Here is a 72,089-nt window from a genome sequence, read left to right as displayed (position 1 = left end):
TGTTGCTGCATTTTATTCGTTTTTTAAACTTATTAGTGCAATATCTGGTACATGGTAAGTGCTTTGAGAAATCTCAGCATGCCTCATACAAACACTGCGAACACTTAGGAGAATATATTTTTTCTGATTAGGAGAATACATACATGAGGTTTTAGAGCGATTACCAACTTACTGTTGCAATACCTCTGATATAACTCCTTTCCTACCAATTCCTGGTAGGAAATTTAAGAATCGAAACAATCTAGATCCTTAAAAATACTTTCAGGTTCTTAACCACTTAATACAAAGTTAAGATGGAGAGAAACACCATATATTCTTTGTGGTTCCAGACAGGCGTGTCTGTCTCAGGAAGGTGTGAGGACACCTGGGGACAGTCTCCCTGATGATTGTGTGCCTTTGTGTGTGCGTGTGCACACTTGTGAATGTGTATGTAAACCACAGAGACACTCTTCAAATGTTAAGCCTAATATTGAAGTTATTAAATTAGTCTTGTTCTTATTGAGCTAGAAAAAGAGGTCCTAAGCCTGTCACTGCATACGTCTCCTGTCCCCAGAGCACAGGTCACAAATCACTGAATTAATTTAAACCTTTCATTCTGCAGAAAAAGAACCCGAGGCCCTGAAAAGGTTATGGCTTGTCAAGGTCATACATGATGAGCAACTAGATCAGGGTTATTCCCAGAATACCTAAACCCACTCGGGGGCTCTTCCCGTTGTAACTAGGAATAAGCCTTTTGTTTGTGTGGATGTGACGTGTTTATTCATTCACTCAACAGCTATTGACTGTTCACTGTGTACAGGCACTCAGCTTGGTCTAGAGAGAGTGGTGAACAGGTAGCCATCATTTTTCCTCTCAAGGTGCTTTCAATCTTTTGGGGGAGTGAGTCACTAAAAAAACATTCACACATAAAATAATTTAATTAAATTCATGAGAAGGGAAGCAGCGGGAGATTCAAGGTCAATGGCAGCCTGGAGTCAATTTCTGAATCCGCCTCCCTCACAGGACCATTAAACAACAAAATAACCAGGGCTTGCCGGAGGGACCCCAGGCCATCCCAGTGCAGCAGAACTAGAAGTCTCTTGTTTGCAGTGAGGGGGAATACTGGGTAGTTAACAGCCCCCCCCAAAATCAAGTTTATGTTTTTGTTTCGTTGGAAAGCCCAGTGCAGGTCTCTGCTTGCAGGTGTTGTGACTGCCCAGGACAGAAACCCCGTTAGCTCCAGGGTCCCCAGGGGGCATGGGGAAATAAGTTGAGCATTCTAAGTCCTTCAACATTTCCCTGCCGTTCTTGGGCACATGGGAATGCGATTCTGGGGACCTGGGGAACGTGGTGAGGGGTCCAGAGCCCACGGTCTTAGAAACTGCACAGCCATTTCTGCTCTCTGCTCCGGTGTCCCCTGGGGAGGAAGGAACACCATGCTGCCACAAGGTGTGCAGTGGGGGGCAGGGGGCCTTTGCAGACTCCAAGTTTACTTGATGTTTCCTTCATCTCTTACCCTCACTGCCCCCCACCACCACCTACGAAGACAGCTAAGGGAAATTGGGGTGCAGTTCCCCTTCTCTGGGTCCTACCACTAACCAACCGTCACCCTGTTGATGTAAGATTGTCCAAACCTGTAGAAGGTTTTTATAAAAATTCATTTGAGCCAAACTGATGACACTCCCGGAAACAAGATCTCAACAGACTGAGAAAAAATGCTGCTTGGAATGACAGCTTGCAGTTTCTTTTATGCACTTGGAATTAGGGAGGGAATTTAAGAAAGGTTGAGGGAGGCTGGGGAAGCAAGGTGAGGGTTAGATTCCAGGCGAGTTACCGAGGTTGTGAGCTCCGAGAGGGTGTTTTTGCTGCAGGGGTCTGAAAGGGACCATTTCAAAGGTGTGTTCACCTAGATGCACAGAAACAGTGGACAGGGCTTGCTTAAGGCAAAGATAAACCTTTTACTAAAAGTCATATGCCAGGGGCATGACTACCCCCCAGGACCTGCACAGTAAGGCATTTATGATCAGACCGCCCTGAGAGGTGATTTCCATAGAAGCCCTTTAAAAACATTTCTATTGACTTCATTGGGGTGACATTGGTTCATAAGAGTTACAGATTTCAGGTAAACCGTTCCATAATACATCCTCTGTAATATTGCATTGTGTGTTCACCACCCATTGTCTACTCCCCTTCCATCACCGTTTACCCACACCTTTCCCCTCTCCCACATCCCCTTCCCCCCTTTCCCTCTGCTAATCACCACACACATGTCTGGGTCTATGAGTTTTGTTTGGTTGTGTTTTTTGCCTAATGCCTTCACCCAGTTCCCCAAGCCCCCATCCTTTTTTGTCTACAACTTCATATAGAATTCTCTCAATCCACCTCCAGGAATACACATAATCTAATGGGAGTGAGAATTTGGAGGGAGGTTCTTACTGATAATTTATTGATTCAAAATTTTTTCTTATCCCTTCTCTTTCCCCTTGGGTCAAGAGAGTTTAAAAAACCATTGAATTAAGAAGCACTAAAGCCCAGCCAGTGTGGCTCAGTAGTTAAGCGTCAACTTATGAACCAGGAGGTCATGGATCCATGTCCAGGTTGTGGGCTCGATCCCCAGTGTGGGGCGTGCATGAGGCAGCCGATCAATGATTCTCTCTCATCATGGGTGTTTCAATCTCTCTCTCCCCTCCCTTCTTCTCTGAAATAAATAAAAATATATATTTTTGGGGGAAAGGGACTTTAGATAGCCTCCAGCATATCACCAAGTAAGCGTGAAATGCATCTAAGATAGCTTTACCTGTCAGTCTACAGTGCAAACTTCTCAAGGTAGAGAGGGCATCAGTCGATTTTGTATCCCCATCCCCTCCACAGGAAGTGGTTTGAAAAAATAGAATGAATGAGTGAGTGAATGACTCGCTTTGGAGGGTGCACAGAGCAAGCCTTTTACAGCTGACCTGGCTACACGGCGCTGGGTGTGAACTGTTGACATTCTGTTTTAGGGCGAGCTCTCCTTTCCCATTAATCAACCTTCAGTAGAAAATGACTGACTTCGGGCTGCTCGCGGGGGCACGTTAGCAGACCTTTCAGAAGCTGCCGTGTCCTTGTTGCCGTTGATGGATCAAGAGCTAATTCCCAAACTGTTTTCCAGCCAACCTGGGAAGTACATATTATTTACTCAGGCGACACTAAGCCACTTGGCGTTATTTCAACAGGAAAAAACAGGGCACTTTGAGGGGAAACGTGCAGTATGAAAAGGGCTTGCTTATAATTGTGTGGGTGATGCCTTGGTGTCCCCCGATAGGAGGCAGGAAGCGGTTCTTAGAACGAGCTCTGTTTAATATTTTGCTGATTCTCTCCGCCGTCCTCACTTCGGATCTGAATGGCAGTATAATCACGCACAACTGAGCCATAATCAGATAGAACTAAAGGATAATCCCAGCCCAGGGCCCAGCGATGAGCCTCAGCAGATAAAGCAAATGAGTTCCTGTCCATCCCAGGAAAAACCACTCAGGCCACAAGACAATGACCACATTTTATTTTATTTTTATTTTTTGTCAAGCAAATGGAAGGCTTTTCAGTGACAAATGCTGGCTTGGGTTTATTTTCTGAATCCATCTCCCTACAATTCATAAAGGAGAAATGAAGTTCTTCTATTCTGTTCCTAATGGCTTTCCGAGCCGATTCTCTCCTTTAACACCCTCCCTCTGGCTACTGGCGAATGTTCCCTCCCTGGGGCACCTAAGGGAGACAGCCCTTCCTTCTTCATGTGAAAACAGAGAAATGGTTCCAAATTATAGCTTTCTTCCTTTCAAAAGGGCCCTTCAGGAGCTTGTTTTGAACGGCAGGAAATGCTTCAGTTGCTTGTGTATGGGTTTCACCATCCCTGTTCCACAGGTCAGGTAACTAGTGAAAGGACAGATGTCCACAGAGAGTAGATAAGAGTGGACGCCTGGAAGGCAGAGGTGACATCACTCAGCCCCAGCTCAGGAGCTGGAGATAGTACTCTCAGTTCAGCGGATGGAGATGGTACCCTTAGCTCAGGGGATGGAGATGGTACCCTCAGCTCAGGGGATGGAGATGGTACCCTCAGCTCAGGGGATGGAGATGGTACCCTCAGCTCAGGGGATGGAGATGGTACCCTCAGCTCAGGGAATGGAGATGGTAACCTCAGCTCAGGGGATGGAGATGGTACCCTCAGCTCAGGGGATGGAGATGGTACCCTCAGCTCAGGGGATGGAGATGGTACTCTCAGCTCAGGGGATGGAGATGGTACTTTCAGCTCAGGAGCAGGTTGCATATAGGGTAATAGACGGGTTCGTTATGCATTTTCTCCAGTCACGTGGCGAAAGCTCATAGACATTTATGAGAAGCCAGTATAAATGATGGTTAACTGTGCAGACTCTCAAACGAGAACCACCTTATTAAAGTAATTGTCTTCCTATTTGAGAGCTGCTGAATGGACAAAATTCCTTTAAAGTTTATTGTTGTTGATTAAAATCAAAACGATTATCAGGCCTTGGGGACAGATTTAACGATTAAGGAGAAAAGGCGCTGAATGGTGTGGCTCAGCAGTTAGTGTCAGCCTACGCACCAACGGTTCATGGGTTCGTTTCCCAGTCAAGGGCATGTACCTGGGTTGCAGGTTCGGTCCTTGGCCCCGGTCTGGACACCTGCAGGAGGCAATCAATTGATGTGTCTCTCTCATATCAATGTCTCTCTCTGTCTGTCTCCCTCCCTCCCTTCCCTTCCACTCTCTCTAGAAATCAATGGGGAAAATTGGATGAGGATTAATAAAAACAAAAAGATTAAGGAGAAAAGGATAAGAAATAATTGACCAGTGTGAGCATGTTCCTCTTGTACGGATTCTAGTTTTCACCAGGGAGCTTCCCCTGGCTGCATCCCTGGGCGCTCAGTGAAGACGGCTGCGTTCCTCTTGGACCTGTGATCACGTGGCCGTTGTCTAGTGCTTTTTAATTAATTAACTCCCGTTTTACCTTCTGCAGAAGAACAGTGCTGTGAAAACCGGAGCAAACTGTTCCCAGAGCGCATCTCAGCACCGGGCCTCAGAGGAGGAGCATATCCCGACTGCATTTCCAAACTGCCGGGCTGTGCGGGAGCAAAAATCCTGTGCCCCCTGAAAAGGATTAGGACTCTAGATCTGATCAGCAGTGGGGGGCCCTGCAAATCCTCAGCAGGGAGCCACGTAACTGTCTCTAAACTGGCCCTCTCCTCCCGTCACAGCTCCTCCTAAAGGTGGATTCGGAGGCCCCGTGGTGCAGGATAGGGCGCATTTTAAAGGGGGCCTTCCATGACCCCCTTACGCCAGCTCCCCTTCCTGTCCCAGTTAGAGCCAGGTCCACTTAAGTGACTCCAAATAGTACGTTCACTTTAATTCTGTCCCCTGAGCATCTGAGAGAGGCACTCAGATCCCAGTTAGTATTTACCTTTCTGAAGCCCTACCGCTCCCAGGCACAGCTTGTATTTATTGCCAGCGAGGCTGCGGATAAAAACAGATGGGGGGATGTTCCAGAGGACAGACATGGTGAGGGCGCAGGTCCCGGCCAGGGCGGGGTTCGCAGTTAGGGGTGGCAGCTGCTCTGAGAAGCTGCTGTAAGAGGACTGGGCGCAGCCCGGCACACGGCTCAGGGGCTTGGACAGAAAGAAGCAAACGAGTGTGTTGTGGTAAGGGGGTTCCTGAGGAAGGGAGGGCCTGCGAGCCCCCTCGGGCGTGATGCATTAGGAACTAGTTGTCCATCTTTCTTCTGCTCCTGTACCAATATCTATTTCACTTCTTGTTCCTGATTTTTGGAATTAAATATTAGCCTATGATGTGGAAATATTTATAGTCATCTTGAATATGAGTATTAACTCATCACCTCCCAATTTCTCAAACACGGTTTACAATGTAAAATGCAAAATGAATAGGATTAGATTCTTGTTGATCTAATTTAGTTGTACCATAGATAGGTTGGTTCATATATTTACCTCCTTTATGCTGTATTGGGATGAATAATTTTTCTAGAATGAGAATGCAATTGAAAAAAACAACAACCCTGGAAAATAAACCCTGCATCACTGGTCACCTAAAAACCACCCAAATCAATTCTGTAGCCTTTCGAGCCCTGGCTGTGGCTGAGGATGCCAGGGCACGCCCCTCTCTTCTGCCTGTGCTGGAGGCCAGGGCCGGGGTCCCTCAGCACGAACGGTTCCCGAATCTCTGCTAGAGCCGGTCCCTTGGGGGCAGGACAGAAATGCCAGAGGACTAAGTCCCCCTGAGCACCCATCAACCAGGGAAGATGGGAAGTTGTGGGTAAACAGCCAGCTTCTGTACCCAACCGTGGGACAGTCCTGGTCTACAGCCTTAGTCCGAGCACCCCAGTGTGCCTGGGCTGGAGTTGCCACCCTGGCCTGGCTGTCCCCCTCCCATGCCCCTCCTCCTACTCCCTCCCTGCACCCTCTGGAGTCACCTCCACACAACCTGCCACATTCACATCCTGGGTCAGGTCTGCTCTGGGAGAACCGGATGTGGATACGGGTTCTGCACTGTTTCTGTGGCCTCCCCTCAGAAACGGGACCTCCCTGAGGTGACAGAGGCTCCTCTGCCTTCATTCAGTCACATCTGAACATCAGCATTTTGCCAAACCAGCATTAGATTCTGTGCTGTGATTCACTCAGTAACCTTTCTGGTTCAGTTTCGATGATTCACTTTGATTTAGCCTCTACTATGCTAAAATTAATGCATGAAATTACATTATAATATGATAGCAATATATGTTTTCTGATACATATTTAAAATTACATTTGCTCATGTATCGTCTAAAATGATGCTACACACCAAGCTTTGAAAAACACTGGTCTACAATATAGATTTTTTTTAAATGTGCATGCATTCTCTACCCCTGGCCCATGACACAGTGGGAATTGGCAAGTTGCGGTTAGTGGAGTTGTAAGCTAGACGCTTCCTTGGGTGCTAGAGAATCCCACATTTCTTATTGGATTTTGCCCTGATTGAAAGGGTCCATTTTGAGTTATGAGCTCATATACAACATGAACCTTATCTAGCATTTTTTTATATTAACATGCAGGACAATGGCACCAAAAGGGAGAGATAAATGGGATGATAATAGCAGTGATTGCTACTTATTTTATGTCTATGGAATTTTCTTAAGAATCTGTAAGATACAGAAAGAAAAAATACAGATATTTGGGGTTCATAGTCAAAGGACAAAAATACTCTGTTGTTGTCTAGCAAAAGGCATTTTCTTGTACTGAAGGGAGTATCTTGTATTTGAAAAGACATTGGTCCCCAGAATACAGCTCAGGACCCGAAGCTCATAAAACCACTTTTCAAAATATAATTTGACCCTGGCCAGGTTGCTCAGTTGGTTAGAGCATCTTCCTGATACACCAAGGTTGCAGGTTCAGTCCTCAGTCAGGCACCTACAAGCAGAAACCAATGGATGCATCAAATCTCTCTCTCTCATCAATAAATAATTTTAAAATGTAATTTGTATCCTTTTTCCTAAATAAACACTCCAAACTTCTTTTAAGTGGCAAAATTTATTTCTCAGGTATTTAATTGTCATTACTAATTTGTGAACCATGGTTGCTCAGCACCAACAAATCTAATGCCTGAAACAATCTATGGATCTGTTCATTGAGGGGTGTGTGTGTGTGTGTGTGTGTGTGTGTGTGTGAGAGAGTGACAGACAGAGAGAGAAAGAGAGAGAGAGAGAGAGAGAGAGAGAGAGAGAGAGAGAGAGAGAGAGAAGGAGAGAGGGAGGGGGAGAGAGGAAGAGGAAGGGAGGGAGAGAGAGGGAGAGGAGAGGTGGCTTACAAAGTGGTCAGACAGCATCAGGGAAGCCACCGTGGGCAGATCCCCAGGCCTGTGTGCAGACAGGGTATGAAATTGTACAGATTAGGAACATCTCTGGTTGATTAAATGGAACTGAAACACATTTTCTCTTTCATATTGAAAGAGGCTTAACATTAAAAAACTAATCTTTTCTGAGATAAAGTTCATTAACACAATGATTATTCATTTGGCTTTTATAATGATATTGAGGCTTAATCACCAGAACATTGCTTCCTGTGCGCGGTGGGAAGCAGCAGGAAACGTGAAGGACGAGTCTTACTGCCGATGCGACGGGGGAAGGATGGACGGGTATTCTCGCCACTCCTCATTTCAGAATGAAATGCTCAGAAGTCCGAGTCTCTCGTCAGGCAGCAAGATTTCTGACCCTCCGTGAACACAGAGCAAACTCAGTCTCGCCTCAGGTCTTCTCTTCGGGTTACACACAACATTTCTCCAGGGTGATGTTCTCATTATAAACCAAAATTTGTGGTTGTTTAATCTTGGTAGTTGCAGATACTGTGGTACCAAGTTTGATATCTCATTTGACTGTTTAGCTCAGTAAAGAATGACATGAAGAAGATGAGACCAAATTATAAATCTTTAAAACGACATCCTCAACCCACAGTGCATCACTAACTCTAAAGCCTGGTGTCTTCGCATTGGAATCAAAATGAAAATATAATCATAGAATGTCATAAAGTAAGACAATTGTTAATTTTTTTTAATTCACTAAAGATTCTTTTGAATGTAGGAAATGATAAACTCCCTGTAGGGAGTTAAATTATCAACAAGGCATAACATGCATAATTACCCACTAATGTGTGTTGCACGGTGTAGTAATAATAGTCCGGGCTCTAAATTGCAAACAATAGAAACCAACTTTGGATGATTTAAGCAGAATATGGATGTATCAGAATAATATTAGCAAATTCACAAACTTCAAAAGCTGGGCAGGAACAAGAAATGTTGGTAAAGTAAGGGTCATCATGCCATGGAACTATTTAAATGAGGGAGTGTTTTCACTGACTACTGGACTTCCCAGCTTACACTTTACATCCACTGAGAGGCCCCTGGAAATGTGACATGACTGCCCGGGAGGGTGCCATTGGCCATCAGAATGGGTTCTCTACTGCCTTTGCTTTTTCAGTTCAAGGATGATAAGTCCAGTTTTAGAACAGGTATGTCTACATGGCTGGACTATACAATATGTTGAGGTTCTTGCAACAGAGAGACCAGTGATCTCTGGCTTTGCCAAGATGCCCATGATAGTGAACTTCCCCAAGATATAAAGTTAATTCAGATCTTAGTCAAAATATGACATCTTCATTATCCACCATCAAATAAGTCTGATGAAATCCCACATTCATAACAAGCACATACTTACAGCCGTGTCTGCTAGGTGGAATGTCTGTGAGGAATTTCAGGATGTAGATGGCTTCTGTGGTAATTACATAAAAGAACATGCCAAAAAGCCAATGCCTGCTGATACCAAAGACATAAAAACATACACACACACATATATGCACACACACACATATGCACATATACACACAGGCACATGGATAGCAGGACGAGAAACAAGGAACAGTGACTCTACAGAATAACCAGTAAATAATGAACAAAATAGCTACATTAAGTCCTTATCTATCAATAATTAAATATAAACGTATTAAATTCTCCAATTAAAAGCTATGGAATGGCTGAATGGATTTTTTTTTAAAGTCCAACAATATGCTGCCTATAGGAGACTCACTTTAGCCTTAAAGACACACATAGGCTGAGAGTGAAGGGACAGAAAAGATGTTTCAAACAAAGTGACCAAGAGAGCAGGGACAGATATACTTGTATCAGATAAAATAGACTTTAAACTAAAAATAGTAAAAAGCAATGAAGATGGTCATTCTGTAAGTATAAAGGGGTCCATGCAGCACAGAGATATAACAGTTGCAAACATTTATGTGCCCAGCATTGGAACACCTAAATATATAAAGCCCAAACTACCAGATCTGAAGGGATAAAGGGAAGTTAACACCACACTCCGCAATGGAGAGAACAGACAGGGAATAAGAGGAAAGCAGTGGACATGAGCAATTCTATAGCCCAAAGGAACCTCACAGACATATGCAATCACTGAACAACAGCAGAGTGCACATTCTTTTTTTAAAAAATATATTTTATTGATTTTTTACAGAGAGGAAGAGAGAGGGATAGAGAGTTAGAAACATCGATGAGAGAGAAACATCGATCAGCTGCCTCTTGCACACCCCCTACTGGGGATGTGCCCGCAACCAAGGTACATGCTCTTGACCGGAATCGAACCTGGGACCCTTGAGTCCGCAGGCCGACGCTCTATCCACTGAGCCACACCGGTTTCGGCCAGAGTGCACATTCTTAAGTACACGTGACATGTTTCCTAGGGTAGACCAAGTCAGCAGTCAATGAAAAAGGAGAAACCAGAGTGGTTACGTCAGGAATTCAAAGGATCCTAAGAGGCTACTCTGAGCAACTCTCTGCCAACCAACTGGACAGTCTGGGGAACATGGACAAGTGCCAGGAAACGTACAACTCGCCAAGACTGCCTCAGGAGGAAGAAGTCCAAGTAGACCAAGTCCTAGGAAGGATACTGAGTCAGCAGTGAAACCCTTCCTCTGAGGGAGCTCAGGACCAGACGCTTCTCTGGTAAATCTCACCAAACGTTTGAAGAAGAATTAACACCAGTCCTCCTCAGCCTCTCTCAGCAAATTGAAGAGGCTGGAACACTTCCAAACTCATTTTATGAAGCCAGCATTAGGAGGACAATGCAAATCAAAACCACAATGAGCACTCACCTCGTGCCTGTTACAGAATGGCCCTCATCACAAATGAGGTAAAAGACGCTGACAAGGGTTGGAGAAAAGAGACCCTGTGCAGTGCTGGTGGGATTCGTGCAGCTGCGGTGGAAAACAGCGTGAAGGCTCTTCAAAATATTGAGACTGGAACTAACATATGATCCCACCACTCGGCTTCTGGGAATAGATCCAAAGGAAATGAAAACACTAACTCAAAAAGGTATCCGCACCTCCGTGTTCACAGCTGCATCATTGACAACAGGCAAGACGCAGGCACTGCCTAAGAGTCCATCACTGGCTGAAGGCATAAAGGAGTGGTGGAATATGCATACAATGGGATCTTTTTCAGCCATAAATAATGAGGAAATCCTGCCATTTGCAACAAAACAGGTGGACCTTGAAGGCATTATGCTAAGTAAAATATGTCAGACAGAGAAAGACAAATACTGGAAGATCTCACTTATATATGAAATCTAAATTTTAAAAAAGCAAATACAAAAATAACTCATAGAAAAATAGATCAGACTTGCGGTTCCCAGAGGCAGAGGGTGGGGGGAGGGAGAATTGGGGGAGGGCGACCAAAAGGCACAAACTTGCAGTTGTAAGATATAAATAAGTACTCTTTTTTTAAATATATTTTTTATTGATTTCAGAGAGGACGGGAGAGGGAGAGAGAGATAGAAACATCAATTATGAGAAAGAATCATGGATCGGCTGCTTCCTGCACACTCCCTACTGGGGATTGAGCCCATAACCCAAGCATGTGCCCTTGACCAGACTCGAACCTGGGACCCTTCAGTCCGCAGGCCGACGCTCTATCCACTGAGTCAAACCAGCTAGGGCTAAATAAGTACTCTTGATAGAGCCTTCATGATGACTACACTAGCACTGCTGTATAGTTCATAGAATGATCATTAAGAAAGTTAATTTTAACAGTTCTCATCAGGAGAATTTTCCTTTTTCTCTTTTTATTGTATCTACATGAGAATACAGATGTTAGCTGAACTATTGTAATCATTTTACAATATGTGTAAATCAAACTGTCATGTTCTACATCTTAAGCTTATACAGTGATGGATGTCACAATAAAACTGGGAAGAAATTTCTTCCCCCAAAAGAGAGGGACGTTTTAGGAAGAGGGCATTTATGAAAGAGTAGGTGTCTGTGGGTGCCGAGGCCCCTTGATCATTCCCAAGGCTCAGGTGCAGAACCTGCGTGCTGGCGGAGCTCATAAAGGACCCTGACACCAGGGGTGGCACTCTCATTACCCGGCTCCGTTTCATTATTCTGCAGAACCCTGGTGAATACATCTGACTCCCACAGAGATCAGGTCTGGAAGATGCACGCAGAGATGAGAGTGAATAGGCTGAAAATCAGAGAGGCCCTGGCAGGGTGTGAGGAGCTATGTTTTGAATGTTTTGACATTTGTCAAATGTTAACAAACACAATCCCCATTAATCTCACATGTGGGCATAGGAAAAGGTAACAGCAGCAGGAGCAAATGGGGCATGCATCGCCCACCCGTGAGCCGATGCAAAATTAATGTGTGTGGAGACCCGGTGTCATTTCTGCCACATCTATTGGCTCTGTTTTTCCTTCTGCTTCTGTTATCATTGGGTCAACTCTGTGTGATGTGCAATTACACATGTTCAGCGAATAATGAGGAAAAACATGTTCATAACTAGCAGAAATCTTACCCAGGTACAAATATGTCAGAACATATGCTGTTTGAAATTATAAAAAGCCCGTTGACTAAGAAGATCTTTTGAGCAGGGTCACAGCTGAAAGAAACAGCTAGTGGTTTGGGAAATGCATGTGTATTGAAGATGTGGGGGCGTAGCTTTGGGGGATAAGGTCTCACTGCGTTTAAAAGGAATGTTGATGAGGATTTTAGCTGGGAAATGGTATTATTTGGTTGAGACACAGCCCCCATGCTACCGTGAGGCAAGCATCTCCCAGGAATTGTAGGCTTGGGGCCTGACTGCGGACGAAGCGCATGCCCAGTGCTGCTTCAGCGTCCTGTGTGCCCTGGACAACTGTAAGCTTCCCTCTGGATTGTCTGTCACACACACACCCCAGGTAGTGACACGAGCAGTGCTGCCTGGGTCAGAGGGCAAATCCTGCTGCAGGATTTACAGGTGACCTATTGTCCCCCTTCCCTGGAATCTCCCCTTGCAGATGTCACTCACAGTAAAGTTGCTGCCCGTGGTTTCAGGTTGACAGGCGCGCTTTGGAATGAGGAGCACACACCTGCGTCCTGCTCTGACTGCCATGGAATACTCACATGGCTCCAGGCAAAGTCACCTCTGCTCTCTTGGTCTCAGTCACTTCAATTTGCCTGATGAGTGTTGGGTGGGAGACAGTGTCAAATGAAACCACCCGTCAAGCGGAGACCACGCGTCCCTCATTTAGGGTGTGAGAGTTTGGTCTTGAGCTAGCGCAGGAGTTTTAAATCAGGATGAAGGAAGGACTTTGTTTTCAGGAGGCAGCTACAAGTTTTAAAGATAAGGCTTCTAAGGCAAATCACAGAATCACCACCCCAACCATTAGGTGAGTATAGCTCTCTCTGTCCTGGAGAGCAGGGGAGTAAGCGAGGTGGACTTCTGAGGCCCAATCAGATCTTCATTCCTCGGTGTCACTCTGCTTTCTAGAAGAGTGGATGTTCATCGGCTCTGATTTCTGCATTGGAAATTATTTGGGGCTGATGCTTGCATGGCCCTTTTCCGCTAAGGCTCCTGTCATCATCACCAAGCCTTGATTTTGCTTGTTGAGTTTTACTCCCTTCTGTCTCCTCACTCCTGAACATGAATCCTCTGGGCCCATGGACTTCTCTATTTATTCACTATCTTCAATGAATAGAATAGTGACTGACCCCCAGATTTGCATTGTAACTATTTGCTGAAGGAATAATGTATGTATCTGTGAACAAATGTACGAATGAATGAATGAGCTGTATTTATTGGGATGGATGAAATGCCTCAATCGCCAGCCAGGCCGAGGAACCCCACCCGTGCACGAATTCGTGCACTGGACCTCTAGTATATATACAGTATATATAATAAAGTTTTGTGAACTAGTGAGCAAGAGGTTATTGGATTTTCTCAGAAGTCTAAGAACGAGTCCATGTTTTAGTAGGTGAAACTTTTCATACAAGTTATTTAACAAAACAGATGTGTGTATGCTTATGAAATAAAAAGAAAAATGGCTGTCTTTGCCTACACTTTCAAGAAAGATAATGGTGATTATTCATACTATTTTATTTCGGGCAGAATGGAGATATGACTTAGTTATACAATTATACCATTTTCACCACTTGTCTAAAGTAGTGACAGCTTAGGGTTTGAATTGTACGTTTACTCAAATCAAAACAAAATATTGCTCAAGGAAATGACATGCTCTTTTCCTTCCTTAAAGAAGAATTTCATTTTTACTGGTGTGGTTCTTATGGAATGCTAGGCCACATAATAGGAAGGAAGAGGATGAATGGATGGATGGATGGATGGATAGATAGATAGATAGATAGATAGATAGATAGATAGATACAGATCTCCAGTGATTTCCATATCTTATAAAAAGAAATGGCCTGATGGCCAAGATCTTGATAGATAGATAGATAAGATAGATTTATGACCATATATATAGATAGATATGTATTTCTATACTCATATTGATGTGTATATATAGGTAGATATCTCCAAATATATATCCATATAAATGTATATAGATAGATATATAAAATCTATATTAGATGTCTAAGAAAACAAATTTTGACTAATAAAAGGATTGTAGTATTATCTCCAGTAACTTAATCAAATTGAGAAAAATATTTTAAGCTGAGTCATTAGAATAGTGAATTAATGCTAGAAAGAAAATATAGAGAAATTATATGATGATATGTAAATGGTTGCTATAGTTAAATTCCAATAAATGATTTCACACTGTGCTCTATTTAGCTAAGTAAATAACTGAAATGCTACCGCAGAGATTCAGATGCAAATTATCCAAGATGCTTTTTGATTTTGTATTAAAAAGTTGGAACTGCATGAGTTCAACTTCTAAATTAACAAAATTTTCTCATCACACATTCAGGTGTACAGCCAAATTTATTCAACTATCTTGTAAATTATTTACATATGAAGAAATTCTTCTAAATATCTATTCCTACTTATGATATGTAGAGTGCTTATGAATTTTTTCTTTTTTTTTTTTTTTCCTGACAGGATTTACAAATCAGAATTGATTGGATGACATATATTTTCTGCTAAGTGTTTAGAATTAAGATTTTTAAGTGATTTTCAAAAACATTGATTGTACATAGTTTTCACTCACCAAACCACTATAACACAGTCCTCTTCCCAAATACAATATTTAAGCCTTTATCACTAAGACTCCCCCCTGAGAATGTAGATTTTTCACTTGTAAGTAGAGTACAGAATATCCATATGCATGTTGAGTTATTACTGCAGCTCATCTTATATTATAATAGAGTAACATGCAAATTGACCGCACCTCCGCTATGCCCATGATTGGACCTGCGAGAGGCAGGGGGCGGGACTCCGGGTGCCTATATGGCCGTTGAGAAAACCAAGATGGCGGCGGCCAAATCCTCTTAGTTCCCCGGGTCCTGGGGAGCGATGGCAACCCTAGAGGGGCGTGGTAGGGAAAAGCCAGAAGCCTCCCTGGGTCCCCGGCTGGATTGAGATGGGGGGGCGTGGCCGGGCCGGCCAGCAGCCTCCCACGGGTCCTGGGACCCATCGCGACCCGGGGGGGCGTGGCCGGGCCGGCCAGCAGCCTCCCCGGGGTCCAGGGCAGCATCGCGACCCGGGGGGGCGTGGCCGGGCACGGCCAGCAGCCTCCCCGGGGTCCAGGGCTGCATCGAGACCGGGGGGCGTGCGGGCACGGCCAGCAGCCTCCCGGGGGTCCCGGGACCCATCGCGACCTGGGGGGGCGTGGCCGGGCTCTGCCAGCAGCCTCCCGCGGGTCCTGGGCTGCATCGAGACCCAGGGGGGCGTGGCCGGGCACGGCCAGCAGCCTCCCCGGGGTCCCGGGACCCATCGCGACCCGGGGGGGCATGGCCGGGCCCGGCCAACAGCCTCCCCGGGGTCCCGGGACCCATCGCGACCCGGGGGGGAATGGCCGGGCACGGCCAACAGCCTCCCCGGGGTCCAGGGTTGCGTCGCGACCCGGGGGGGCGTGGCCGGGCACGGCCAGCAGCCTCCCGCGGGTCCTGGGCTGCATCGAGACCCGGGGGGGCGTGGCCGGGCACGGCCAGCAGCCTCCCCGGGGTCCCGGGACCCATCGCGACCCGGGGGGGCATGGCCCGGCACGGCCAACAGCCTCCCCGGGGTCCAGGGCTGCATCGCGACCCGGGGGGGCGTGGCCGGGCACGGCCAGCAGCCTCCCCGGGGTCCAGGGCTGCATCGAGACCCGGGGGGGCGTGGCCGGGCACGGCCAGCAGCCTCCCGGAGGTCCCGGGACCCATCGCGACCCGGGGGGGCGTGGCCGGGCACGGCCAGCAGCCTCCCGCGGGTCCAGGGCTGCATCGAGAGCCGGGGGGGCGTGGCCGGGCACGGCCAGCAGCCTCCCGCGGGTCCAGGGCTGCATCGCGACCCGGGGGGGCGTGGCCGGCACGGCCAGCAACCTCCCTGGGGTCCTGGGACCCATCGCGACCCGGGGGGGCGTGGCCGGGCACGGCCAGCAGCCTCCCCGGGGTCCCGGGACCCATCGCGACCCGGGGGGGCATGGCCGGGCACGGCCAACAGCCTCCCCGGGGTCCCGGGACCCATCGCGACCCGGGGGGGCATGGCCGGGCACGGCCAACAGCCTCCCCGGGGTCCAGGGCTGCATCGCGACCCGGGGGGGCGTGGCCGGGCACGGCCAGCAGCCTCCCCGGGGTCCAGGGCTGCATCAAGACCCGGGGGGGCGTGGCCGGGCACGGCCAGCAGCCTCCCCGGGGTCCCGGGACCCATCGCGACCCGGGGGGGCGTGGCCGGGCACGGCCAGCAGCCTCCCCGGGGTCCCGGGACCCATCGCGACCCGGGGGGGCATGGCCGGGCACGGCCAACAGCCTCCCCGGGGTCCAGGGCTGCATCGCGACCCGGGGGAGCGTGGCCAGGCACGGCCAGCAGCCTCCCCGGGGTCCAGGGCTGCATCGAGACCCGGGGGGGCTTGACCGGGCACGGCCAGCAGCCTCCCGGAGGTCCCGGGACCCATCGCGACCCGGGGGGGCGTGGCCGGGCACGGCCAGCAGCCTCCCCGGGGTCCAGGGCTGCATCGAGACCCGGGGGGGCGTGGCCGGGCACGGCCAGCAGCCTCCCGGGGGTCCCGGGACCCATCGCGACCCGGGGGGGCGTGGCCGGGCACGGCCAGCAGCCTCCCCGGGGTCCAGGGCTGCATCGCGACCCGGGGGGGCGTGGCCGGGCACGGCCAGCAGCCTCCCCGGGGTCCCGGGACCCATCGCGACCCGGGGGGGCGTGGCCGGGCACGGCCAGCAGCCTCCCGCGGGTCCCGGGACCCATCACGACGGGGGGCGTGGCCGGCACGGCCAGCAGCCTCCCGCGGGTCCTGGGCTGCATCGTGACCCGAGGGGGCGTGGCCGGGCATGGCCAGCAGCCTCCCCGGGGTCCAGGGCTGCATCGAGACCCGGGGGGGCATGGCCGGGCACGGCCAGCAGCCTCCCTAGGGTCCCGGGACCCATCGCGACCCGGGGGGGGTGTGGCCGGGCACGGCCAGCAGCCTCCCCGGGGTCCAGGGCTGCATCGAGACCCGGGGGGGTGTGGCCGGGCACGGCCAGCAGCCTCCCGGGGCGGGGTCCCCGGCGATCGCCACCCTCGCCTAAATGGCTGGTGCTGAGAGGGATCAATGGGGCCAATGGAAGGAGCAGGTGGTAGTTGACCACGGAGGCCATCTGCAGCAGCTGGATGCAGAGTTCGGGTCCACGTTCTCCAGGTTGGCCTCCATGGTGCCCGTGTCGCACCCATTGTAGCCGAGTGGGCATGCTGGCATAGTAGCCCCAGCATGAGGCCAGCTTCCCAAGCCAGGCTGCGGAGGGAGGGAGGGCCTCTGGGCTGGGAGCACTCCCCGACCCCAGTGGACAGGGCACAGAGCAAGCAGCAGAGAGCTACTAGGGTTGGTGGGTGTGGTGGCCTGGCTTCCAAGAGGCTGGCTTCAGCTGCTGTGGCCTGCGCTGAGGTGGCTGGTGGTGGGGGCAACTGCGTGGGCGCATCCGTGGCTGGGGCACTGGGAGACGTGGGACTGCAGCCCAGAAAGCGAGGCTCCGGAGGACCTGGTCACCGACCCCGGGCATTGAAGCCGCCTCCTACAAGATGGATCCTAGCCTAGGTGTGTGGGAAGCAGGTTCAGGAACCTCTCCCTTTGCGGCGCCAGAGCCCAGGCCTGCCAGCGCCCCAGAGGAGACCCCCACCAGGATCGGGGGCTTGACCGGTCTCTAAACCAGGGTGGCCATTAGCCCAGGCCTGCCAGCACCCCAGAGGAGACCCCCAACAGGATCGGGGGCGTGACCGGCCTCCAAACCGCCAGTGACCCTAACCCAGGCCTGCCAGCGCCCCAGAGGAGATCCCCACCAGGATCAGGGGCATGACCAGCCTCTAAACCGCCCTCAGCCCTAGAACAGGCCTGCCAGCACCCCAGAGGAGACCCCTGCCAGGATTGGGGTCATGGCCAGCCTTCAAACTGTGGCGGCCCCTAGCCCAAGGAGGCCTCCTGGCCGAGGACGCCTGAGTCTGTTCTTGACCTAGGGCCGGGCTCTCCCCGCAAGGGACTCAGAAGCCACCAGAGTCTAACTGCCAGTCTCTGGGAGTGCATCCACTGTCCACCAAAAAGTAGGGCCATCAAACCATTCAGTCGCAGTGCAGGCACAGGTCCGTGGCTGACGGGGTGGAGGCCAGACCAAAACAAAACAGCAGAAACACCCTGCCCACCTGGGCAGGTACTGCTGTAGTCCACGTGGCCTGGGCAGTGTAGAAAGCGCTACCTTCTCCCAGGTCCTATGCTGGCACTGCCGCCTAGCTCACCCTCAAGCACCCCTGAGTCCTGACAGCAAAGTGTGTGGGGCATTCTGCAGGAGTTGTACCGTTCTGAGTGCTTTTGCCCAAAGACACACTTTGGGATGAATTCAGAGCCACATCTCATTTCCCATGAGATTGGAAGAACCATGTGAAAGGATTTTGACAAAAGCTTTCCACATCTCTGTTTATTCTTTTGAATCCATAAAATGACCTTAAAAAAAGCATCCGGGCCACCTAAGAAAGAATGCACTTTCTGGCCAGAGCATGCAGGATTCTTTTGCCCAACAGGTTAAAGGGAGCAGAGCTGGCCCAGTGGGAATGGCCCTGGTGCCCTATGAGGAGACCGGGGGAATGGGGTTGCCGAAATTCCATAAGCCTCTTGCCACCTTCTCCTTTGCAAACCACACCATCCAGATCCACCAGGAGTGGAGGCAACTGGGAATCACAGCCGTGATTTGGGACATGGTGAGCAAATCTTGAGGGGCCTCTGAAAACATCTGCAACTGATTATAAGACTGGTCTTTATTTAAAAAGAAATAAAAGAACAGCTTTGTTGAGATATAACCCATATACTGTACATGTCACCTAAAGTGTACAATGAACTGGTTTTTTAAAGTAAATTCAGAGTGGTACAACCATCACCATGCTCAATTTTTAAATATCTTCATGACCCATCCCCTCCAAAAAAAACTTCTACCCATTGGAATCACTTTCCTGATCATCTTCCCCAAAATAGATTGCACTTTAAAGGTGGGTAAAGGAAAGTTGAGGGAAGTTAAAACACTGCACAAAGGATATTGTAAGATGACAAAGCCCAAAGTGAAGATGATGTGTTTTCTTTAAAAAAATATATATTTTTAAAATTTCAGAAAGGGAGAGGGAGAGAGAGATAGAAACATCAATGATAAGAATCACTGATCAACCGAAACCGGTTTGGCTCAGTGGATAGAGCGTCGGTCTGCAGACTGGAAGGTCCCAGGTTCGATTCCGGTTAAGGGCATGTACATTGGTTGCTGGCACATATCCCGGTGGGGGGTGTGCAGGAAGCAGCTGGTCGATGTTTCTCTCTCATCGATGTTTCTAGCTCTCTATCCCTCTCCCTTCCTCTCTGTGAAAAATCAATAAAATATATTTTTAAAAAAAAAAGAATCACTGATCAGCTGCCACCCCAGGCCCCCTACTGGGGATTGAGCCCGAAACCCAGGCATGTGTGCCCCTGATCAGAATCAAACCTGGACTCTTCAGTCCACAGGCCGATGCTCTCTCCATTAAGCCAAACTGACCAGGGCCATGTGTTTTCTTCAAGTTCTGCGTGGTTGTAATGGTCCCCAAATCTATACTAATAAAAGGGTAATATGCTAATTAGAGTGGTTGTCTTCCGGACATCTTTCCAGACAAAGCCGCAGTGGCTACAAAGGCCAAGGCTCAGGCAGCCATAACCAACTGCAGTGGCAGCAGCATTGGGGTTATGGGGGTGGTGCCTCCAGAGGGAGGCCAGACGGGGGGCCAAGGCACAGGCAGTTTGGGGTGATCAGGCTGATAGGGGAGTGCAAGGTAGGGGCAATCAGGCTGGCAGGAGATCAAGGTAGGGGCGAGCAGGCAGGCAGGCAGTGGGGTAGGGACAATCAGGCAGGCAGGCAGGAGCCAGTGGTTCCGGATTGTGAGAGGGATGGCAGTTGGACATCCCCTGAGGGGTCCCAGATTGAAGAGGGTGCAGATTGGGCTGAGGGGCACATCCCCTCACCCCCCCAGTGCACGAATTTCGTGCACCGGGCCTCTAGTCTTATAGTCATAAACACTGGGTTTGCATCTCCTCCCTCCCTGTTAACTAGCTGTGTTGCCCTTGGTAGTTAGTTCTCTTCTCTGGAGCTGGATCCATATCCTGTGAGTGGGGACAGACTGTAAACTCCCCCTGCAACCCCGCTCCGGTGCCATGAGCATTAAACAAAACAGTCGCAGAGCACCCAGCACCGTCACAGGGAAACGCTCAGTCCTCTCCTCCAATTCGCTCCTCCAACCGTATCTGTGAGTGGTGTGGACTGTGGCCAGATAATGCATGTTTTTAGTCTCAATTTGTTTATTGGTAAAATTAGGATAATTTTATATGCGATGTGATATGCATCAAATGAGAAAAAAATATATACATATACAATCTTATATGTGTATGTGTATATGTATATACACACATATATACACATATATATGTATGTATATATACACACGTATACATCTATATAGCTACATATCTATATATATATATATACATATATACATATATGTGTGTGTGTGTGTATATATATATATATACACACATATGTGTGTGTGTGTGTGTGTGTGTGTGTGTGAATAAATGCTCTGAATAGTATAATAACAAGCCATGCAATTATTTGGATCATTGAGTAAGATAAATTTTAAGGTCCTTTAAAATTTAGATTTGCTATATTTATAAAATTTGTTATTATTATAAAGTTTGCTGTTCTTGAAAATTTATAAAGAGATTAACTGCTTTCTGTGACTTCACATTTATTTGAAGCCATTAGTTTTGCTTTATAAACACTCCATAGTTGGGGCATGTAATTAGGAATCTTGTCAGCTGTATTAGATTCGTGACCATGAGGTTGATATTGATAGACCTTCTGCGGTTCCCACACTCTCAGTGAGTCTGCATCTGCGGTCAGAGGACCTGCCCAGGTGTGAGCCCTGTGGGTGCCTGGGCACGCCTGTTTTCACGTCTGGAAATGCCGCGCACCTCTGTGGACAGTGGGTGTGCGTTTATAACTGACTGTTCGTAAATCTTTCCCTTGTCACGGGAAGCTTGTATTAAGTAGTATCCGGTATAGCTCTTCATTCTGTCTCCCTGTGACAGGGGACCCTGGGACAAGGTGATGCCGGTATTGTATGGTTCCTTGTGCCTGGGCTGTGGCGTGTCTGGCAGTGGTCACCTGGGGAACCTGACCTGGTTCTTTGCATGTGAAGCTGATCTCCTGCAGAAAACCCCAGCACCTTAAGACACCGGAGTCTGAATAGGATTGAAACCATTTTTTCCAGCTTATAGTTCGACAGTCATCATTTCAGCCATTTGCCCAAATGACAAGAGCATTGAACATGTTGTTATTATTGGTATTAATAGCTCTAATAACATCCACCTGATGACTTCGGTGCTGCATTACCACGGGGCTGCTAAGGAGTAACGAGCTAAAATGATGGAGGAGCCTTTTCATACATTCCAGGTAATGCTCAATTATCACAGGTGGAGCTTGGATGGCGCCCCTCCCTCACGAGCCCCTGGGGTCCCCAGGGAGGAAGGGAGCAGCGTGAGCTCCGGAAATGGTGGAGGAGGCAGGGGCTCAGATCACCCCGAGTTTACTGTCAGATCAGTGTTACCAGCTCCACCTTCGCAGATGAAAGGGGACTCGTCTCTGGGGACAGGGGAGGCAGACGGCACAGCAGTCCAACCCGGTGGGGGGCGCGGCCTGAGGTGGGGGGCACCTCCTTAGGTTTCTCCAGCTGCTCTTCTGCAGCAGGGACCCGCCCCACCTGCCAGGCGGTGTGAACCAGGCATCCTCACCAGTCCCCCCACAGGCTTTCCTCAACAGCTCAGCGCCAGCCAGCACTAAGGGAGCGCCATGCTGCTGTGTGCAGACAGGAGAAATTTCTGCCTGTAGCCATGGGTGACACAGATAACCAGATGTCAGTGCAGTGGGGATCTGGGGGCCTGGTCTCAGCAGAACGAGTGCCTGGCTGTGCGGGTGAGAAAGCTCTCTGCCAGATGGGCTAGGGATACCTACCCTAAACTTTCGGTTCTTAGGACAGTCAAGTAGAGATGAATGGAAAGGCCGGCTAAGGAAAACCCAGTTTCTCCTTCACTCTCAGCTCCTACACTCACACTTCTGATCCCAGACGATGGGTTTTCCACAGCGAGCAGTTCCAACATGACAGCCTGGAGCTGGTGTAGACCCCAGGGCAAAGGGCTCCGCCCCCCAGGCTGCCCCCACTTCAGATGCCCTTTGTAAGTAGCAGGTCTGCCGGCCACCCATCCTCCTATCCCAGTGGTCGGCAAACTCATTAGTCAACAGAGCAGCAGTTTGCCCACCACTGACCCAGGAAATTCCTAGGGATTCAGAAGTAGCTCAGTGTCAGAAACCCGGGTCAGAGACCATCTATTAGCAGGAACTGGGGAGATTGTGTATAAATTTCTTCTTATTCACAAGACCCATTTTAATTAATAAATTGCTACGTGCTTTTAAAAGTGAATTGTATACAAGGAATATGGCATTTGAGACTGTGGTTATAGGAGCCATGCCGTCCTCGGTCCAGATGTGAGCTGTCCTTTGAATTGGTTCTGAGACAGTGGACAGACCACGAAGATCTCTCAGTGTCAGTTTTCTCATCTATAAATGAGAAAGGAAATTGCTATGTGGATAGTAGCATCGTACAGTCCAGTGGCCTACATGGCACCTAACACACAGGTGTCTGGTCTATAGTTTGCAATGGAAAGACTTGCAACTTATTGCTGATGCTGTTGTTATAATGTGGAGTCTTAAGACAGAGAGACACGGTGTCCTGGTGGCTGCCTTCAGCTGCTCACAGAAAGCATCTTATATAATAATCCTATATAATAAGAAAGGAATATGCTAATTATCCGTTACACCTTGAGGTGTAAAGACCAACCATGTAACGACCACATCACGGATCTGCAGGAGGGTGGGGCAGCGAACTACAAGCAGGCAGCAAAAAGCTACAGGAGGGGGCAGGGCAGCAAGCTATGACGGGGGATGGGGAGAGGGGAGGGAGCTACAGGAGGGCGGGGCAGCAAGCGGACAGCTACAGAAGGGCGGCAGAGAGCTACTGGAGCACGGATTCGTGTGCAGGGCTACTAGTTGCTAATAATACGCATCAACGATGAGGGCAGGGGAGCTAAATGTGAGCATGCCTTAAAAAATGCAAAATTTCCCAGGAACCATAGCTTGTGGGCAGGAGCCTGCGAATCCTCACTTCTCACACATACTGCAGGTGATCCTGGGTTTTGAGAAATGATGTCTGGAGAAAATGCCAGGCTTCACGTGCTCCTGAGGCGTCCAAAGCAGACTCCCACCATGAGGGCGTTTCAGGGAGAGGGCTTGGCCGCCGGCTGAGTGCGTGGCATCCCCACCACTAACTTCAGAGGCTCCATCCGGAGCTGCTTTCGGCAGTCCGCGCACATGCTCAGCTCGTGGCATCACGACTGAAGTACAAAACCCACCGACTTGAAAGCTTCCCTGAAGACAAGGCCTCTGACTCATTAGGAGGGAAGAGTGATGGCTCCTTGCTGGAGGGACTGGAGGACAGGCCAGGAGGGACATGGATTTGTGTGAAGTGGTGTTTAAAGAAACAGAGAAAAAGACCACAAATAATGAATTTCCCATCATGTGCTCCGCACCACTCCAGCTCTGGGCCGGACTTTGTTTGTGGTCACAAGCACTCTTGAGGCGGGGCGAGCTGCACGTAGAAATCCATGTGGCCCGGTTCCGTAGGTTGGACCATGGATGAGGCAGCCCTGGCTCCGGTCTGTATGGGTAGCGGACCCTGTTTCTTGCAGGCCTTTTCTTTCCCATACCACAGTGGGTTGAAGAGGGACATTTTCTGAGTGTTTACATAGGATGAAAACATGTTGGTGGCATCTGGTGTTCAGATAAAATTTCCCTTTACTTTTGTTTGACTGTAGCTATGTTTATTTGTCATTTAATGCTCTCCTCCTGCTATTTATTTTGGGGTTTCCATCAGTGACTTTTCTGTTTTTATGACCCTCAAGTGAGCATGCTCACTAAGCAGTGATAGACCCTTGGGCTAAAGATGGGAAGATGGGCACCGAGCCGCAGCCTGTCTGAGGCTGGTCACTGCAGCCAGCCCACTGCTCTGCCTGCCACGAGGCAGTCCCACGTCCACAGCTCTGCCTCCTGGAGTCAGGAAGGTGGCGGCCTGCACTGAGCTGGCTTCCTGCGGAACAGAACCGGGTTAGCGTCTGAGCCTGCCTCTTGCTATGTGACTGAAAGTAAGACATGCCTTTCCCTAGGTCTCAGGTGGCGTACCTGTGAAATGGAATAATGGTACCTTGTCCGTAGGATTGCTATAAGGACTAAATGAGATCTTGGCAAATAGCTGTTCAATATTAGTGGTGATGTCTAAGAGTGACAACCACGAGTGCTAGCAGTGCTACCTGCCTGCACGTGCTGGTGAAAGGGCACCTCCCTGCGCCCCGTCCGGATGAAAGGGTCAGGGCTTCTGCAGGTGACAGCTGTGCACTGTGGCTGAGGTCGTGATGTCTGTGCACACCAGAGTTTGGGGTCATCTGTAAAGTCATGTTGTTAACAAATAGCGACAGTTTCACTTCTCTCTTTCCAATTTGGATGCCTTGTATTTAGGACTTCCCATACTCTGCTGAGTAAAAGCGGTGAATGTGAGCATCTTTGTCTAGTTCCTGATCTACAAGGAAGAAGATCTTTCAGCTTTTCACCACCAAGTGTGATGTTAGCTGTGACCTTGTCCTCTATGGTCTTTATTTTGTTGAAGTTCATTCTAGATCCTCTTTGTTGAGAGTTTTTATCATAAATGGATGTTGAGTTTGTCAAATGCTTTGTCTGCATCTGTTGAGATGGCCTTATGCTTCATTCGTTGACTTAATGTTCTCACATTCGCTGATTTGTGGAGGTTGAACCATACTTGCATCAGGAAAGAATCCTGAGATTATTGCTTCTCTGTTTGGGTGCATTCCAGACCACAGATCCTTTCTTCTGCTTCATCCAGTCTGTGTCGAACCCTTGTTACTATATTCGTCAGCTCTTCTGTTTACACTTCCTTACATTTTCTGTCTCTGGTGGAGGTTCTCACTATGTTCATCCATTTCTCCTGTGTTTGGTAAGTATCGTAACTATGAGCAAGTGCTTTGTTCTCAGGTCTGGGTCGGAGGGCTGTCCACAGGCCACTACAGGTGTGTGTGTCCATGGGAACAGGCAGATTCAGGGACCTCCTGGGCCATCAGTGACTTACATCTGAATCCCAGTGTCTTCCAGGACATGTATTTATTTACATTTCTTTAAAAAACATTTTAAATATAGTTTTATTGATTTCAGAGAGGAAGGGAGAGGGAGAAAGAGATAGAAGCATCAATTATGACAGAGAATCGTTGATTGGCTGCCTCCTGCATGCCCCACACTAGGGATGGAGCCCGCAACCCGGGCATGTCCCCTGACCCCGGAATCAAACTGTGACCTCCTGGTTCATAGGTCGACACTAAACCACTGAGCCACGCCAGCCAAGCACATTTATATTCATTTTGCTCAACCCCTGTATGCTGGCTGCCCCTGACCCTACAGGCTGCTGCTCAGCTGGGACACCCTCTGCCCATGAGCCTTAACACGAGATGGTGCTGCCCCATCTGATACCCCCTCACCTGGGCCCACACCTGGCTGCCTCCAAGAAGGGAAGGAGAGAAGGAGGGTGGAACAGTGTTATTGTTTATAAGAACAAATGGTACTATTATTTCCACTTACACAAACAAAACACCTCAGGGCCACACCCCTGTGACCATGAGTCTGGCATGTCCTGGGGAAGTAGCAGTATTCAGCAACCCATTCCTAGCCCTGTGGGCTGGAGGGAGCTTTCTCTGGGAGACCAAGCTCAAAAACAAAGCCTAGCATTGTCCCAGCGTCCCCAAAACACTTCGAGCACACATGGCGAGGGAGGGGAATTGTAAACCAGATCCATGAGGATCTGCTGAGTCAGCTGCTCTGAATGGACTCATTGCATGGAAATCAGTTTGTTGAGATAGTTGTCAATAGCATCTTTAAGTCATGGGGGAACAGAGCCCAAGGGATGGCTTTAGGGTGCCTGGGTCACGGTAGGTAACTGCACACCACATAGAGGCCCCTTCCATACACGACATTCACGACGTCTGCAGTCCTTTTTTGCTCTTCAGTGTTAAGTGAGGAAGTACACATGTCGGGAAGCAAAGTGGTAAACACGTCCGACAGTTGGGTTTGGAAAATGAGGCTGAGATTTACGATGTTTGGGGAGTAGGTAGTTAGGTGCACATTTTTTTGTCAGGAAATAGGAACCTTAGACTCCTAGGGTCAGCTAATTGGCACAGATGAAAAGAAAACCTGCTCAAGTTGTGTCGCTGCTTACAAACCACTTTGTTTTCCCTCTTTCTTATTTTTTAAGTGAAACAAGTAGCTCTCATTTAAAGCGAACCAGACAGCTCCCAGGTACAGCTGTCTCCAGAGAGGAAGAGAAACAAGATTCCGCAAGAAAATGAGGTTTCCTGCTCCCTTTCATCTGCTGAAAGGTTACTTTTCAAAGTTAACTCCTGAAGGGAAACAGATGTGCTCAGAAATTAGCATTCACGCCGGCCCGAGAGGTTCTCTGTGTCTGCTGTGGGAACCGGAGAAGTGGCTTTGGCTCCAGAACACTCTCTGGGCATCATCCCCACGTGGGGCAGGGCCAGGAGGGGCCCCAGCAGGGCCCTCCGGGGGGCGGTTTCCCGTTCCTGGGACCGTGACAGCCTGGTAGGTGTGTGAGGATGAAACGCCTGCTTCCTCGAGCGGCCGGCCCCTCAGGAGACCCTCTGACAAACGCATAGGCAAACGTGGTGTCTGCCCGGCTAGGTATTTCCTGGAGCGAATGAGGTTGATTTCAAATACATCTTTTCTTCGTTGTGGAGATATTTTTTCATCTCGAGCCATTGTGTCCCCTGGAAATCCAGCCACAATTTTCCCTGGAATATCAGGTCATTTTCAGATGAGAGACTTTGATAGCTAATTTAAAAGTGTACACATGTGACAAAATAACCAGAAAAATTAATTAAGAATTTTAATGATTACACGTGATGCTTTTCTGTGTATTGATAAACACAGCCATATTTACTCTACTTCAGCATACATGACATGTCACATCAGAAGGAAAGAAATAAAGCACCCATGACAGTTTTTAGACCTTTCAACTATCTCTTTAAAATTAGGTGTCCCCAGCCCGGCCAGCATGGCTCAGTGGTTGAGCGTCGACCTATGATCCAGGAGGTCATGGTTCTATTCCCAGTCAGGGCACATGCCCGGGTTGTGGGCTCGATCCCCAGTGTGGGGTGTGCAGGAGGCAGCCGATCAATGATTCTCTCTCATCATTGATGTTTCTATCTCTCTCCCTCTCCATTCTTCTCTGAAATTAATTAAAATATATATTTTTTAAAAGTAGGTGTCCCCAAAGGTCCTGGATGCCTCTGCTCCCTGGGTTGTGACCCACACCCCCATTGTGCATCCTTGGTCCACACCTGGGCTCACACCTGCTCACTGGCTGTCAGCGCCATGCTGGTCATCTCTGTATGACGCTCACCTGAGTCCCAGCAAACCCAATGTAAGCCTCTCCAGAACATACATCTCTTGTGTTCAGCAAGAAGGAAACCTTCGCCCTGGCCAGGGGACTCGCTTGGAGCTTCATCCTGTGCACCCAAAGGTTGCTGGTTCCATTCCCAGTCAGGACACTTCCCTAGGTTGTAGGTTCCATCCCCAGTCAGGATACATGCAGGGGACAACTTCTCTCTCTCTCTCTCTCTCTCTCTCTCAACTTCTCTCTCTCTCTCTCTCTCTCTCTCTCTCTCTCTCTCTCTCTCTCTCCCCCTCCCTCTCTTCCCTTTCCTCTCTTTAAAATCAATAAGCATAATAAGCATATCCTCAGGTGAGGATTTTAAAAAATGGAGCTAAACAATTCCCATCACCAAGCAACATGGTGGCACAACCCATCCCTACGCACTGGTGGTGCTGCTGGCACAAACCTGCCAGGCATGTAAAAGCCCAACGTGCCCAACTAGGCACCGTGCACAGCACCACTCACTTCTCCCCCGTGGCCCTGGAACGGGGGTTGGGGGACAAGGCACAGGGAACCCCACAACCAATCCTTTACCAGAGGACAAAGAGATGTGAACTCGTTGTTTTGCTCCTGTCACTCAAAGAAAAGGAAAGTGGTGCGGGAGCCAACTGTTTAAAATGCTCGTTTATGTAACACCGTCAGCCAGCAGATCAGAGGGAAAGTGTGTCCTCCCCAGGGGCAGCGAGGTAAAGGTGTGCATAATAAGACAGTCGGGCCCTCAGCAGGGCTCCTAGACTTTGAAAATAAAAGCCTCTGAAGTCTACAATTAATAAGGACCATGTTAATTAGGGCACTTCAGTCTTGGAGGTTCGCTGTTTGACTTGAGCGATTCTTTGATGTGGGGGATCGGGGCCATTCTCCTTGACTGTCTTTTCATTGTAAATTCCCATTAAGCAAAACGGTTGTCTGTCAGTACACCACGGGGTCAGCTTATTACTCGGGTCTTCCTCTCTCGAAACAAAAGCAGACCACCTGTGACAGCCACTGAGCGCAGATCCACCACTTCCCGGCCACGGGCCCTGGCCGTTCAGAGCTGGTGCCTCCTGGTCCTCAGCTGTGGCAACCGTGTCCTGCTGGGAAGGGGACCATCCTGTGCGCACAGGGCACTGAAAAGCCTCTGTCAAACCCAGGGCTGACCCCACCACTGCACCACGCCAAGCACACCGTTCAGTTCAGGTACTGGGGGTCCTGCGACCAAAGCCCTGTCTCCCGCCCCGCCCCTCCCCATACCCCCTCCCCCCCCGAGCTCCAGAAAACGGGGCCATCCCACTGCTGCTCCCAGGCACGAGTCAGAGTTGTGTTCACCTGTCTAAGTGTAAACATTTGTTCGTTGGTTTCTCTGGGACTGTGTCCTGTCTGGTGCTTGCCATTGAGCCACAGGACCCTTCCTTCCATTCATACCTCGCCCTTGACCTGCTGTTGGACAGCCTCCCTCCAGGGGGTTCAGTCACATCCCTTCATGCTACCACCATGAGGGGTTCAGTTACATCCCTTCATGCTGCCACCATGAGGGGTTCAGTCACATCCCTTCATGCTACCACCATGAAGGGGTTCAGTCACATCCCTTCATGCTACCACCATGAGGGGTTCAGTCACATCCCTTCATGCTACCACCATGAGGGGTTCAGTCACATCGCTTCATGCTACCACCATGAGGGGTTCAGTCACATCCCTTCATGCTACCACCATGAGGGGTTCAGTCACATCCCTTCATGCTGCCACCATGAGGGGTTCAGTCACATCCCTTCATGCTAACACCATGAAGGGGTTCAGTCACATCCCTTCATGCTACCACCATGAAGGGGTTCAGTCACATCCCTTCATGCTACCACCATGAAGGGGTTCAATCACATCCCTTCATGCTACCACCATGAAGGGGTTCAGTCACATCCCTTCATGCTAACACCATGAAGGGGTTCAGTCACATCCCTTCATGCTAACACCATGAAGGGTTTCAGTCACATCCCTTCATGCTACCACCATGAAGGTTCAGTCACATCCCTTCATGCTGCCACCATGAGGGGTTCAGTCACATCCCTTCATGCTACCACCATGAAGGGGTTCAGTCACATCCCTTCATGCTAACACCATGAAGGGGTTCAGTCACATCCCTTCATGCTAACACCATGAAGGGGTTCAATCACATCCCTTCATGCTACCACCATGAAGGGGTTCAGTCACATCCCTTCATGCTAACACCATGAAGGGGTTCAGTTACATCCCTTCATGCTAACACCATGAGGGGTTCAATCACATCCCTTCATGCTACCACCATGAAGGTTCAGTCACATCCCTTCATGCTACCACCATGAAGGGGTTCAGTCACATCCCTTCAGGCTAACACCATGAGGGGTTCAGTCACATCCCTTCAGGCTAACACCCTGAGGGGTTCAGTCACATCCCTTCATGCTAACACCATGAAGGTTCAGTCACATCCCTTCATGCTACCACCATGAAGGTTCAGTCACATTTCTTCATGCTGCCACCATGAGGGGTTCAGTCACATCCCTTCATGCTAACACCATGAGGGCTTCAGTCACATCCCTTCATGCTGCCACCATGAGGGGTTCAGTCACATCCCTTCATGCTACCACCATGAAGGGGTTCAGTCACATCCCTTCATGCTAACACCATGAGGGCTTCAGTCACATCCCTTCATGCTGCCACCATGAGGGGTTCAGTCACATCCCTTCATGCTAACACCATGAGGGGTTCAGTCACATCCCTTCATGCTAACACCATGAGGGGTTCAGTCACATCCCTTCATGCTAACACCATGAGGGGTTCAGTCACATCCCTTCATGCTACCACCATGAAGGGGTTCAGTCACATCCCTTCATGCTAACACCATGAGGGCTTCAGTCACATCCCTTCATGCTAACACCATGAAGGTTCAGTCACATCCCTTCATGCTACCACCATGAAGGTTCAGTCACATTTCTTCATGCTGCCACCATGAGGGGTTCAGTCACATCCCTTCATGCTACCACCATGAAGGGGTTCAGTCACATCCCTTCATGCTAACACCATGAAGGGGTTCAGTCACATCCCTTCATGCTACCACCAGGAAAAGGCATAAACAGAGAAGGAACTTCCGACTGTTTGCAGGTATTGGACAGCAAGCAACACAGGCTACCAATTCTTGTGAAAAGAGCTGATGGTTCTGACTCAGTGGTCTATTTTCCTCGACCAGGTGACTGCCACTCTGGCTGACTTCCTGCCTTGATCGTCTGCCCTGTGTGTGCTGGGCCCTGCATGGTTCACGGAACCTGGACAGGGCTCACCCTGAGCCGAGGCTCCCGGGAGCCACTAAGGGTGCAGATTAAATAGACCCTGGCCGTTCACACTCAGTGGGTCTTCGCTGCAGCCAGCACTCTTGCTCTCTCCCTGTTGTCTGGAATGCTCCAGGTGATTCTTATCTTTAGCCCAATTTGGAAGCAGTGCCCGAGGTGGCATGATTAATTACTGGTGTGATTAATTACCACACCCTGACTTGTCCCAATTTCTCACTTCTCTTTTGACTAGGTCTGCCGCGCACCCTACTTATTTTCAAGGCTGGATGTCTAAGAAAGAGGTCACAGAAAGAATACAAGACAATTTCAGTGACAGTAAAAGTTAAAGGAACCATTTTATTGAAAAATTTGTGTGATTTTTCACCTTCAATGGAGTTATAGCCAGGATGTAAGGAAGGAGATCTCTTGGGTGATCTGGGTGTTAATACACAGCCACTTGGATTTGGGGGTACAACGTTGCCACCCTTGTGCCTAGTCCAGTGGTCGGCAAACTCATTAGTCAACAGAGCCAAATATCAACAGTACAACGATTGAAATTTCTTTTGAGAGCCAGATTTTTTAAACTTAAACTTCTTCTAACGCCATTTCTTCCAAATAGACTCGCCCAGGCCGTGGTATTTTGTGGAAGAGCCACACTCAAGGGGCCAAAGAGCAGCATGTGGCTCGTGAGCCGCGGTTTGCCGACCACTGGCCTAGTCTGTGCAATGGTGTTAAACATCAGTGCAGGGTCTCAGAATACCTGAGGATGCTCTGAATACTCTCCAAGCCTCTGATTCTCATTTCTCCAATTTTATAAAGAAACAAAGTTGGAAGAGGATAAATAGGCCAGAATGAGGGTGTTGGTACCATTTCTTACAGCCGTGCATCACTCATGCACTTGGCGAAGACTCCTTGAACATGTTAAGTGCAGGCATGGAGCGAGGCTATGGCTTCACAGCAGCCCAGAATGTACACAGTCATGTGGGAGAGACTTTTTACATTCAATTAACTTCTATTTCAATGTGGTCAATTCAAGATATAATGCTGAGCTCCTTAATGGGAGGAAGAGAGGTAGTTAGGAGTCAGTTAAGCTTTCTAAATGATAGTTGGAACATATTTTACCTCTGATTTTTACTTTTTTTTCCTCAAATAAAGGAGTGGGTTCTACTTTGTCACTAGAGGGGATTTAATAGAAACAAATGAGGAGCTGTGACCCGGCTCTCTTAGAAACTAGTCTGTTTTCTGCCAGCGCGTTCCCACGCCATGCCACGCCACGCCACGCCACGCCACGCCACACACGCTGTGGGTGGCCCTCTGAGTCCGCTGCAGCCTTCACGGAGCCCCGTCTCCCTCCTGTGTTGAAACAAGGGCCGCTGCAGTGAGCTGCTTTGCAGACAATAGAAACAGACATGGAACTTTAAAGAAGAGACAGGTGCATCGAGGCAGGGTTGTGATGCTCTCTTCATTTTTATTGGCTGCCTTCTAGACATGTGGCTCCAGGGAGCCTTGGCAATGGGGGTGGGGGGGGGGGTCAGTTCTCTTTCTGCATGGGCCCAGGGAGATAAGTTAGGTTTTTCACATCTCAGACACCGTGCCTCATAAAAGCACACATATGTCTATCAGGAAGATCCAGGAGAAAGAAAGGGCCCTACGCATTTTCTCAGGTATGGTGGCCGCTGGCGGAAATTTCTCAGGCTGTTTGGGGCCAGGTCATACATCACAGCTGCGTTACATGACTGCTTTGATAACTATTAAGATTGGGCAGGATTTCATTTTTTAACTACCACTTCCATCATAAGAAACTTCTTTCCAGACACAATTATTTTAAGGGAAGAAGAAATGTATACCCTTGCTGCTGAATTTAATTTCCAAAGTCAAGATTCTAACATGACTTAGGATGTGGGCGTGAGCTGGGAAGTTAGTAGCTCTGGACGGAGGAGGCCAAGGTCAGACTTACCAGGTACTCCCTTCAGAGGCAGGACCGGGACTTGAAGACTTCTTTCCGGTCTTGTAAGGCGACAGGGTGATTCCAAGTGCACACCTGGCTGTCCTGTTGGTGCATTGCCTCAGCTAGTAAATATTTATTCACCAGTGAGAGGCTCTGTTTCAGGCACTGTTAGGAGACAGGAACACAGTGAGAATAAAGCAAACTCAGGTCTCTGACGTGATGAAACGTACCGTGCGGTCAGTGTGATAGAAACCCCACCAGCCCACACAGAGCAGCCACCTGACGAGGGCCGTACGTGGGTGTTCTGGCCACAGTCCCGCTGAGCCCGTCCACACAGCCAGTCCCCACACCCAGGCACGAGTGAGGATGCCTGGACTGACTCCTGTGCTGAGCGTTCCGGTCGCCCAGCCTTTGAGACTCCCCATCTGAGGCCCCAAAACCAGTGCAGGGACCAGCACGGGCTGGGGCCTGGCCCACACCTACGGGCGGGGCCAGGGTGTTTTGTGCGTTGAGTTGATATGACCCAGGGCAGTGGTGACTGGGGCCCGCAGGGAGTCAGCAGGTCCCAGGGAGCTCTCCTGGGTCCTGGGACACGTCCTGGGTGTACCCTCCACGGCTCTGCATCAGCCCAGCACAGCTGCACAGCCCACACCACGGCCTGGTCGCCCCCGTCTGACACACAGCAGGACCTGCTCTAGTGAGTTTGAAAGTCATGAAAAATGCAGAAGGACATTTTGTCTGGCGGTTATTAAATCCATGGTAACCAGGAGTTTTAGAGTTACATGGTCTATGCCGCCCAAGTTCTGGGAAATAGCCTGTTCTCATGAATAAGAAAAATGCTCTTCTGGATGCTTAATTTCCACTTTCAAAGTATTACCTGCCCTAGCCAGTGTGCTCAGTGGATAGAGCATCAGCCTGTGGACCAAAGGGTCCCAGGTCAAGGACATGTACCTCGGTTGCAGGCTTCTCACCAGCCCAGGCCTTGGTTGGGGTGCATGCAGGAGGCAACCAGTCAATGTGTTTCACATTGATGTTTCTCTCTGTCTTTCCCTCTCTCTTCTACTCTCTCTAAAAATCAATGGAAAAATATCCTTGGGTGAGGTTTACGAAAAAAAAAAAAAAAAAAGTATTTCCTGACTCTGTTCCCACGCAACATGCCTCCTACTGGTCTCTCGCTGTATGTTCTGCATATCCCCCTCCCAGTCAGGAAGTGTCCCGCCTCCCTTCCTGGCTCAGCTCAGTGACAGGCACCGCGAACCTGCTTCTGAAGCCTGGCTGCAGGTGCTGCTGCCCCCCTGCCCCCTAGGAACTGCCTCCCTGCGCCTCTGGAAATCGTGTTTGTACATGTTAACATGGTGCACACCCTCTCCCTCCTCCCCAGGCCACGATGCTGCTCTAATCAGCCATCCATTCTTCTCTCCCAGATCCCTGCCGTTCTCGGCGTTCCTCCCCAGGCACCAGCTGTGCATGTCCTAAGCAGCGTCCCTCCAAACTGAAATGCTCCCGCCCCTACTGTCACCACCGACTGTCCTGGTCATTAGTGAATGATGCGAATAGCGCAGTGCTATGTGTTAACCTGGCCAGCGACCACGAGGGTGTCCCCCTCACGAGAACTGGGTTCCCCGCCGGCACTAGACGAAGGAGGCACGGGAATAAAATAATACCTCTCCCACCTGCAGGCACGTTCCCCACCTGAACGCCGTGCAGGGGAGATGCCCCCAGCAGGCTCGGGTGTAAGGGAGGGAGTGGCTGTTTGCTCCTCTGTGCAGACCCCACAGCTCTCTCAAGTCGTTGGCAGAGCGGGGTTTTCTGAGGAGGGAGCTTAGTGGGCCAGGGGTCTCTTGTGTGTTCAAGGAGAGGGGCGAGAGAGGGTAGGGCACACAGCTGGCATGTCTTAGTATCTGATCTGCAACATGCACATGCCATTTCTTCACATGTGTCATCATCCTGTTTAAACCACAGTAATTCATTTTTACCATTTTAGAGACAAAGAAGAGAAGGCTCAGAGATGATAGTAACTTACCAAAGCTAATCAGTTCCTAGTAATGAAGAATACAAGCATCTTGCCGGGTTTTGCTCACCATTGCGTACCCGGTGTTGTCCTGGTACCTGGCACACAGTAGGCCCTCAGTATCGTTGAGTGGTTGATGAGTTAATAAATGATAAGGCAACGCAAACATTGTTACGCAGGCTCTGATGCCAGAGCCCAAAGCAATTTCACGTGTCCAAAATGTAAAGCACACGCAACAACCCAAACCGCACAATTGCACACGGGCCTGGGAAGCAGAATTCCGGCGCGCTGCCGCGCCGTTAACGTGCAGGGAGGTCCGGGCTCCTCCGTGTGGGCTTTCCTCTGTTGGTGGTGGTTTTTCTGCATCGGCGCTGAGGCTGGCGTTACACATCTGGGCAGAAGAGTTGAGCTATGTTGTAAGTAAAACACTTAAATTAAAATCTCCAACATCTCCTCAACTTATAATTAAATGTACCATATGGTTCTATTCTCCTGAAAGTCGGGCCCTAATTTAAAGTTTTCCTTTTTCAGCAACAAATTTTATTGGCTTATTCTCAATCATTTTTATGTCAAGAAAACAATTACAACCGAGGCAGTATTTTGAGATTACTAGACAAAAACAATCTCTTACCTGGAGATAAAAATATTGGTTTTGGTTGGAGATGTCATTATTTAAGCTCATCCGGGGATAAAAAGTAGTTGCTTAGCTTAATCGGTATGTCTCCGTAGGAAAGACCCACACTTTCTCCAGTTTCATCATCCTGCTTTCTATTTCTAATTTGAATACAAGCTGAGATAAAACGCTGATTTCTGCACATTTTAACAGGTATGGTTGAGCGTTACTTGGGGTGTCTTAAACTGTTCAGTAAGCAGGTTACAACCTCAAGGCCAGCTCTTAGCCTCTGAAAAAGTCCCCGTCTTCTTGTCCTCTTTCCTAAATGAGGGACGTGGGGCATGGAGGGCGCTGATTAGCGTTCCCAGGGAGTAGCGTTTTAAAGAGTCCGTTCCGGTTTTCTGTCCACCTTGTTCCAGGTCTGCAGGCAGGTCAGCAGGTGCATTCGACTTAACCCGAAGGCATTTGATTAAAAAGTGACAGTCATTGCCGAGACCGGTTTGGCTCAGTGGATGGAGCGTCGGTCTGCGGACTGGGGGGTCCCAGGTTCGATTCCGGTCAAGGGCATGTACATTGGTTGCGGGCACATCCCTGGTGGGGGGTGTGCGGGAGGTAGCTGGTCGATGTTTCTCTCTCATTGATGTTTCTAGCTCTCTATCCCTCTCCCTTCCTCTCTGTGGAAAATCAATAAGATATATTAAAAAAAAAAAAAAGTGACAGTCACTCATCGCCTGTAGCCTTCCCACCAGACACGTTCCAGGTACAGCTGCACCCCAGGCGTCAGTCACTCGCCCACTGCGCAGGGGCGTGGCAGGTCGCTTTGCTCGGTTTAATATCTGTTAGGTTCTCTGTTTTAAGCTTTTCGTCACAGAAGAGGTGACGTCTCTGCCCTTTAGACACAGTGATCGAAAGCAGACACGTTCAGGCCTCATAACTGAGGGAGACTGAGTGAGGGACGAGGCGACAGCACTGAGAGGTCCAGGGCGACTCCCTCTGTAGAGAAGGGGTCCCCCAAGGAGTCGCTGAGCTTCTAAATAAGAACTAGGCTGCAGAGTCCCACACCCACACTGCGGAGCCCTGTCACATGTGTGAAAAGAAATGCGCACCTGCATCCGTGCCCTGATGTGGGACAGTCGCCAAGCTATGTCATTACGCAAGTTACACTCTCCCGGCAAATACTGGTGGTTAAAAGGAGTGGCTGCTGTGTACCAGTGACTGCATCAAACAACGAGCACAGCCTTGCTCTTGTGGAGCGTACATTCTCCTGTAATCCTGTTTGTGTAAGAAGGAAGAAATTAAAATAAACAGACCTCTGTCCATGTGAGGAAATCTGTCCGTGCGGCTGAGCACGAGAGCCGTGAGGGCCAGGAGACTCACGCCGTCCAGATAAACGGTCGCCTCCAGATGAGGAGATGTGGGGGGGGGGGGGCTTCCGCTGCTTTTGTATGGGCATATTATTTAAATATTTTGAAATCAGCATCTATTTATGTGTTACTTGTGCTTGAAAACAAAGCAGGAGAGAGAAAGTAAAACCAAGAAGTAAGCAGAGAGGAGGTATGTTGTACGTTTGGTTCGTGGGAGCAGTGGGCACGGGAGTTGAAGGCAGAAGAGCGTCCTGAGACTCTTTGCGGCCCCAGGGCTGCGGCATGGGGAGTCCTCTGCGTCAGGGATCCAGAGTCACCCACAGCGTGGAGCATCATTGCTTTATCCTCATCTATCCTCACCCAGCGATGTTTGTTTTTTTTTATTGATTTTAGAAAGAGAGGAAGGGAGAAAGAGAGAAAAACATTGATGTGAAACATCAATGGGTTGCCTCCAGTAAGAGCCCTTACCAGGGTTCAAACACACAACCTGGGGATGTGCCCTGACTGGGATTAGACTTTAACAACCTTTTGGGGCAGGAGATAGTGCTCCAACCAACGGAGCCACCGGCCAGGGCTGTCTTTGTTAGAAAGTTCCTGTGAGCCAGTAGTGAATTAAGTTCTGTATCTGCATGTTGAATCAAGCTGAGAGAGCAGGCAATTTGCTCAAATGAGAATATTCCCTCTGGGCATTCATTGATTAAAATTTCCAACAAATCTTTTACAGTTATTTCAGTCTGTCCATGAAAATAGAGGTAAGTACACCAACTTAGGTAAGACAAGCATGTCAGGAGCCTTGACAAATAACCCACTTTGGGCTATTTTCTTCCTCCATCCAGTCTTCTGATTTAGGTGAATCATGGGAAAATAATTTTGTTGGTCAAGGAAAGTTGGTGTGTAATTATGTTTCAGATAGTTTCCCTTTTAGGGATGCACAAAGATTATTTAATGCTACATCTCCATCCTTCAAGTAGATGAGCATGTCACAGGGCCAGCTTGCTGGAGTGTGACCTTTCTGGAGCATTCTGTAATGCCGTTGTTCCAATTAGGCAGGATTAGAAGCACTTGCTGTGAGTAGCCGCTGTACTGTGACGATGCAGGAAGAAGGAGGGAAACGCTGCAGAGATGAGCAAGGCGAGCTCGGGTCCTAGCGTAGGGGTTTTAACGATGGGGTAGTTCTAAGAACCGCAGTGGCTGCAGCTCAGTTCTTCTCAGGAGGTAGAGTTTCAGAATGTAAATCGTGTGTCCTTAAAGCCATATGTATGCTTAGCGCTCTGCGGAGCACCTGCGCGTCCTGCCGCTCGTTAGCTAACGGTCTGGGAGTGCAGACTGTGGAAGGAACACGGCCGTGCCCTCCCTTCGGTCTCCCAGGGCTTCCGTGATGTAGGAGCGAACATGCTGATGCAGAGCCGTGAGCAGCTCAACACGCGTTGACTGAGCACCTACCGTCTGCTAGGAGCCCGGCGTTCCGTCTTCAAGCCTGCCCCGCGCACCCCGGGATCTCACCATCCCTGCAGAACTGTTGGAAATTGAAAATGAATCAGCACACACGGGATAACCTGTTGTCGCACCTTCCGTTCTCTTGAAATTAATGACTATTTGAATGTAGCCAGGTATCGGTGAAATGATAAATCCAGTTCCCGTGCGACTGAAATCACGTCGTGGAGGCCGCGGTCTTGGTGGGAGATGCGAGTTGGATTAAGCTGAGGACATCCGTTTGCAGTGCGACGCTCAGGCTGATTTGAATACACCGTTTATACTGTTTTCAATCAGTGTGATGATCACATTGAGCAGCTGGGATTGTTCCAAAGCCGTTATCTTATAAACTGCACTATGTCTAAAGCTAGTCACTCTCCACTCTCTTCTTTAATATTCTGGGATGTGTCTTTTCCTCTTTCTCAGCAGCTCTGCTCTGTCCCCGTGTGACTATGATCTAAAGATCAATGTTATTAATCCAGCCCCTTTCCCGTACAACTGCGTAATTAAATCATCGCGAAATTACTGTTTTCCTGTGAGGATATGATCCGCTTCCTCAGCCTTTCTCCTCAACACACAGACCTCTGAAGCAGTCACCTTGTGCTGTTTCTAAACTGTATATTTTCCAAATCTGTTTTTTCCATAAGGAATTCTGTAATGACCAATCCAATACTTCCTCTAGGGGCGGTCAAATTGGTACCGATGCCCTGAACTCACTGAGTACCTACTTCACTAGAAACACAACCAGGAATCCGCCCTTTATCTCCTGGCACCTCACACTGCACGCGTGCCTTAGCAACTTGCCGCGCTGTGGCTCTGGCTTTTATTTTGTCACATGCTGACACTCCAGTTAAATATCTTGCTCCAGCTCTGCTTATGCATTTGTTGTTGCTTCTTGGTCCAGTAACCAAATGACACCCACCTGTGGGTGCCCTGTAGCCACCATTTCTCATTAAGAAAAAGAAACGGCCTGAGCACAATTAGGTGACGGCATAGAAAACAAGGCTTCGCTTCACTTCTGAAGGGACGGGAGGGTTTCTTCTTCCTTTTGGATCCCTTATTTCTTCAGCTTTCTTTGCATAAGCCTAGTCACTGAATCCATTCCAAAAACATGTAACAGAAAAATGAGTCATTTCAGAAAGAAAACCAGAGCAAAGCAGTGATTAAATTATAGGGGAATATCATGCAGTCTTCTATGTCCAACACTAACCCTTCCCCTCCCCCCAAAAAAGCATCGACATGTGACTGGGATGACAATCTTTAGGAAAGCCAAAATCCACTCTCTCAGAAAGCCAAAATGTTGGGTGTATTTAAGTAAATTGGGGAGTGTGGGAGAACATTCTAATCCGTTGCACAGAAAGAGGCATGTTTGTTTATAATGAAAAGCTCTGTTGGACAACCTTGAGAAACTTTTCCACCATCCTATGAACATATGAGAAGTTTTCATGTAGGTAGGATCCAAAATCATTGAAAATATGATGCTTGTTTCTAGATAAAATAACTTTGTAATTCAAGACTCGGCCCTGTCACTCTAAGTATCTATCATTAATATTTCCTCCATATTTTTCAAGTTTGAAGATAGTTTATATTTGTAATTGAATATGCCTTGACCTTTGCACATTGATTGGTAATATTTACCCATCAGGATTCTTCCTCCCTCATTTCCTTTCCAGATGTTTCAGATGGGTCAGGCCCATTTCAAGCCCTCACATCTCAGAATAAACTGACTTTTCTTTGGTCTGAACTCTTATTCAGGTGCAGTAGCTCTACCACCATCATTGGTCTGATTCATATGCTGCCTGAAGACACCCTCCCTACTGCTTCCTACTGTCATCAGCATTATGTAATGCTGGCGGGTCTTAATTTTAGAGTTCACATCTCGTCTCCCTCGCTAGAGATGATTCTAAAAGGCGCCGTCCTCTTAGTGAGCTCTGCACGGAAGCAAGGGTGTCGTCCCCCCTCGGTTCTATAGGGAAAGTGCTGTGTAATTGCACTGATTCTCACCTTGGCGCAGCGCCACTCAGAGGTTCTTACCAGTAGCCTGATGCACTCCTCAGTCGAACTAAGAGTTGGTATTCTTAAACTAAAACCAACTTTGCTGCACCGCTGTGTTCATTTCAATATTATTTATAATAGCCAAAACCTGGAAGCATCCTAGGTGTCCATCAATAGGTAACTGGATAAAAAAGCTGGGGTGCCTTATATACAATGGACTATTACTCCGCCATAAGAAAGAATGAAATCTTTGTGACAGCATGGATGGACCTAGAGGGTATTATGCTAAGTGAAATAAGTCAAACAGAAAAAGACAAATGCCATATGATGTCACTTGTATGTGGACTTGAAAGAACAAAATACATGAAGAAACAAAACAGAAACAGATTCATAGACACAGAGAACAGCTGATGGTTGCCAGAGGGGTTGCAGGGTGGAGAGCTGAATAAAAAACAATGAAGGGGTTGAGAAGTGGAGATTGGTAGTTACAGAATAATAGCAGAGAGTAAAGTACAGCATAGGGAATATAATCAATAATCTACACAAATAAAAGAGTAAGATGCAAATTGACCGTACATTCGTGATGCCCACCAGCCAATCAGGAGTGAGTATGCAAAATAACCCAACAAAGATGGTGGGTTGATTTGCATACACCGGCACCGAGTGGCTGGGGGCGGGGCAGGATGCTTGTGTCATTGCCATGGTGATGATGGATGCAGGCGCTCCACACCGCCCCAGCCACTCCAGGACTCTGGGCAGCATGGGAAGGAGGAAAGGCGGCTCCGGGCCAGAGCGAAGGCAGTGCCAGCAGCCAGGGGAAGGAAGGCCCATTCTTGCACGAATCTTTATGCATCGGGGCTCTAGTATTGTAATAACTGTATGGTGCCTGGTGGGTACTAGACTTATTGGAGGATCACTTTATAAGTTATATGACTGTCTAAAAACTCGGTGCACACCTGAAAGTAACATAAAATAATAGTAGATTCAACTGTAATTGAAAAATAAAAATATTAAATTGGCATAGCTTGAGCTTATTATTGAGGACTCATTTCATATTGTGTTAAGAACTTTGGCCACATTTTGAATAAGAAAAGCTGGAATTCCATCCGTTCTGAAGGAGATGTTGTTATCATTATACTGTTAATGCTGTCCCCAGTTAGTGGGTGCTTTCCTTCTCTGCTACTCTTGCTTCATTATATATGAAGTTATAAATACACCATCATCGATTTAGTTGTTTATGGAGCTTAGATTAATCCCACAATGAGTAGTGCTACATGTTATCACTAATGACTTTCAGCATGTCATTGCCCGGTAACTCTACTGTCAGGCATATAATACATTGCAGTTCAAACAAAAATTAATTGAGCCTGGTGTCTGGATCAGGTGTACATATCATGGCATCATCTCCCTTCCCAAGTTTTATCGGGTGGAGACACTTTATTGTTTAGTCTGTGAATGTGTGCTATTTTAATATCATCTAATATACTATCAAGGTAAGCATAATAAAAATACTAGGCTATATTTACCTCTGTAGGCTTAATTTATATTCAAAACATGTGTAAGCACACATTCCTCTCTCAGTGGGATCTGAAAGAAGATGCCTACATGTTGCCAGCAACAAATTTACAGCCATTTCTCTTGTTCTTTAGTTTTCGGCTGCCCCTGAGCCCATTTTTCACTGTAAAGCTCCCAAGATCTTTGGCTCTACCTCAGGTGGAAACGATCAAACATCTCTGAGAGCTCTGCATACCAGGCTACAAGAAGGAATTATCCTAGAGGAGAAAAACTAAGCCCTGGTTCGTCCTTCACAGCATCTGAAACCATCCCATGGCATGCCAAATCCTCCATAAACCTGCCCTTGGTGACTTGATTTCATCCCAACATGGAAGCAGCACCTGTCCATGTATTATCATTATTTCTACATTAATTCTACCGTAGTTGAAAGACTTAGAATCAAACATATTTTTGTTCAATTATCCAATGCACTTATTGTTCAGTAAAATTGTAAATTTTGATGGACTCGTTTGGTTAAGTTGAATGCGACAAATAAAATGGTTTAATTTTCACCACAGAAATGATGAGTAATTGTTTAGCTCATCCTCATTTACCTTTGTAGGTTATTGACATATCCTAAAGTCATGGGCTTCAAAGTGGAATCTTTTACAAAAAAGGAAAAAAGCTTTATATTCAAAACATGATAAAATCCCTTGTTTTATACACATCAAAGTCACGTATCTACTTAGGAGTTGAAAGGGAAGTGATTCATATATTCACTCGCTTATGAAACAGGTATTAGAAGCACGTGGAGTATTGCAGGTTAATCCCAGCCTTCACTTGCTAACAAGACAAAAGGTGGAGCACCTCGTGGGGAAGGGCCCCTCCACAGTGTTCCCCCAGTTCGTGCTGATTGGCCTCCTGAAACCACGGCAGGGCTCCTCAGACTCTGGCAGCCTGTTGTGCAGACTCCTGACGCCAGGAGTGCAGGAGGGGCGGGCGGCGCCCGGGTGTGCACTGTAACAAGCTCCCACGGACCCAGCATATGTATAAAGTTCACCGACAGGCAAGACGTCGTAAAAATGGTGACTGCGTAAAAATCTCCTGTCCCGGGCATGCAGAACACAGTGGCTAGGTGGTTCTTAATTAATAGTGATGGCTGTTGTCCAAGATATTGTTCTTGTGTGACTCAAAAGTGAGAGATGGTCATTCATGATGTGCAAAATGGAAAGGCTCAGAAAGAAAATGGTGCAGTCCTCATTTGAGAATTCGATGTTATTGCAATTACATTTTCTATCCAGATGCTCTCAACATATGTTATTAAGTATTTAATAACTGAAATAGCTACTTGGAGGTGGAACGTGTCATATATTTTTTGTGATGGTATAAACTAGAGAAGTATAGAGTCAATAATTTTGGTTGGATTTTAGAGACAATTTGGTGAATGGGCTACTTTTTAGAATTTAATAATGCTATTAAAGGAAAAGAATAAAGACAAATATTTAAGTATTAGACAGTTGTCCCTGGAAAATGGCACCAGTAGCAGTCTCCCCAATGTTATGTCAGGGCTTCCTTTTAAGATGTGCGGTAGAAGGGAAGGGCGCCACCTACTGAACGAGCCGGGTTCTGACTCCAGCATAGATTTCAGGTCCTAGCTGCCCTGTGTGACCTTAGCCCCTTAAAAATGGTGCTCATCTGCTCATTAAGAAATGCCCAGAAGTAACAGCCATTTGGACATAGAGCTCTAGACCAGTGGTCGCCAACCGGTGGTCCACGGACCGCTGGTGGTCCGTGAGGTCTGAAAGGTTGGTGACCACTGCTCTACACTGAAGGAGTGTCAGCTGTTACTCTGTTTAAGTCACTGGGGAGTAATTGTGTTCTAATCACACAGGGATGCTGGGATGCCCCACCTGTGGAACCCAAGGCCAGATGAGAGATGGAAATGATCGCCACAATTTGCCTGAATCTGCAGGAGGAAGGTAGGAGGAAGCACACTAAGCAAAGTCAACCCTGTTCACTTTGTATTCAAAATTGTGAAATCAGCCCAGCCAGCATGGCTCAGTGGTTGAGCATCGACCTATGAACCAGGAGGTCATGGTTCAATTCCCAGTCAGGACACATGGCTGGGTTGCAGGCTTGATCCCCAGTGTGGGGCATGTAGGAGGCAGTCAATCAATGATTCTCTGTCATCTTTGATGTTTCTGTCTCTCTCTCTCCCTTCCTCTCTGAGATCTATATATCTATCTATATAATAGAGGAATATGCAAAGTAGGCAGGACACCGTAATGTCACGACCGAAGCAGGAACCTGAGGCTGCATGGCACCTGGCCGGGGCAAGGGACCTGACGGGGACCTCAGGCTGCGCCCCTTGCCCAGTGGGGCTTGATGAGGGACCTCAGGCCATGCCCCCTGCCCCAGCGCTGGGCTGGGGGAGCTGAGGCTGCACCCCCCCCACCGGTGGGGCTTGACAGGGGACCTGAGACTGCATCCCCTACCTGGTGCCAGGCCTGAGGCTGTACACGCCCCCCCCACCCAGCACCAGGCTGGGGGACCTGAGGCTGTGCCCCCCACCTGGATGGGCTTGACGGGTATGGGGCCAGCTGGGTCTGGGTCTCCTGCGTTTTTGAAGCGCGTGCAGGTGGTGGGCAGGGACTTGACTCTAGGTCCTGCGGTGCGCCCCAGACTCTGACAGGAAGGAGATTTTCATATACATTTTACTAATTTTCTTTCATCTCTGACACTTCTATTATAAAGGGCAAACAGCAATATTAAAATATTTCCTCTATTTAATTCCCTTTTAATGTGCACAAATTTCGTGCACCAGGCCACTAGTATATCTCTATCTATCTATCTATCTATCTATACTTATCAATATATATATATATATACTAGAGGCCCAGTGCATGAAATTCATGCACTCGGCAGGGATGGTGGGGTGGTCCCCTCAGCCAGGCTTGTGCCCTCTTGCAGTCCTGGAGCTTTCGGGGGATGTCCTACTGCCAGTTTAGGCCCACAGGGAGCGGGCTTAAGCCAGCAGTTGGACATCCTTAGTGCTGCCACAGAGGCAGGAGAGGCTCCTGCCACCGCTGCTGCGCTCACCAGCTGTGAGCCTGGTTTCTGGAGCATGGAGCCTGCCGCCCTGGTGGGGCTGAGGGGACTGGGCACCACCATCTTGTGGCTGTGGGCACCACCATCTTTGAGGGCATGGCAGTCAATTAGCATATTCCCTCCTTATTGGCTGTGGGCGCCACCATCTTTGCAATGGCATGAGGGTCAATTAGCATATTCCCTCTTTGTTAGATAGGATATATGTATGTATGTATGTGTGTATATATACATATATATATATATATATATATATATACACACACACACACACACAGTATATATATATAATTGTGAAATCACCTCATCTTCCCAGCCAGTGAGGGTTTGCATCATTCTACTCAAATGTAAACCCATTCAATCTCTCAACTCCTGCAAACCTACTCTTAGTTCAGTAATTAATGGGATGTAGTAAAAACAAGACTCTGCCTAAGAATGTGGTTCAGTATATATATAAGGTCAATATAAAACAGCTTCAGATGCACAGGTTCTGGAACATTCTATTTGCTCCAATCCCAGATCCCCCACTTTCCAGCCAAGGGGCCTTTGACTATTCCTTGGACCTCAGTTTGCTAATCTGTAGTGATTTTGAGTGAAACCAAATAATAAATAAGGGCAGGTTCCTCGAGTAAGCCATCATCAAGTGTAAGTTGCCACTAATATTGATTGGAAATATCTTAAAAGTTAGGAAGCCCAGGGAAAGTTCCTAAGGACACAGCTACGCAGAAGGACAGCTGAAGGTCACACTCAGGCATAATTCCATTCTGAAAGTAGAATGAATTTCTTTAAAGCTTGCTTCGCATTGCATACAGAGTTACTAACGCTGAATTCAATAGTCTCTTCATAAAAGCTTGGCAGAGATGCTGTCGATCAAACTGCAGAAGCTATGAAGCGTTTAATGTTTATGGGGTCAGGAATTCATAGGGTCTAATAAGAAACTTCAGAATTTGCTCCCCAAACATTTCTTTCCCTTCAAACACTGAAGTAAACTGAATGAACTAAATTATATTTTCTGGGCAAATTTTCATGTTTTCCTAGTTTATGGAGTTGTTAAAAATTGTTTTAGTTTTAACTAAATTATGCTACATAATATTCTACTGTGTTAAGCTAAATCAGAGTTCAACTGAAAATTCATTACATAAATTATAGGAATTACTTTATGATTTTATAAATGATCATCCTCAGAAACAGGGAGATCAATTGAAGATGGAAGTTTTAGGCTTTGACGTAACTAATTGCTGGCTGCCAACATCCAGGTACTTTCCAAAAAGCAAGACAAGAGAGAGAGAGAGAGCTATGACTGCAAGTAAGATGTTTGTTAGAGTTCAAGATACTTGTCATAATGCATAATGCAGCCTTATTTGAGTCATTGTGCCTTCTGATTGGTTAACTCTCTGAATGTTAACTTACTTAAACATAGACACTGTGTGTGTGTGTGTGTGTGTGTGTGTGTGTGTGTGTGTGTGTGTTTAGAGTTACCCAAATGAGAAATACAGTCTTCAGGTGGTTAGCTAACATTTAGGAGGCTCCTTTAATCAGAAGTCAGACGCCAGAGGTAGCTACAATAAATAGCGTATTATGTCCATTCACCACGTAATTAGCATTGAGTGCTAACCGTGGCCTTTCTCTGGTTAAATGGTGAAGTGCAACAAGGTGTCAATTGTAGAGGAAACGGGAGGTGTACCAGGTGATGCCGGCTAACGTGGCTACTGTTTTAAAACAAACTTTTTTTTATATAGGTAGAAAGAATCAATTCTAAAATAATAATAAAAAGTACAGTGCAGTAAATCCATAAAGGAGTAACAGTTATTTTCATTACCAAGTATTATGTGTACATGATTGTAGGTGCTGCTCTTTTATGTGACGGGCAGCAAAGGGGGTCAGTTTGCATCAGCGTCACCACAAACACAGGAGGGATGCAATGCTACTAGGTTACCAAGGCTAATGCATCGCTGGCGATGGGACTTTCTCAGAGTCTCTGTTACCCTGTGGGACCCCGGTGGTGCATGGGTTCTGTCCTTGACGGAACTGTCCTCGTGCGAATGTGACTCAGTTCTTGTCTTTACTGCTTCGGAGGCAAATTTGAAGTGTCTTCACACTTCAGTTTGCTGTCTTTTAATTTGATTCGCTCCTTCACCTCCCAGCTTTGGTCTCTGTGTCACATCTTGTTTTATTTCCAGCCCAGCCCCCGTTTTATACCGGATCCCATTTACTGCCAATACTAGCTGCTCAGCTATGCACACAGATAACTTCTCTTGCATATCGGGGTTTGATTCCAGCTGAAATATTTTAACATTTTCTTCTGGTTTCTTGGAAAAACCATTTTTTAAAACGTTCTCCAAATGAGCCTTCATAGAGTTACACTATTTCCCCTCCCTGAAGGGCAGCGAGGTTTTCACAGGGCCCGTGTCATTTGTTTTCCTCCTGGCAGGAATGGAGATCTCTCCTGGTTACAGTGCTCACCAGTGAGCAGCCTGCCCGTGGCCCCAGCCGCTGTCCACTTGATGAAATAGCTAATCATCTTCTCAGATCTGCATGTGCAAAGTGAATTGATGTGCATAGTTCCCAGCCCAGCTCCCAGGGTCCTCTCTGTTGAAAGGAAGAGGGTGCCTTTCACCCCACACCCTGGAGTTCTCACCTCTAGATCAAGGCCACACGGGAACATCCACTGTGTGGATCCTCCCCAGCCTCTGCCCGGAGCCACCCTGCGCTGCTCCTCCGAGCGGTGTTCTTCGGGACGCAGCCCGCTCAGAGCCCGGCCTCCTCGCCAGCATGTGCTTCCGAGGAAGGAGACCGGGACATTCCTGAGATTACCTGTAAAAGCAGCAGCCACACAGAAAAAGGGCGAGTGGCTGGCCGGGATCCTAGAGATTAGATCCAGAGAGCAGCCTGTGTAAGAGAGAGAGAGGAGACGTAGGAAGACATCTTCCCGTCTTCCTGGGTGTGAGGCTCTCTCTTTCTCGGAGCACCATTTCTCCTTGTGTCCGGTTCCATCAGCTCAGCAGTTAGTGGAAGTTCCGCTCATTTTCTAGCAATAGGTTGTCTGTCAGTCTTTATTTAGGGCGCTGTGGTGAGCTTTCCTGTGTCTTAATAGGTTGTTAGAGAGGAGCTTTCGGAGACGGCCCAGGGACACCCAGCCAGACGGAAGCCTGCGGTTTAGTTACAAACACAGAGCCGAGAACATCACGGTTGGTTTTTCCCATTCAGGTTGATCTGAGTCCTAACAGTGCCTTTTGTTTTCAGGGTCAGATACTAAACAAAAGGAATTACGCTAACTCCTCGATGAACTCCTAAAACTATAGTTCTGTGTTGATTTTAGTTTATTTTGTATGTTCCACAGCCTAGCATCATATTGGTCCAAACTTGGTATTTTTGTGTACTTAATTATGAAGGTAAGAGTTTGTATGACTACTATTAGATGATTAACTTTTGCCTTATCCCTTTATGATGTCACAACACGTGGTTCCATTGCAATTATAAGTCATCTTCCATATGCTTTACAGACTAGAGGCCCAGTGCATGAAAATTCATGTACTGGAGGGGGGTACCTCAGCCTGGCCTGCCCCCTCTCACAGTCCAGGAGCTCTCAGGGGCGGGAGGTGACCCAGCGATCAGGGGAAGGTGATGCCCAATCATACCTCTGCTGCTGCCACTGCCGGCAGCACAAGCCTCAACTGGCCCTGGTTACCTGAGCCTTGGGTGGCCCTGGGCAGCTGGCTGGGCAGCCACCATCCGAGGCTTCCCTGCACCTTGGGCCGGCCCTGGGCGGCCAGCTGGGCAGCCAACATCTGAGGCTTGCCTGTGCCTCAGGCGTTGGCTGGGCAGCCGCCATTCAAGGCTTGCCTACGCCTCGGGCTGGCCCTGGGCAGCTGAGGGGACTGGGAGACTCCGGAGACAGGCGTGCAGAGCGGCTGGGCCCACCTGGGGGTGGGCCCGGCCTTGCCATGTGCCTGCTGCCCCAGCAGGGCTGAGGCGACTGGGCGCCACCATCTTGTAGCTGTGGGTGCCACCATCAATGAGGGCGGGGCAGTCAATTAGCATATTCCCTCCTTATTGGCTGTGGGCACTGCCATCTTTGAGGGCGGAGCAGTCAATTAGCATACTCCCTCCTTATTGGCTGTGGGCACCGCCATCTTTGCAATGGTCTGAGGGTCAATTAGCATATTCCCTCTTTATTAGATGATTCTCCCAAGCTGGTGGCTCTACAGGACATTGTGCATAGTTTTCCCAGGAGGCTCTCAAACCTCCCAGAGCCCTGGGCACTGCCCCTGTGGGTGCAGGCTAAGGAGGGGCAGTCGTGTTGGGGAGGATCAGGGAAGGGGTGGAGGGGAGACTTTTCCTGTTTGCTTCCATACACTGCAGCCTCCGACAGGCATGACTCCCTTTTCCTACGCCGCAGACTCTGCCCTCAGACTCTGTGATTTATGTGGGAACCACGTGGTTATCACTTCTGCAGTTTGTGGAAGCACAGCTCAGCTCTCTCCTGGTTGGTTAGAGGACTTACTGCCATTTGTTCTTCAGAAAAAAGTCTTTCCATAATATTACTCCAATGAATAATATTAAGTGTGTATAAGCATGCTAATTATCTGATAAGTAGAAAAAGGGCAGTGCAGCAGGAAGGCTAGTGGACTTAAGAGTCATAACAAAATTACGATCCATGTATGCAACATTCAACTTATTATCTCATCAAAGTCTCAATTTCTTCATCTGTCAAGTGAGGCTAATCCCACCTGCTTTATTCACTCCCTGGTTTCGGAAATTATGCATGTATGCAAAACACAAAATACCTTGTGAGACTTTAGGTAATAAGTACATGGAACAGATGGAAAAATATTGCACTAAATGAAAAGCCAGACACACAGTATCAATAGAAGTTTCAGCAACTCTGTTCGTTCATTTTAAAAAAATCACCATGGATCTATTGAGTATTATTATTCCAGGAATAAAAATCAGGTCTCCAGCATAAGTGCTTTTCTACTTTTCAGTTACCTATGCTAGTACGTAATAGTCCAGAAGTGTGTTGGGAGTTTTTCTAAGACGATTAGAATTACAGGCTGGGCTTTACTAGGCAGGTATACTCATCATGGACTAGGATGCTGCGGTAACCACGGCCTCGGTGATGTTCCCGTTAGTACCTGTGCTCCATGCTCCCCACTTTCCACAGTACTCCAATGAGATATAACTTTGCCTGGCTGGCGTAGCTCAGTGGTTGAGCATCAACCTGTGAACCAGGGTGTCACGGTTCGATTCCTGGTCAGGGCACATGTCCGTGTTGCTGGCTCAATCCCCAGTGAGGGGCATGCAGGAGGCAGCCCATCAATGATTCTCTCTCATATCTCTCCCTCTCCCCTCCTATCCTAAATTAAAACAAAAAACAACTTTTATTTATGTACTTCCTAATTCAGTGTATTTGTAATACCTATAGTTTTTATTATCAAATCATTCTTGAGTCAGACTTTAGGCTGATGGTTGTTTCTTAATTGCTCCGAGTTGTGTGTGTTTTTTTTAATTAGCTTTAGATGGCAGAACAGATGGTCTTGAATCCATTGCTATATCTATGTGATAATATATTTAGGTTCTGTCTAATGGGGTGAGTCTTCTCTTCTAAGTTTTCTCATTAAATAGCACTCTTAGTTTCTCCATTTCTTTTTCTTTTTTTAAAATTCAAGTTATGTCAGGGGTGAAATAACATGAATATTTTTTTCCAAATGGTTGTCTTGGCCAAACTCAGAATCAAATACGCTTTAGATTTAATATATTTAGTTTTCATATAGTTAAGACTATGCACAACCAATAACAGTCACTCAATCAAGAGGAATCTTCCCTCAACCAATGAGACATAATCAAACGACTTCCTACCACATTGGTCAGACTTCATGGGACTGGATTTTGGGGTCGATCATGAATTAGAACAGTGTTCTCCTCTGCTCTCAAGGGACATAAAGTTGGGGGGGGGGTGCTAATGGCTGTTTATTAAACCGATTGTCACACTAGTGGTCCAAGAATCCCAGGCTGAAGAAAAGAAACGTAACCGTTTGAGTACATGGAATGGAGAAGCCTGAAATATAGTAAAGATCAGAGAAGGCTTCTTCAGGGAAAAGCGTCTAGTCTGGGTCCTGGAAGATGAGCACCAATAAGCTTGGTTATTAACTTCTCAAAGGAAAAACACAGCTTTAAAAACTTTATAATCTTTACACAACAGCGTACATGTTGTAGAAGAAAGGACTTTGAACTACAAGATGGATCAAAGAGAGAATATGAAATGGAAACTATGACAACAACAAGGAGACTAGAATAAGTAGAGATTCCAAAAGGGAAGTAGAGAGAGAAGAAGAAAGTCCTTGAAGAGATCATAGTTGTGAATTTTCCAGAAGATTCAAAGAAGAAACAGGGATGGACACCAAAGCCATATTCAAACACACAAACATGGATAACGTGACCAGAACGGAAGCATGAACCTGACGAGCCTGAGACAGAGGTGACCCTTAGTCTTCGGCCCGCCCCGTGTGCCAGCCGGTGGGGCCTTCACCAGGCAGAGAGCAGAGAACCAGGAGCTCAGGGCTCGGAGCTCCGTCTGCAACCTGTTCAGTCTTCCTGCCTCAAAGCCCATCATGTGGCGAAGCCTAGGGAGCAAGGTCTGAAAAGAGAAGTGTGGGCTGGGGATGCATCGTTCTCACCGGAGTACATGTTAAATGAAGTCATTGTAGGGGTACAGCTGCCGAGGAAGAGGACTGAGATAGCACCCCGACTTTCTGGCACTACGTGCAGTGACTGGTAGACGTGAAGGACCGCCAGACCAGAAGGAGCCCAAGGGGAGATGTTCCACGAAAGCCGAAGCAAAGTGCTGAGAAGATGGTCTCCTCTGGTCTCCTGTATGGGCCGTGGCTAACCCCCCTCCCCCACATGTAATCGCATCAGTCTGACGTTCTCCTCCTAGCACTAATTCTATTACCATATGTGAGCATCAGGGAGCCTTCAGAAACAATGGAATGGCATTTCTTCACTTTATTTCTCTAGGATCTTATTAATTACAATGATCAAAGCAGGGGCCTGCCAACTCCTCCTGTGAAGGAGCAGGTGGTAAATATTTCAGGTGTAGGTTCCATGGGTCTCGGCTGTAACCACTCACCTCGGCTGCTGCGGTGTGAAAGCAGCCGTGTGACTGCGGAGAGGGACCGTGTGCCAGTGAAACTGGCCAGGCAGCCTCGATGCAGGGACGCGGAGCCGGCAGGACAGGCCCAGCGGCTTCCACCCCTTCACTGTGCACACCTACCATTTGCTTGCCCGGCGTCTCCTTGCATTTCCACGTTTCTCTTAGGCCAGAGCAACGCCTTGATTTTAACCAAAATAAACTAGACAATTAGATGCAAACAATATGGTAGGAAAAAATAGATATAATTAGAAAAGGAACTGCAAATTATATGAAGGGTGACTAGAGAATGTAGTAGGCATTTGTTCACTGGGAATGTGCCTTCCAGGTGCCCAAAGAGAAATGACATAGAAAATCAGAGTGATAAGAGAAGAGAAGCTATAAAAGGATTCATGGTCCGTGTAATAAAACTAAAGTGTGACTCTTTCTGGAGGTATCAGGACATTCACATGGACACTTTTGAACAATTCTGTGCAGGAGGAATAATAATAAGGGAATATGAGGGTGCACACAATACACACACACACACACACACACACGCACACACACACGCACACACTCGTGCACACACACACACAGCTATAATCGAAGTGATAAAGAGGCTTAACAAACCTTGTAGAACAATACCTTTAAAAAACACAAATAGATGGATATACTATTACTTTTTAAATATATCTTCAAATGTATATTAGAAAAGGCTAATATATTAATATATCCCATTTTGTCTCCCAGTTGCAACTAGAATAGTTGCTGTTTTTTAAAAGAAACTCACTTTCAGGAAGAAAGAACAGGTCTGCATGTCCCTATTCCTTCCACTGTGCACAATTAATATCCTGCTAATTACATGATAAACAAAAGAGACTCGGAAGGCTGGAGAGAAGAGAGGCCAGACCGGCTGGGACCTCCGGACCCAAGGGCAGCGGGATGGGGAGCTCTCTGAGTTTTCTTTTTGCCTCAAAAGGCCCAGACTTCTCCAGGCAAAGAGGCCACACCTGGAAATGAGAAGAAGTGAGGCAAATACAACACAAAGTAAAGCCTCCTCAAACCCAGAGGACAGGAAAGGGCTGTCAGCAAGATAGAGAACTGTCACACTATATCTGTCCTACTGCAGCCAAACACCAGGGAAGAATCTGCAGCTCCACGCACACCCTCCCCAGCAAAGGTGGAGGGCCCCCATGCCTCCCAGACTGTACCGGGCACCCAGTGCTCCCCCACCCCAGGGGGTAAGGAGCTGCTGCTCCCCGACTCTGCAGTACCGTTAGGGACCACATGGGCCTAATGTCCACCCTGACCCAGAAGGCGCCCCTCCTCACTGGCTGGAGTGGCATCAGAAGAGGCCGACTGCTCAGCCTTAGAGGCCATCCCTGTGGTTTCCCTGCAGGCCCCTGGGGAGCATTACATGGCACCACCCCTCCCGGCCAGCAGGGGTCAGCATTTAACACACACTGACCCCCTGTCCACTGTCCAGATCAGTTGTTGTTCTGCATTATGGATCTCATTCTAAATATGATGTAGGCTACACATTCTATGTCGATCTGCCCTTTGCTACATACAGTACCTGAGTGAAACCGATTTCTTCACATGACCTTGGGTAAAAACTGTGTAGAAATAGATTTGATCCTGAATCTAAAATTGGAATTGGTTTAGTTATTTTATTTTCGATAGTAAGGGAGTGAGTGCTGTATCTGTCGATATTATAAGTCATTCCTATTCTCACAGTACTGGAGGCCTGATGCACAAAATCCATGCAAGAGTAGGCCTTCCCTCTGGCACCCAGGACCCGGGCTTCCCTCACAGCCCCAGCTTTGTCCGAAAGGTTGTCCAGAAGGACATCAGTCTAATTAGCATATTATGCTTTTATTATATAGATTACCTCTTGATCCTTAAAAATAAAAAATGAGTGTTGCAAACTTTGAAGAAGTGACTAGTCCTGTGGTCAGCAAACTGCGGCTTGCGAGCCACATGCGGCTCTTTGGCCCCTTGAGTGTGGCTCTTCCACAAAATACCTCGGCCTGGGCGAGTCTATTTTGAAGAAGTGGCGTTAGAAGAAGTTTAAGTTTAAAAAATTTGGCTCTCCAAAGAAATTTCAATCGTTGTACTGTTGATATTTGGCTCTGTTGACTAATGAGTGTGCTGACCACTGGACTAGTCAAATATTAGTTTTAGTAATAGTATTTCAAATGCCTCAGTTGGGAACTTTATGGCTTTTGTTCATTACTTAACCTTCAGAACGTACAGTTTCTGGGTGCCTGGTAAATAAACATAAAAGAATGAGCAGTAAACCTGACTTTAAAAAGCAAAAGGAAGGAAGGGAAGAAAAGGAAAGGAAAACAAAAGGGAAGAAAAGGAAAGAAGAGGAAGGAGGGGGAAGAATGCACGGAAAGCCAAAACCTCCCTCTTAGCTCATCCTTCATTTTTTTGCCTCCCTCATCATCAAAATATTCCAAGATAATTCTTTCCTATTCACACAGGCATGAGCCTGTATGATTCTTCCTTATTTTTCACAATGGCCCCCAAATTATGACATATTCAGGAATCAGTTTCCCCAACCTGACTCGGGGGAAGTATGCTTTCCCACACGCTTGTGTTGGGCTGCCGAAAAACGCCTCCAGTGTCTGCTCTGTTTTAAACAGGAATTCTCAGGAAAACTGTCAAAGCAGCTACTGATGACAGACTCCAGTTCCATGCAACGTGTAAACATAACCACACAATTAGCAGCCGCACAGCAGCTCCCGGCACCCGCTCGCAGGCTCATCTAATTGCGCCTAATCCCCCATCGCAGGGCCTGCGCCTGATGGGAGATGTTGTTACAGCTCTATCAGCACGCACTGCGAGGGCGTCCGTGTCTTCCTCCTCGTGCCTTCACGGCATTTTAATCCTCTCCCTTTTAAAGAAGTGACATTTTGCTTTGTTCTGCTTTGATATTTGTCAAAATGATGCCCATTAGCCAAACTAGACAATAGTAGGAGCTAAGAGCGAATCTGAGAGCTCAGTGACTATCCCAGCGATATCTTGATTTACCGGAGTTTTCCAGAAATTATCAAACCATTTAAATAACAGAGTCTGAGGAAGAAATTATTTTATCTAAGTGTGGCTTATTATGAAGATCCAGTCATGTTATTCTGCTTCTGTTCTTAAATTTTTAAAATTTTAATAGCTTTAATTACATTTTCCATTTTTTATAAATATATAATGAATTCTGGCAGAGGGTAAATGGACACATTGTGGTCTGAATTGGGGGTAAAAGAATTCAGGAAGATCACATGATTTAGGAAACTGGTTAGAATCCAAGTTCTAGATAGCAGTCTTTAATCTTATAATTATTTTTTTTCTTTCAATTATTGCTTAAATATTTGCTGCTACTGTGGGGTATTTCAACCATAAGAGCAATTCAGTAAATAATCTAAGGGTTGTAGGGAATTCCTCGCCACTCCATAGTGAGTATTAAAGGTGTGTAAACAAAACAAAAATATAGTGAAACACAAATGACTATGTTGCTCGCTTTGTTATGCCAATAATTTAGAATATCAAGAGCTAAGCTTTCAGAGGTACAATGGTACTATGCCTAAATATCCAAAATTTTAAAATTTTATTATGTAACAGATGGATTCCATTATTTTTTTAAATTGCAGATAAATTTGTTTTGTTTCTCCCCGTGGAGATTTTTGAGTATTTAATTAGAGGCCTCATTGCCCCATCATTAAATTCAAAGAAGCATATCTAATGTGAACACTTAAATGTAATGTCAGTCATTAGTCTTTAATGAAGAGAAACTTATTCTTCCTCTGAAGAGCAGCTGTAAAAATAGTATCTGTCACCTACAAAATTATACATTCCCCGGGTTATTAATGTGCACTTAATGGCTCTGAGATGTGTCTTTGCAACAGATATTAATGCGCGTTTCTTTCTCTGTGGCTCCCTGGGTAAGCGAGGTTAATTGAAGTCCGAAAGCCTGGCGGACTCTCGCTGCCGGCCCATCCTGTCCTCACCCGGCGGCCCTGGCCGAGCAGGCAGGGGGCTCCCTGTTTTCATCCACATCTTCTCCGAGCGGCCCTGCACCAGGTGGCAGTTTTCATAATGCCTTCGTCGTAAAACCTGCATTAGACAGATGAAATTCATCTGGAGCTCATTTTCCCAGGATCTCATCAACAAGAAGCCTGATTATACTGCCTGCCATTCCCTGACTCTGCAGGAAGGCACACGGAGCCGGTGGGCGGGATCGCAGACATTAGCTGTCACCACCAGCCCCACGCACACCGTGGTCTCGCGTGGCGTGTTTAGATCTCCCATGTACCAGCTTCTCACATTCGATGCCATTGACCCCTCAGACACATTCACACTCTACATCTATTTTTCTTTTTAAACCCAGAAAGCTAATTGGCTCTGCCAGCACTCAGCTAAACACCCAGACTTTTCTTCTGGAAGGTACCCCATTGCCTGGGCCCATCCACATATCTTAGGCTGGGCTCCGGGGAGCAGAGCGTCTGCATGTGCCATTGAACTTGTTGGATTTATCTCGGAGACTGAGTGTCCCGTAGGTACAGTTTTGTTATATTTCCAAATATATCACTGCCTTGTGAAAACACTATTTATCATAAAGAACATTCAATATTAAGTGTCTCCTCAAAGTGCATCCAGCATGCGTTAATTACAGAAGCAGCTAAAATAGTTCATGGTAGACGCATTTGCATACGTACCGGCTCCGTGGCAGAACTCCAGGAATGCCAAAATAGCGCTATTCTGCTTATTTATTCCTTCGACAGACATGGATTGAGTCTCTCCTGGCAGACAGTGCTGTGTGCTGGGGTGCAGGGTACAGTCTGGCGCCGGTGCATATAAATACACACACCTCATAAGCATACTTATGGATCTGCCCTGTATTAGGAAATGTTGTTCTTTATGCTCCTGATATTCCCCCCCTGTTTCGTTCAGCAGGAGGCTGGGCTGCAGTGGCGTCAGCGAGCGTGTACCCCTGGAGCCATGGCAGCACTGGGCAGCGGCAGGCTCGTGTGTGAGTGACTTTAGGGCCCGCCTGCTCGGCACATCGCCCAGGGCTGTGCTGAGGGGGTCCGGCCCGGACTGTGGCTCAGGTCGGCTGAAAGGAGAAACAGGAAGGCCCTTCATTTGAAAACAGTTCGGGGTTTACATTGTTCCTCAAGCCATTTTTAAAATGTGTTTATTTCCTTTAGAGAGAGAGGAAGGGAGAGGGAGAGCGAGCTAGAAACATCAATGATGAGAGAGAACCAATGAGGAGAGAGAATCCTGCACACCCCACACTGGGGATCGAGCCCACAACCCGGGCATGTGCCCTGACTGGGAACCGAACCGTGACCTCTTGGAATAAAGGGAACAAAGAGACAGCACCCCGTACAGCAGAGGGGGTTCCCACTGCCTGGTGCGTAGACTCCCCTACAGACTTCCCAGCCTCAGACTGTGCTAGCTCTAACGCTCACCTTCTCATAGCAACATGTGACTTTTCATCAGACACAGGTGTGTGACCAGGGGAGCAATGTCTGTTCTACATATGAAGCCACGTATGAAAGAAAATAACACAAACCTTGTGGGGTCCACCAGCACTCTGCTAAGACTGAAGTGACACGTGGAGAAATCCTAAAAGAAAATGATACAGGATGAAATGAGAAGGGGAAATATTCTCCCTAGCAAGTACTGAAAATTTATTTTATTTTTAAATATATTCATATTGATTTGTAATGAGAGAGGAAGAGAGAAAGATAAAAACATCGATGTGAAAGCAAAACACCAATCGACTGCCTGCTGCACGCCGCCCAGAGGGATAGAGCCCACAGCCCAGGCCTGTGCCCGGACTGGAAATCGAACCTGCAGCCTCTCGGTGCCCAGGATGATGCCCAACCAGCTGAGCCACGTGGGCCGCGGCGCAGCTTCTGGACTTTAAAAATGGCACTGAGTTTGCAGTCCCCTTGGTAACCGACATCAGTGAGACCTGCAGCAATTCATTCATGTCAGAGATGGGACTTACCACTCAGGTCCCACCCACTGTGTGGGCCCCCAACCCCCCGACCCACTGGACAAGTCTATCAGTGACACGTGGGAGCTCGACCTTGCTTTCTACTTAAAAAAATCACAGCCAGTCTTAACACTCAGAGCAAGGAACCGCCCATGTGAGCTGCCACCCTGCCCGCTAATTGAGAGTTACCTTGATCTCGCTTAGATTCTTAGGTCAGATGGAAGTCAGGAATAGGGAAGGCAAGAAAGGAAGAGAAACAGTTTCGCACTGACCGGATGTCTGAGACACTGGGTCCTTGTGTGGACCCAGCCCGAGCACCCTTGACAACCATGGTTTCACCTTCCCAGTCTGCTCACGGTACATGCTCTGAGCAAATTAATATTTGTTTCTGCTTAGAAAGAAAAAAGCATCAGAATAGGAACTTTCAGTTCATCGCAAAACCATGGCTAGATCTCAGAGTGTGATATTATTTATAATTAACTCATTTGTGTGCAGTGTAATTAAGTGTGTGTCCTCACAGGAACCCTGCAAAGGCCATTTTGGGGCCAGCCTCATTATCGAAGTGAAAACAAGAGCGATCAGTTCATGCGTGCCCTGCTGAATAAACACACACTTGCTTGTAATTATCCCTAAACAGTTCCCCTGCCCGCCCCGCAGTGGCCCGCTGCGTCAGCGCTGCGGCCCAGGTGCTGAGCAGGGGCAGGTGCGTGGCCGCTGTGATGACGCTCGCGATTTATCGGTCCGTGACCTCTGCGATGCGGTGAACACAGCCGGGGACCTATATTCTCTTTATGGAGGGCACGTGGGCACCATCCTGTGTAAATCTCAAGCTTAGCAGTTCTGGAAAGTTAATAGTGTTCCCCATCCAGCTGACAGATCTTTGTTCGCCATAACCTTGCTGGTGGCCTTGTGTTCTCAGCCATGGGTAACGTGGGACGTGGGTGTGCTGAGTTGGCGTGAGTTTCATGGGTGTTATTCAGCACACAGCTATTCACGACTCTTCAGTCCGCAGGCCATGCTGTATCCACTGAGCCAAACCAGCCAGGGCTAGAACATTCCTATTTTGAAGACGTATGGAGAGCAGTCTCCAAAGGGTGCATGAAGTTAACCCATGATCAGAAGGCTGAACTCTTTCTTCTTCACGTCCTCAGTGGAGTTCAGGGTTTTATAACCTCCTCCCCGCAGCCCTCTTGTTACCCCGTCAGCACCCAGCTGCCGGGAGCCGACTCGGGGCTGGAACAACTAACCGAAACTCCTACCTCTGCGCAGGCATCTCCTGCTCTCAGTCCTATAGGCTCCTCCCACAGTCTGTTTGTTGGCGTGTTTATTCCATCCCCAGTGATTTCTTATTGCAGAAACACCTGCCAGCTGGCCAGTCCTAGGACACTCCTGTCATTAGACTCTGCCCCTCTGCACCGTCTTTTTCCAACCTGGATGCGTGGCCGTGGCCGTGGTTTGCAGAGGGCGCCTGCTGTCATTTCTTGGGCGTGCTCTAAGGTAAAGACCGCCTAATGGGCAGTGACATCCCATGGCCATCAATATTAATAGGAGGGCCATTAGTCCGCATGGAGTGCACCGTCCTCACACACTTTAAAGGCCATAAATGCTCATTCACTTTTACATTAGAGGATGTATTCTTAGCATTTGGAACCATTTTTGCTTAATTGGTATCAGCTCTTCGCCCATAAATAAGTGAGTAAGTTGCTGCTCCCAGTGACACAGAGAAGCCGGCGTGTGGCGTCTCCTGAGACCTTGTCACGGATGGCTACGCTCACGGCCGTTCCAGTCCCGGGGAGGGCCCTCTCCCCTGCACGGCCCGCGCTGGTGTCCACACGCAGGCGGAGTGGTGACGTAGGCTCAGTAGACATAATTAGGATATGCAAAAAGGGCCCTCAGGCCCATAGCCATGGCCAAGCAGGTACCTCGACCGGTCACAGGTGAGTCTCGCTGCCGAGTTAGCTCACGGCCGGGTGAATGCAGCAGCCAGCGTGGTGGCGAGGCAGCTTTGGAAGCTGAGCTGTTAGTCTCTGGGGCTTAAGCTCTCAGCACTGGTCCAGCTCTGGTGCTGGTGTAAGTCAGCAGCCTCGTGGGGGCAGCCCTCCAAGGTGAGCCCAGGGCAGGGGGGTCTGAGCTCCACGGTGAGCCAGGAGTGGAGTCTGACCTCCACGGTGGGCCTGCGCCTATTGCTCCATCGAGCACAGAAATGACCTCAATTGCCCGCGCTCTCTCAGCTCTTCAGGCCTCGCCAGGAGAACACGGCTTCTGAAAGCCACCTTCCACTGGGGGCAAAGCCAGTCTCTCTCCTTTTTTAAGTTGCTTTTTCCTACTTTGGTATGAAAACCGCAGGCTTTGGTGGGGTCCTTGTAGTGATGTACTTACCAGGTGTACTGTAATTAAAAATGCGGATTTTTTTCACTAGATGTAGTTACACATATGTTGATATATATGCGATTTGATATGTATGCTATTTTGTTGTATTGACAGCAAGCTTCAAAACTTCATATGTCAAATTTCATGAAGGTGTTAACATCATAGATATTTTTATGCTTAAAAATGTCAAACTTCGTGCCAAAAAAAAGAGCATTTGCGGGAAGTTTTAATTCATTACTTTATTTTGAAGGAAAAGTTATCGTATACTTCCAGAAGCTTATGGTGAACATGCTCCATCTCAAGATACTTGTGAACGCTGGTTTAAACGCTTTAAAAGTGATGATTTTGATGTGAAAGACAACGTCCAGGTCAACCAAAAAAAATTGAAGACCAACAATTACAAGCATTATTGGATGAAGATGCGTGTCAAACTCAAACACAACTTGCAGAAAGATTAAACGTTGCTCAGAAAACAATTTCTGATCATTTACAAGCAATGGGAAAGATTTTAAAGAAAGGAAAACGGGCCGAAACCGGTTTGGCTCAGTGGATAGAGCGTCGGTCTGCGGACTGAAGGGTCCCAGGTTCGATTCCGGTCAAGGGCATGTACATTGGTTGCGGGCACATCCCTGGTAGGGGGTGTGCAAGAGGCAGCTGGTCGATGTTTCTCTCTCATCGATGTTTCTAGCTCTCTGTCCCTCTCCTTTCCGCTCTGTAGAAAATCAATAAAATAAAATAAAAAAAGAAAGGAAAATGGGTGCCACATCAACTGAAAGAAAGACAAATGGAAAACCGAAAAGTCATCAGTAAAATGTTGCTTCAACGGCATGAAAGAAAGTCTTTTTTGCATCGAATGAATTGTGACTGGCGATGAAAAGTGGATTTATTTTGAGAATCCCAAATGCACAAAATCATGGGTTGATCCATGTCAACCATCAACATCAACTGCAAAGCCAAATGGCTTGGGAAAGAAGACACTGCTCTGCGTTTGGTGGGATCAGGAAGGTGTGGTGTATTATGAGCTTCTAAAACCAGGTGAAACCGTTAATACTGATCGCTACCGACAACAAATAATCAATTTGAACCATGCTTTGATAGTGCAATGACCAGAATGTGCCAGAAGACACGGCAAAGTAATTTTGCTTCATGATGACGCACCATCACACACTTCAAAGCCAGTTAAAGACATGTTAAAAGGTCTTGCCTGGGAAGTATTAACCCACCCGCTATATTCACCAGACCTTGCTCCTTCAGATTACCATTTGTTCCGATCGATGGCACACGCACTTTCTGAGCAGCACTTCAAAATGCATGAAGAAGTGGAAAATTGGGTCTCTGAATGGTTTGCCTCAAAACAAGAAAAGTTCTATTGGGACGGTATCCACCAATTACCTGAAAGGTGGGGGAAATGTGTAGCTAGCGATGGACATTACTTTGAATAAAGCACTTTTGATGTTTCTCTTTAAATTTTCATGTTTTCTTTGATTATAAAATCCGCATTATGAACCAGTAACCTGGTAGTGTGCACCAATAACTCCAAGCGGTCTCCTGCCTCTCCCGGCCTGCCTGGAAGTTATGCCCGAGTCATGTATCTGGTGTTGCCAGATCCTGACGAGAAATGACATGTCTCCTGTCTCAGCTGAAACAGGACAGCCTTGCTCCCACTCCCTGCAACGTCCCTAGGAGTCACGAGTCTCAGACCCCACGACATGAGGTGCAGAGGCTGCCAGAAGGGCATGGGAAGGAGGTTCTGGGAAACACGGAAGTAAGTGGCGGGACATCCCAGCCTGACCTCATCTGAATATGAATGTTTGATGGCCCACGGGTTAGAGCTGGAGAGGCTCTGTTCTGGGTCGCCCTGAGCAGGTGCCCAGTGCCAGCCATCCCCCGGGCCCGGAGCAGTGATTGGAGGCGATGACCCGTGTCTGATTAAGGAGAGCTCTTGGCTACCTGTGGCCTTCGGGGGGGGCTGGGCACAATGAAGTCCTCCGCCAGCCCGTAATGACAGGGGCGTGTGCATTTCTCACGCTGCTCACAGGGCCCCGTGGGCGGAGACAAGTCATAAAAGCTGCCCTGCCCTTTGGCGGATGTCCAGGCGAACCATGGCCATGGGCTCAGACTCCAGCCTGGAAGACTCCATGTCCGCATTTGTCCATGAAACAAGTCAAATGAAAGTCAAGGCAAGAGAATGTTGCCATCACGCCCTCCCCTTTTACTTATTTATTTTAATTTATTTTTAATTGATTTCAGAGAGGAAGGGAGAAGGAGAGAGAGAGAAATACCAACGATGAGAGAGGATCATTGATCGGCTGGCTGCCTCCTGCACACTTCACATTGGGGATTGAGTCCACAGCCCGGGCATGTGCCTTGACTGGGAATTGAACCATGACCTCCTGGTTCATAGGTTGATGCTCAACCAGAGCCACGTCGGCCAGGAACCCTCTCCCCCACTTTTAAATACACCTTCTAGATCTTATCACTTCCAACTGCCTGGAAGGAGGTTAACATTGCAATCATATTCCGCACTGTCTGGTTTCCTGAAATGCACATCGGAATCCACATTTGCATATTCAAGGAGGGAAGTTCAATTCCCTCTCCCGGGATTTATGTTATGATCCTGACATTTATTAGAAGAATTTGGAAACCCCCATTTTTAATGACCCAAAATCATGCCTCACAGCTATCAAACACACACACTCACACTCACATACACACACATTTAAGGATCTCAACTCAGATGATTTCTGAACATGTCAGACTTTCTTGCTGTAAGTAAATCCCCCCTCCTGCAGACAGTGCATGACTTAGAGGCAATATTAAATGCCCAGTGAGAGTCTGAGGTGCTCAGAGAGTGTATCCTCATGCCTGGGGGGTTGTGGCCAGGGGCCCCCTGCCCTCAGCTCCTGGAAGCTGGGTTTCTGTTTGCCGTGATTGCTCCACAGAAGACAAACAGATGGGGCAGAAAAACATGCCAGAAACACAGATGGGGTGGAAAGGGCCTGGGCTTCTGGACAGCGTCAGAGCAGGCGCCTCTGTGTGACCAGCAGGCCTCCTGAGACAGCCTGGCTGTCCACCAGCGAGGAGGTTTGGGTATTTCTCCTGAGACCCATGGCTCATTTCAGGGTTTGCTTCTCTAAGCTCTGATGAGAATGATCCATGGTTGGTATGTGAAAAGTATACGAAATGGGGTGGCGGGGGGCGGAGACACCCATGCAGGACGTGAGGACCATAACATGAATCCCAGGCGGGGCCTCCCCGAGCCGCGAGCAGCCTCAGGGGCGCCAGTCTCATTAGTTCCATTGCTCTGAATACAGCGGTCCGCTGGCACCAGACCAAGATAAATCACGCCCAGGGTGGGTCTCACTGCTCCCACACATGCGTGCCTTTCTGTGTCAACGTCCACAGAGTGGGAATCTCAGTGAAGCATGTTTGTATGTTGCTAACACCCCATTTTCTACCCGAGTTATTGTTTCTAGGACTTTACGGGGAGCTTCCAGAGCAGGACTTCGAGGGGAAGCCTGAAGGCAGCCCTGGTGAACGCTGTAGCCTGCAGGGCCCAGGGCCCAGGCCCTATCCTGAGCCAGGCCCCGGTCCAGGGCACGAATCAGGACTTAGGTCCAACCTGAGCTCCATCTCCCAGCCCCAGACTTGGGGGTGTACCCCTGTGAACTAAGACACTTCCCATTAGTCCCCCCGCCCCGCCCAGCAGGATCCAGTTGGATCACCCAGAGGAGGTGCCCTTTCTCACTCAGACTCCTGAGCCTGGCAGAGGCCTGGCTGCTCGGAATGAAGAGAATGAAAGCTGCTCTTGTGATTCTGTCCGCACCCCAGTTGAACAATCCTGGTGCCATCGGCGACTCAGGACACGAGCGGCAAGGCCCGCACAAGTGAGGTCAGATTTGGTGGTTTCAAAATTTCACATCCACTTGACAGTCTATAAATAACAGAGGGATGATGACCCGCACTGACCAGGGTGGGAATTGGGGCGTGGCCCAGAAGGCAGGAGAGGTGGTGGGAGGGGCAGAGTTGGGGTGCGGTGCTCTGCTCACACCCCCCCTTTCCACCTGCTAACTGCACAGACATACTGTTTACCACATGCTCTCTGTGACCCCGTTGCTTTATGGGTATCATTAGCAAGAGTGCCGACCTCAGAGCTGCCCTCTGCAGATTCGTGGTGTCCTCGCACATTTAGGTGACCCAGTAAGTGATGATTATGCCAGCAGCATCCACCTCCCAGCGCCACTGCAGGCCCCTGTCTGACATCCGAGGTGGGCTTGTTAGCCACGTACACTCGCAGGCCTCCTCGTGCGTTACCTCAATCAGGGTAAATGGGCTTGGGACCTGGGAGTCAGCATCTTTGACACTCTCATCACATGATTCTAATGCAGCCTTGGAAATGAGAACTTCAGGGAGCCGTCAGCTCTGCCTTAGAGACACATCGTCAGAATCAACCCTTATTTTTAATGTTTTTAAATTTCTCAATTGCAGTTGATGTACAATATTATATTAGCTCCAGGTGTACAACTGGGCAATTAGGCACTTATGTAACGTACGAAATAATCACCCCGTGAGTCTAGTGCCCATCTGACACCACACACTCATTACCGTGTGATTGGCTATATTCCCTGTGCTCTGCTTTACACCCTGGCTGTTTTTATAACAGCTGACTCATCCTGCTCCCTCCCTTCACCATTTTCACCCAGTCCCAGCTCCCCTCCCATCTGGCAACCATCAGTTAGTTCTCTGTATCTACAAGTTTGTTTCTGTTTTATTTTTTGTTTTACTTTTTTTTATCCCATATGTAAGTGAAGTTACACGGTGCTTGTCTTTCTCTGTTGACCTACTTCACTCAGCATAACATCCTCTAGGTCCGTCCATGTTGTTGCAAATGGCAGGATGTCATTCTTTTTTATGGCTGAGTAGTATTCCATCGTATAGATGTACCACAGCTTTTTTATCCACTCATCTGTGATGGGCACTTGGGTTGCTTCCATATCTTGGGGATTGTCAGTGATGCCACAATGAACATGGGGGTGCATATGTCTTTTTGAATTCGTGTTTTGGATTTCTTCAGATAAGTATCTGGAAGTGGAATTGCCATGTCAGTTAGATGACAGTTCTATTTTTAATTTTTTGAGGAAACTCCATACTGTTTTCCACAGTGGCTGCACCAGTCTGCAACCCCACCAACAGCAGGCCACCCGGTGGTGACAGCAGTCCAGGAACACGGCACCCAGCCGTCAGTGCTAAAGAAGCTGCTGAGTCCCAGCCCAAAGGACACAGGCAAAGTTCAAGTGCAGCTGTTAGGACTAGAATCGCTGCTATGGTTGATTCTTACTGACATCCATTCACATATTTTATATGTGAGAAATGGGGTGGAGCCTGAGGACAAACACAAGATTTGCACAGATTCCATCACTCTGATCTAATACTGAGTGTGTGCTGTGGCTGACACCAAACTGTAATAAAGGCCTTCCGCTTATGCCATAGTCTCAGACCTCCATGGAATCCCAGAAAAATGGATGAATCTGCAACAGTTGAGGGGATGAGATGCAAAAAGTCGTGGAGGCAGGGAGAGGATGGGTGTGAGGAAGGGGCTGGCTCAGGGGCAGCAGCTGAGCCTTGGGCTGGGGAGGAGGCGGGGCTCGGGAGGAGGCGGAGCTTAGGGAGGAGGCGGGGCTCTGGAGGAGGCGGAGCTTGGGGAGGAGGCGGGGCTCTGGAGGCCTTGCTGCCAGGACTGCTGGGGCCACGTTGTGGAGGAGATGGGTGGGGAGAAAAGCCTGCACACTGGTTCCATCTGCAGCAACTTCCAGGCAGTTTTGAAGCATCCATTTAGCCCCGGGCTGCCCATCAAAATGTTTGCAAGTGAAGAGAGAGAAAATCTGATGCAAATCAGAAGGAGTTGTGCCTGTGGTTGATGTAAGAAATATGCAGACCTGTAGAGAATGTTTATGAGTTTATTTGACCCAAGCCGATGACAATTGCCAGGAAGGGAAATCTCAGTGGAGGGAGAAAATGCTCCAAAGAATGGCGGTTTTGCTGCTTATTTTAGAATCAAAGGAGGAGGCATAAGGGACTACGTGAAACTCACTGTGGTGGATTGGCGGGGAGAAAGCAAAGGAGGACCCTCTGGGATTGGATAAAGAAGGACTGATGGAGAGACTCGCTCTTTTTCCATTGGTGGGTACAGGATAGTCAATAATGAACATCCACAGCCTGTGGAGACGGTGTTCGGGGAATGAGTGATTCTGTGTCTGTGTTCTGGTGGGAGACTCTCGGAATCTGGAGGAAGCCGAGGGCACCTGCCGAGGCGGCAGCGTGTGCGTGGCGGCGTGTGCGTGGGTCTTACCACCCACCCCTGTGGCAGAGGCTCTGTGGAGGGCCCCTGCTCAGCCCCCGACCGCCTCTCTTTCTGCCCATGCTCCTTTCCCTTTGCAGATTTCTAACCACACTACTGATTCTGAGGTGACATCATTTACAGCCTCATATTTTAAATCCTGGAGTTTTCCCTGAAATGTTTCAAGTGAAACTATAGTCAAAGAACTGGGGGCTTAATTGTAGTCATAGAACAGAGTTTAAATCACAGGAGCCTGGAAAACAGGAAAAAGAAGACAGTAATCAAACTAATAAAAATTAAAAGGTAGGTAAGAGGATTGCGTGCACCAATGTACTCCCGTTTCACTGGGAGGTCATGGCCATTGTGTTAACTGCTCTTCCATCCGGGAAGGAACCTGCAGCTGGATGTCCTGAGTTATAACGACAGCCCCGTCCGAGAACAGCACTGAGTGCAGGGTGCCCTGGGCAGGGGGGAGGGGAGAGTTTTGCTTCTTGTTCTGTAATGTTCTGGTTACATTTCAACCATGTGTTATTTCTATAATAAAACCAACTGCATGGGTGCAGTGGTGCTATGTATTTAAAAGGGAAAGGAAGGAGGTTGGATCTGTCTCGAATCTGAGGCTGTGGTCAGAGACTAGGAAGGTGACCGTTGGGTGGTGGGTGCCATGGACAGGGTGGGGGAAGGAGTGCGGAGGGAGCAAGGGCCCGGGCTGGCTGAGTGTGGCAGCAGGACAGAGGGAAGGCTGGGCTGGGGAAGGCCTTGTGCGGCGGGGATGTCCCTGGAAACTGATTGGAGCGACGTGCAGAGTCGGGAGAAGGAGACATTAGGGTGACTGTAGGTTTCAGGGCAGGTGGTCATGAGCCTGGCGGTATCATTAGCGGGAATAAGAGATGCAGAGGGACTGTGCTAATGACCAGGCCAGCAGTCTGGCTGCGGTGCTGACTGCCCCTCACCCCTGTGCCCCACATCTCTGCCCCCACGAATAGGCTGGCCGGGTGATGCCCAGCAGGCTCTGGGGATGCATTGAAATGGTGACATTACAAAATCAAAGCAGCGTGAGTTGGAGTCACAGCGGGACCGAGCTGCCGGAAGTTCACCTGAGGCCAAGCAGAAGGCGTGGGTGCAGCCACTGGGGTTTGCAGGTTTATATGTGGTTCACATAGAAATAAACGTGACATGATGACACCCAGTAGTGCCACAACCCTGAAGCACAGTGTGACTTCAGTAAGTGATGTCATGTAGTCCTAGCTGTCATGGTGCACCTGACCTCGCGGTGACTCTTGGAAACGATCTGAAGGAGAGATTGTCACCATCAGACTTGGTGAAAGATGCAGCCGAGGCTCTGAGGGTCCTGCCCATGAGCTGGCCCGCGAGGGAGCAGGAGCTCAGGCCATGACTCTGCTTCCGTAGCATGGCTCTCCCGGGACCCCGACAGTCCCCAGCTCTCCACCCGTCAGCACATGCACAGAAAGCCACCTCTGGCCTGGCTGCCTTCGGCTTCCTCCCACAAACAGCTTCACCGATACACCTGGACGAGCTCAGCTGACCAACAATCGGAGCAAACAAAACACTTAATATAGAAAGCAGCCCTTTGTACTCCAGAGAGGCACTAATGAATAAACTAATTCATGTTCTTAGCTTCACAAGGTCTTGTTTCAGCCACACTTGCCATCCAAAGCCTTATTACAAATACTTGGTGTTGAGTGCCAAAGACTGTCCCAAGGACTAGCCAATCTGTTTACTATCTGCCCTTCTACTCACACACGCGCATGCACACGCAGGCATGCACACGCATACATGCACACACGCAGGCACACAAGTATCCCAGAGGTCACTTGGAGCTCTGTCCTCACTAGCACGCCTGGGTCAGAACACGAGTGGCTGTTTGCAGACGAAGAGCCCGTTCGCCATCGGGATGGGTTGTGAGGAGCGGGTGTCTGCGGGGGGCCTGCTCGGAGGTGCTGAGGCTGCGGCCTGCATTGCTCGGGCTGTTACTTTTGGTCCAGGAAGCCCAGCTGCAGAGCTGCGGACCCGCTGGCCGGCCCAGACCACAGATGGCCGTGTTTGCACCTGCCATTTCCATGCATCTCCACGTTCAAATGTGGATCACACATGGCGGGTTAAAGCAACTTCTTGTATGTAAACCACATGGCCCGGGAGTGACCTAAAGACCTGGCTGATGGCACAGTCACGTTTCCTACGCCTCCCACAGGGGCGGGAACCCAGTGAAAAATAGCACAGCCAGAGTCTCAGGAGAGAGGCCCAGTCTCCTCGTGATGACGCTGGTGACAGCACGTGGAGAGTAGGCACGTGTGGTGTGTAATAAAGCTAGGGCCCGCGTTCACTTACCGTAAAGGCTGCATTAGATTGCAGTACAGCAGTAATAGGAGGAAACACCGCTAAGTACTGCAGGGCATTTCTGCACATTTGAATGTATAGGGACTAGAACATTCAGAAACACAGCCGCCCTCCTGAACCCACAACCCGATTTTATGAAGCATAAAGTAGTTAATACATGGATGCTCAGTCCTTAGACGCTGTGGCTGTGGAGGGCCGATTCTGAGAGCTCACAACCTGGCGATGGGTCTGACCTGTAGACAGCGACTGTAACGAGGAGGAGAGGGAGGTGTGTGCTGAGTGCGACTAAGGGCTCTGGGCCGTTGCTGACCAGGGATTCAGGAGCCGGGGGCCCAGCCGGGCTCTGCCCATCACTGGGTGTGGTTCTAGGCTGGTAAGTCTGTTCTCTCTCTAGGCTTACATCCCTCCTTTTACAGTTAGTAGATCTGACAGACAGTGACCTCCCAGAATTCATAGATTGAGGCCCTGACCCCTCATGTGGCATGTTTGGAGGTGGGGCCTTTGGGAGGTAAAGTTTAGATGAGGGCCTGGGGGTGGGACTTCCATCCTGAGCTTAGCGTCCTTCTAAGAGGAGGAAGAGAAGCCAGAGCGGAGTCATCTCTCTCTGTCTCCCTCTCTCCCTCTCCCCCACTCGGTAAAGACTTAGAGAGAAGGTAGTCCTCTGCAAGCCAGGAAGAGAGCCCTCACCAGGGAACCAATAGACCTGCCCTTGATCTGGGACGTGCCCGCCTCCAGGCTACGAGAGTAACCCCTGTGCTCACCTCCATGGCACTGCGGGCATTGAGCTGCTGAGGCAGCTGCAGGGAAGGAAGGCAGCGCCGGGGTTCCAGTCTGTGTGCCTTGTCCCTCAGGCTGCTATCTGACAGGATTTTCCCTTGTCTCTGAAACACCAGGAGATTATAAACATAAATCAAAAGTAAATTATGTCCTATTTCAGTTTTTGTTTTTATTGCATTTCGTTTTTGATTTTTGAAATACTTTAAAGTTGGAACTATGAATGGTTTATGTGATAACTGAGTAAAATGGGATATTTAATTAAGCAGAAGCCCTTATTCCCCAAACACAAGGGGATTTACTTGTAATTCAGTTATATAAAGCCAACATATATCTCACCGCAGCCCTATGAGGTAGAAAAACATCTTAATATTGTTCGCTCCAGAATTCAAAACAATGAAGCAGTAACTAGAGGAGTTCTATCTCTGTGTTCACAGAATTTTCAAGCTGAAATAAATATTTCAAATAGGTCTGTCTCTTTAAAATAAAGACTCCTTTATACAGTACATATTTTAAAGAAGCCTTGTCTAAACAGAGCATCCTAAACATAATGAAAACTTACATGTGAATAGTCCTATTCATTCCTTTATGTAATAGTGAACAATTTGCCTTATAAAGCAGACCAAGGGTAAGTTAAATGCTAAGAGAAGTTGTCATTCAACTTTTACATTCTCATCACCAGCTGCTTAATCATCTTAATTAAATTTCAGTGAAGTCCCTCAACTTTCAAATTCCTGAGCCTCTATGTTTGACCACTAAATACCATCCCACTGTATGTATGAGAAATGAACCACAGTTCATTCTCACAAATCCCTACTCTTGGCCATCTGGATTATTTCCAGCTTTTTACCATAAAATGAAAAGATATCATTAATATTCTTATATACAAATCTTTGCTTATTTGTGTGAGCATATATTTCTCTTGGATAAATTCCTAGATGGAGATTTGCTGGGTCAAATTAAAATGTGGTGATATTGAAATTTATAAAGAAAACATTGGTCGGAAAATACATAACTTCATCTGTCATTACTGACCTCAACATAGCTCATGAATTCCCATTTCAATGGATTACTGAAAATAATTACACTCGTTAATTCAAAGGGTATCGGTCATCTGTTATTTAAAACTCAGTCACTTTGGGGTAAGTGTTCAGTTAAACACAGGATTCTCCCACTTCTCCTCCTTCTCCTTTGCTGTGATATCTCCATTCCTGCATGTGAGGTAGAGGAGGGTCAGACCAGTTAAAGATGATGAGAAAGTTGCCCCCGCCAGAATGGTTCAGTGGTTGAACTTTGACCTATGAACCAGGAGGTCACAGTTCAATTCCCAGTCAGGGCACATGCGTGGGTTGTGGGCTCAATCCCCAGTGTGGGGCATGCAGGAGGCAGCCAAATCAATGATTATCTCTCATCACTGATGTTTCTATCTCTCCCTCTCCTTCCTTTCTGAAATCAATCCTATATAATAAAAGGCTAATATGCAAATTGAATGGCGGAATGATGGGTTGCTATGATGCACACTGACCACCAGGGGGCAGATGCTCAACGCAAAAGCTGCCCCCTGGTGGTCAGTGTGCTCCCACAGGGGGAGAGCCGCTCAGCCAGAAGCTGGGCTCATGGCTGGGGAGCACAGCAGCGGTAGTGGGGAGCAAGCCTAAGCCAGCAGGCAGACATCCCCCAAGGGGTCCCGAACTACGAGAGGGCACAGCCTGGATGAAGGGAACTCCCCCCAACCCAGTGCGCGAATGTCATGC

The sequence above is a fragment of the Eptesicus fuscus genome, chromosome 18, assembly GCF_027574615.1.
Source record: "Eptesicus fuscus isolate TK198812 chromosome 18, DD_ASM_mEF_20220401, whole genome shotgun sequence".
Taxonomy (NCBI): domain Eukaryota; kingdom Metazoa; phylum Chordata; class Mammalia; order Chiroptera; family Vespertilionidae; genus Eptesicus; species Eptesicus fuscus.
The sequence above is the reverse complement of the archived record's forward strand: the minus strand, read 5'-3'. Positions refer to the sequence as shown.